Consider the following 51,267-nt stretch of genomic DNA (forward strand, 5'->3'; position numbering starts at 1 on the left):
ATTTATGTATAGTTACATGAAAACATGTATTCACGCACTTCCCTGTCGTATGTTATGGTGTACTCGTAGTTACAACATTCAAAATTTACCGGAGTGATTAATATATTTAAAAGTTACTAAAACATGTATTATTGTTTCAAATATGTGTGTGTCATATGGTGGAATACAGGTGACATGCTTGGTATTTTCAGCATTGATGTATGTTCATGGAAATTACATTATAACATTCGAAAAGGCCATCTAATTAGATCAAGGTCAAGATAAAATTGTTCGCCTTCGTTTATTTTTAATTTTACTGATCTTTAGCCAGTTATCGAATGAATGGCATTACGTGAATATATTTCTATATATATATATTTCAGAGAAATATTTCCAAAAAGCGTTACATAGTGTCACAAAAACGCATATCATACACTACATTAGCGAGATATTTACATACATACATGTTAGAAAAATCAATATTTATTAGGTTATCGGTTGCCCGATAATTATGCTATTGAAACAGGAATATAAATATGATCCGTGCCGCTTGTGTACAAGTAGACAGCTGATAAATTAATATAAAATTTAATATTTCAACTTGTAAGAAGTAAATTATGTTACATTAAAATCATTTATTCACGCACCTCCCTGTCGTATGTCATGGTGTACTTACAGTAAGTACATTCAAAATGAACCAAAGTGATCACTATATTTAAAACAAAGTAAATATATACTATTGTTTCAAGTATATGTGTGTCATATGGTAGAATTAAAGCGCCAAGGTATGTATGTCCATGTGCAATTGAATTATACAAGTCGAAAAGCTATTATAAAAGTTACACCAAGGCCAAAATAAAATTTTCCACCCTCAGTTGATTTTTAATTTTACTGATATTTGGTCAGTTGTCGAATGAATGGCAAAGACATAAACATATTACTATATATATTCCAGGCAAATGTTCAAAAAAGCGTTACATAGTGTCACAGAAACGCATATCATACACTACATGTGCTCATATTATCAAAATATACATATACTCAATTCAACTAATATTATGATAGAACCAAATGACACTTGATATAAAAATACACACCATTTGAAAGATATTTACATACATAGATTAGTCAATAATTGTTATTTGGTTATCGGTTGCCCACGTAGATACAGTCCAAAGTTATGCTATTGAAACAAGAAGTCCCGTTACATGTAAATATGATCCATACCGCTTGTATATAAGTAAACAGCTGATTAATCAATATAAATATTTCAACTCATAAAAAGTTTAGATGTATTCAATTTATTCGTTTACTAACGCAAATGCATTTTCTTGTCTAGATTTAATAGTTTAGATGGATGACCCTCATTAATGACAGTAAATATTCGGCACTGACGTGGTGAGCGATGAATGGACACGTGTGTTTAGAAAAGTGTATGGGTTCAAATCTTGCCGAAAGAAGAAAAGTGAAGAAAATTATCAAACAGTGAAGATATTATTATAAACACAAAACAAGTATAATATTCTAAACATATATAAAAAAAGTAAGTTACAATATCTTAAATTGTGATTCTACATGCTCATGACAAATGCTTTGATATTAAACTCACCTGCAGCCACATTTTCGTATCGTCTACCACCTAAAGCTGCGTCGTCTGCCGGGAAAAACACTTTTTGTAACAATGTATTGTTGTAAGCTATCATTTGAATATATGCAGATTATAAATGAAATAATATATGACATGGATTGAGAAAAACATAACAGGCCAACAACATAAGGATAACACTTGGCACAACGTTTAGTGCAGCGTTAGTATGTTTAGATCTACTACCATTAAAATTGCTGGCTTAGCTATTAAATACTGACATTTTACTGTTATTTTTTTAAGATGGAAACACATGTTTTGCATCATATTTTAGGCAAACATTATTATTCGAGAATTTATCACATGATTGGTTACTTTTTAGAAAGGGTAGTTTTATTTTATTATTTTCAACAACAATAAACATACGTTATCGTAATTTTACTTTAGTATAATTAAGAAACACACAAATAAATTAAATGTGTATTCACATGTTTCAATATATAGTTAAATAGTTGCCTTTGATTTTTATAAATTTACGAATATGCAAACAGTCAATTTTCGTAAATGTATATGTAGTTTTGTGATTCGTAAAAAACAGATCAAGAATTCCTCCGTGATTGTGAGTTGAAGAAATAGGGCTGTCATTTTCTGGGTTGATTGGTGAAGATCCATATTAAAATCACCACTTATGATTACAGTGTCACAGTCTTTCTGCTCTTGGATTGCTGTGCATTCGCCAAGTAACTGAGTAAATGTTTCTTTTACCACAAACCATGGTCAGCTAGGTGGAACATATATACACACTTTCAGTGTTGTTTTTTTTTCAATTTCGATGATTCCAGAAAACTTGTTCTGTGACAGGTCCGGCAGTATATATTGCACAACCATGATCAGACTTGACTGAAAAATACTAAAATATTTTGCAGATTATATTTGTTTTGTTTGTAAACCTTTGTTTCCGTCAGACAAATTACACCAAATTTGTCTGTAAAAGGATTACTGTTCAAATCTTCATGATGAGATTTTAATGATCTGATATTAAGATGACTGTTCAAATCTTCATGATGAGATTTTAAAGATCTGATATTAAGATGACTGTTCAAATCTTCATGATGAGATTTTAAAGATCTGATATTAAGATGACTGTTCAAATCTTCATGATGAGATTTTAAAGATCTGATATTAAGATGACCAACAGCCTGAGATTAGTTCGGAACATTGTTAATAGTAGGATACTTATAATTGAGTTGCATTGTTTTCAGTATTCTTTCCATTTCTTTTAATGCAGATTTGTTGACTTTAGTTTTCTTTTCATCAAATCAAATTATAAGTCCAGATTTTGTTTTTACTCTACTGAAGATAGTGTACATCTGACCAGGTTTGGGGGCCTAGTTATAACTGATGTCACCTATCATATATGTCGCCTATCATATGTACTTCCTTGTGATTTGTGAACAGTCATCCCGAATGCCCATGGGTATTGGGTTCTTTCAACTTTGACGGAATGTGTTTTTACAGAATAGAAAAAAAATGACAGTTACAGCTTTTATTGGTACAGACCCTGGGTATTTGTATTCTTTCTGAACTTCTCGTTCTGTGTCCTATTCAATGGATAGCGAGTGTCAATTTCTATACGAGTTATCAGTCCTGTAGCACCATTCACAAGACCATCTAAGATCAGTGTTTTTGGTATGCATATATCCTGCTCCGAATGCAATTTCTATTACAACCCTCAGTCCTGCTGTTTCATGTGGATTTTTGTCAGTTACAACAATTTTTGCTCTTTCTGTAAGCGAATATTTCTTGGTATCCTGTGCATGCATTTCTATAATACTGGCACTACCGGTAATTGCTTTCAGTTGTTTTGTAGTGTATGCATCAACTACTTTGTTAGTTAATTTTGTATTGTTTTCAGTACTTTTCAATAATTCAATATCAGTTTGAGTATGCTGTGCTAATCGTACTCTTGAAAGAATATTTGCAAACTCTGAATCATGTTGTTGTCTCACTATTTATTTTAATTCATGTAGTTTAAATAGGTTTAACCACTGTGATCCAGCCAAAACATTCAAGTTATGTTTATAGGGTTGTGAAACACTGGTCTGTCTCCTACTGGATTCAGTTGTAATAAATCTCCTACTGCTAAAATTGATATGCCACCAAAAGGTCTGTCATCTTCAAAAATGTCTTAAAGTGTTAAATCCAGATTTGATAATGTCTGGCCACCGATCATTGTTATTTCATCCACAATAATTATCTTAAGTGCAATGTACTATGATCTCAGGGTATTTAGGTCTGTGTAGCTGGTTTGCGATATTCATATGATTCACTTGTTCTCCGCACTGGAAGACTGAAAGCACTGTGAAATGTAGTTCCTCCAATGTTCTCTGTTGCTTTACCAGTAGAAACTGTCAAAGTAATTGTTGGTGTGTCAAGACTTTCTCCTTCTCTACGTGATGAGTGAATAGCACTTTGGAATATTGAAAGTACTACATGACTTTTACCTACTCCACCACCGCCAGTAAGAAATACATAAAAAGAATCAGGTGTTGCATTGCCAAAGAATTTAGTTATTCTATATTAAGTGCACCATACATACACAAAATCATGTACAAGTCTTTGTTGTGCATTTAGACTTCGTATTTATTTGTAATACTCATTATCCGACAATATTTTAGCATGTACTGAAACTGATTGCTTGGTATTGGATGGTATATTGGCAACAATAATGTTATCTGGTAAAGACTGATCTGTATCTAAATTAGATTGATCTAGTTATTCATGGTTGATGTCATTTGAACATTCATTATCGTCAGTTTGTTCTGCATGTACAGGTGCCACTGAATCCCACATTTCTTCATTGACGTCATCGGCTTTATGTGCATTCCGATATGCATCTTCCACTTCTTCAATACAGGGTTCAAATATTTTAATTATCTGTCGTAAAGAATCATGAACCTGAAAAAAACTTCGATTCATGGCTATCATTATGCTTAAGTTGGATTCCGATCGCCATGGTAAATATAAGATAATCAATCGATGGTAGTATTTCCCAGGATATTTTTTCTTTGACACATAATAGTAACGAATAACTTATAATAGGTTTTCATCGTTTGTGTAACTAACCAAGCCCATTTAATAGTTTAAAACTGTTATCTGATTCATAGTCTGTTGTGTTACTAACATCATCTGACAGTGTGTCAACAAGTTCTCCATCATCCATTTTTTAAGATTGTGTGTATGTTGAATACATCGATGTAAACTCTGCCAAGCAAATATGCTTGACTAAATGGTCTTGATGCAGAAGTATCTAAAATGCTTATCATGTACACACTTTCATAGTTATCTGCCATTTTTTTCAAGTTCTGATTTACTTTTTAACATCCTCGTTTGGTCTTTTTCATATCCAGTCGGGACATACAATACTGCCGTATTTGTATATTTCAATGGCAAACTAATCAGCCCAGCAATTGCCTCATGCTGAGAAATCTCACGAGACCGTAGGAATACATTGCCAATACATTTGAGTTTGTCAGGTACAGTATCTGCTTGTTGTACTGCATTCTTCATAAGTACTGACATTTCTCTTTCAGGTTTGCACATATATGATGTGATATATGCAATCCATGCGCACACATGTGTTATAAACTGAATATCCATGTTAGATCGAAGAGCTTTTAATATATATGGATTGATATTAGCCTCTACTGGTTTCTTTTTAAAAAAAAAAATACTGATATACGCTTTAAGGATACTGTCAAAGCTTTATAGTAGTCTGTCACAGATACATTAGCCTCTATAAACAAATCAGATGTATTTATTTGAGGCCCACTTTTTTCCAAAGTCTACATAACGCTATTCATAACATATTTTGCATGTGAAATAACATCTTTGGAAGCTTCCTTTCTTGCAATAATAGTTTCAATTAAATCGACATTCAAGGCCCTTCCTCTTCTTGCATGTTCGAGTGTGATGATGTGTTTGACGTCATACAACCAAATTGTAAAGTATAGAATCTTCTTGCTGATCAGGAATAGCACATGAAATTTACCACATCTTTATCAGTATTTTTGTCTAGGGGAGGTGTATTCAAGACATGAATATCAGAATGGAAATGGTCTCAGTTAGCTCAGTAACAGATGACCAGATTTCAGGATTTTCTCGTTTACTAATATCTGTCCAATCAGCATTAATTATGACATCCTTATAATGAGGATTGTCTTTCTGAAGAAACTCTAATGCATCATTAACACAATTAGGACGAATGAACTGCTCTGTTACAGAGTGTTTGTCAGACAAACGTCTCTTCAAACTGAGAGCTATTATCTGTGACTGAGAAGTTGATATTGGTAAAGTAACAGCAGTTGTTTTGTACAGTGGAGGGCACAAGTACAAATTGGCCATGCAACCCATGTTGTGCACCTGTTGGTAATGCTACAATCTTCATGAATGTTATAATTCTACTAATCAATTGTCTCTACAGATGACAAAGTGATGATAACTGTTTTGGTACTGGTTCCAATTCTAACGAATCTCCAATTGCAGTGACTTGTAAATTTGCATATACGTCATACCGTGGGTGGAACGGTCGAGTCACGGATCATAAACCGGTTTCCGGGGTTCAGTTGATATGCTAATTAGCCTGTCTTCTGATTGGTTGAAACATATTAGACATGTCAATCATTACAGGCCCGAATCTGGCCGGTGATGTGAGGGCCCTTACACTGATGGCAAGTCTGTCTGGATTTCGCGGTCACATGACTTTTGCGTTCACCCCTCGCAATTTTTTTTTTTTTTTTGAAGACTTTTTCATCGGAATCGCAACAGACTACAAGCAAGTCTATCACTATCAATGTAACCTTGGCCATCTCTGCTATGTGAATAAAACACATAGAACATAGTCTTATCAGTAAATATGCCTAATCCTTAGTCTTTGACAATAATAATGGCATGAGCAGTACTTTCAAAAAACATGTTTTAATGCAGTGTCCAATGTCTGAAATGCACTGTAAGGTCAAAGTCAACTTCAGCAAGGCACCCAAAAATTGATGTGCATGGAATACAGCTAAAATGATATGGTCCAAATGAAATGCTACTATTTAAATCAACAACATGTAAATACGTACTAGAATTTTTGGAATGCCTGTTAGGATAAAGTTTTAAATACAACAATTGCCCCATATCTAGTATGTTATCAATATTTACACTGTTCCAGTTAGCAACATCCATAATCATTGAATATATCAAGGCTACAAGACTGTTTGTCATGCATGTACTGACCCCAGATGTGGTACTCAAATATTTAGGTGACCCTTGATTAACATTACCTGCAATTTACCTTGACCTGTTATGTCACAGTTTTAAGTAGGACCAGGATTACCTTCTATATCACTACTTAGCAACAGAATCATGATTATATATACAAATAAAGTTGCATAATCCACACAGGAAAAAAATCTTTTTATTACAAACTTTAGTTTGTATAAAATGACAAATTCAGAAGACCAAATACATACTTCTATATATATGATTTCTCAGTCAGAAAGTCTTCTCTGTAATATAATATAATATAGGATGTGGTACTGTTGTACGATAATTTATATGGTACTAATAGTATGGTAAAGATATAGTATATAATGGTATTATATATACTTGTTCAATCATGAGTACTTTGGTAAGCAGTGTATGTTACAGTACGTTAAAAACTGACACCTTCAAGCTTCTCTAAAACAGTTGGTGAAAGGGGTGTTGTAGTAAATACAGAAAAAAATGAAAGACAAAAAAATCTTCTTTTAAACCCAGATCCTGTAAAAAAATACAAACATAACATGAAACCACGAAAACCTCACAACAATAATAATTCAGTTCTTTCAAAGTACATTTAAACAAATATGTTCAAAAAAGTCACAATGACGTAGATGGCGCTGTGACAGCAACAAGACGCACTTAAAATATTAAAGATGGCGCTCGTGTTGACGAAAAGTACTGACGGTTGTCACGATATCAATGTAGACTAGTTCAGATAATTAAAAAAATGCAGTTAGATAAAATCCGAGTTACACCGTCTAAATAATCAAATTTAAATTATTCATTTGTTTTGACCGTGTCATATATATTGACAGTCATTGAGACTTCGAATAGTGTAGCCAGTCATTGGGACGCGATGTCGATATATACATAGCGATAAATCTTCAAGATCTTTCCAATTTGTTACGAAATTTCATGGATTTATCACAGTGTTTTTGTTTTTTAAATACAACATTTCCCGATGCCAATTTCCACAAATCTGCCTGCTTTGCACATCCCTAAAATCACCCTGTCGACCGTTGCCGACTAACATCCAGAACATAGACTGTGACATACATACAACGACTCATTGTACCGCCCGGGTCCGGTCCACAAAAACGGTTAAATACACGCCTTGTAGCTAGAAACGTGCATAATTCATTGAACATGGCACACAGCAAAATAGAATGCATTTTATTACTCAAGGTTGAATTGACGATTTGAAGAAATTACACCTGTAGATCGACACAGACATTACTGTCTTAGCCATTAAAATAAAAATTGGTTTGAAGGAGCGTGAATAAAAAACAGGCAAATCGGTTATTGCCGCATGCATTAATTAAATACATAAAACCCTGTAGACAGGAGATATATTTTACACCATTGTACTTACCAAATAATTTATTGATCTTCAAACTATTCAGTAGTAACGCGAAGTCACAGAAAGCATCATAAAGAAAGTGCCGTACACGAAGTGAATTCACTCCCATGATGCAGTAGTAGGACACATTGCCTGAACCCGAAATCATGCGGAGGAGGAGGGGGGTGCCATGATCGAGGTACGTAGTCAAAATACTGATATATTTATTGCAATCATAATCAAATCAGGATATCAAACAAAATACTAATGAAGGTAACATTCTGACAAACAAACATATTACCACTACTTTATGGACATTAATTTAACAACATAAAAACAACTTTGTGTTAGATGTATGTAATTTAATCAGAATCTGCACATTTTTGGGTCTAAAATAGCTGCCAAAAGCTCCACTTCACGTGCGTATGTATTCCTTCATGACATGCATGTGTACCAAATTTTAATAGAATCCATCAACGCGTGTTTGAAATATGGCGATGCACGCACACACGCACGCACGCAAGCACGCACGCAAGCACGGAACTAAGAACACTACTTCTCGTTTCGGACTACCGTCCGAACGGGAACTAATAATACAAATATCCATGATTAGGAAACTTGTCTTCATTATAATTTGCGTATAAACAGGTTTATCTGCGTATAATTTGTTGAAAATGTTCAGCAAATCCAGAATGTTATTACTTAAAAACTGCACACATAAAGGGCATATACAATACTCATGTTTTTCGTAATGAAAAGTTTTCATTATATTAAACAGTACATAATATATAATAATAATTTTAAATTTTATGATTATAAGGCGTGCTGTATCTTTATACATTTTGTGAATATTTTCTGTAACACAAATTCTTACGCTCAGAATTTTTGTTTTCTTAGTGACGTCACTGTATTTTTGATGTATAGTGCAACTCAGTTTCTGTTTGAATTTAGTTTGAATACATTAGGTAAAACTTTTGAATCAGAAATCAGGAATTCATGAATCTGAATTTAACAGAATCAATTATTCTGAGCATGCTCAGTTGATCTGTCAGTGTAGTAGAGAGAGGTAATTTTGAATGAAAATCTTGTGAAAGACCCACTTAGGATTTTCAGATCTGTAAAAAAAAAACCATGCACATGTAACACAGACTTGTTCATCAACCTGCCAAGTTTCATTGACATCTGCTGCAGTGTCCCGGATAAATGTGAGAGATAACTTGCAGCAACTTGGAAATGACAAAAAAAGGTAAAACTAGTACTCCCCTTTCAGGCTTCGTCTGAACGGGGACTCAAAACGAACACAACTGCATTGCGTAGCAGCAAATGATCACGGTTGCGCAATCCTGTCATGCCGCGTTTCACAATTGTTGATTATTACTCAGTAGTGATTATAGTAACGTACACAAAATAAATTGTTGAATTGTTATGAAATGCAACTAAAATTCAAGTTAGTTTCATCGTAAGTAAATGATTCCAGTCGCATATAAACGCTTGATGCTGTCGGGTATCCGCCATGTTCCTTGTCTTGCATGTGTTGACCTAACAGCCTAATAGGTTGAATCGCTAATTAACCAATCAAAATGCTGGATGATACTTGCTCATTACATGTATAAGACACTGCATTCATAAATCTGAGTGAACCTTGATGTACATGACTTCTTTGTTCATTAAGGTCTTAGTATATTACCAGGACATGGGTCAAATCAAAGATCAAATAACGACATTGTTTTAATTTGTATAATTTTGGAAGGGTGTGGTCATTGTTGCCAAAAGCAAATCTACTCGTACCAAGGTGTAATCATGCCAAATATGAATGAAATCGACACGTTGATGGTAGAGATACCAGCAAATAACTACATTGATCTAATTTGCATATTTTGGGAGGGCATGGTCATTACTGTCAGAAGCACATCTAATCGTGTCAAGGTGTAATCCTGCCAAGTTTGAACAAAATTGGCTCAATGGTTGCTGGGATAAGAGTAAACAACTGCATTGATCTAATTTGCATGTTTTAGGGAGAGCGTGGTCATTATTGCCAAAAGCACATCTGCTCGTGCCAAGGTGTAATCATACCAAATATGAATAAAATCGACACGGTGGTGGTAGTGATAGCAGCAAATAACTTGCATTGATCTAATTTGCATATTTTTGGTGAGGGCGTGATCATTATTGCCAAAAGCATATCTACTTATGCCAAGGTGTAATTATACCAAATATGAATGATATGAACACGGTGGTGGTAGTGATAGCAGCAAATAACTGCATTGATCTAATTTGCATATTGTTGGGAGGGCGTTGTCATTACTGCCAAAAGCACATCTACTCGTTCCAAGGTGTAATCATACCAAATATGAATAAAATGAACACGGTGGTGGTAGAGATAGCAGCAAATAACTGCATTGATCTAATTTGCATATTTTGGGAGGGCGTGGTCATTACTGCCAGAAGCACATCTTCTCGTGTTAAGGTGCAATCCTAGCAAATATGAACGAAATCGGCTCAATCATTGCTGAGATCAAAGGAAACTGAATTTAACCAATTTGCATATTTGTTGGGTAGGGTGTGGTCATATTAATAATAACCTAAACGATTACTTCTGATAATAAAGAAGCCATTTTGACATTGGGTTCTGAGAAATTGGTTCTGAGGTTCTGCAAAGTTGGTTCTGAGTCTTTGAGGTTATGAAAAGTATACACTACCGATCGAATACAATTGGTGAAACTTGTGAATCAGAAATCAGGAATTCAAGAATCTGAATTTAACAGAATCAATTATTCTGAGCATGCTCAGTTGCTCTGTCAGTGTACTACAAAGAGGTAATTTTGGATGAAAATGTTGAACAAGAGTTGACAGAGCCATCTCGATGCTGAGAAATTAAGGGTAGTTAAAGGTGTGTTTTCGAGCAATTGGTTGGCGAACAGGCAGAAAAGCAAAGAAAACTGAGGAAGAACTCCTGTGTCTGTGCGAGAGGCTGAAATAAAAGATGAGTGAATTATGAAGATTGTTATCAGAAAATAATTATAGATTTTATATTAGATGTATTAAACCTGATGCAACTACAGGTAGAAAAAAAAGACTTTTTCAACTGAAGTTTTCTATTAAAAATTAAATTTTAACTGAAGGAATTAAACTAAATTAAATATTCATGTTTCTTTATTTTGAATATTAGAAATGAGTGTTCAACTTGGGACATTTAATTGTACTTAGCGTATGTTACTATGACAATCAACAAGAACAGTAGACAATGACTAAATGCATGGCCACAGCCAAATCGCCAATGCACTATTCCCATAAGCATGGGTAAGTGGAAGTTCATAGCCAAGCGTACTGCGGTCAAGAACAAAGGAATAAATTACGTGACGAAACAAAACCGATTTGTCGTCGATTTCCGGGTTCGAGTGGGTTTCATATAATATATATATATATATATATATACAAGAAGATAGATACGCACTACACCACCGAGTGTAGTAGACATACTCCAGATGGCAATAGTAAGTTCGAAGAAAGCTGATAAACTTGATTTATAACCGTCGAAGTAAATGGAAATCACTTTTCAGTTCTCGTTGAGGCACAAACGTATTTAAATGAGTTGGTAAACCAGTGACGATGCAGATTTCGACACTACTACAGTTCGACTAAAGTTTACAAACACCACGGTCAGTTACACAAAGTCACCCAAATTCAAATGAGATTTTTAAATGCGTTGGGGAACATAATATGAACAATTGTGCATACATATATAACGATTCCACGTTATGACGCAGGGTGAAAATGGCAATTTAAAACTCTGCATGCAGATTTCCCGGGGCATATTTACATGTACTACAGTTCGATAAGTTTACAAACACCACGGCCATGCACACGCAATCCATCAAAAGGAAACTGCTAGTCGTATAATGCCAAAACAGTACAATGATTTCAAAACTTTCGTAATACGTTTGCTAAGAAAAACGCGACCTTGATTTCAGCATTTGCAACTGAAAACAGCCCCTCCCCCCTCCGCGAAATTAACACAAATCGCTTGCGAACGGGAAATGCGGTGTACAGTGGACATGGACACTTGAAAGAATAGCTCATGGAACACAAAGCCGAAACTATCAGAAAGTCGTAAAACATAATTCGAGTGATGGTATAACAAAATGACTCATCATTCAAGTATAAAAAAAAACATTTTCATAAACAATTTTTATTGTATAAAATACACTTTGAAAAGAAACATGATTCATAAACATAAATCTATTTGAATACATTCTTACTACAAATTACACAATACTTATTTTACAATGGCGTTTCTTCACATCACAAACGCTTGGAATCAAGCACATGTGTTAGTACTTCGGTGACACATTTTATAGCTACGCGCAAATTAGTCCATTATTTATTGCGCAACTGTGACCAAACGACATCATTTTGTTAACATCACCACATTTTCATAAAATCATTTATAAGTAAAATGCACTACAATTTACTCCAGAAAAAAAAAAAACTATTTTCGTGATACATTCCTACATTCGTGCATATTAAATGAGGGGTTAAAACACATTCCAAGCTGAAAACTTTTCTTGGACTAATAACAAAGCTGGTCAATCAGATCTGAAAAAAATTACGTGCATATGTAACACATACTTGTTCTCAGCCTGCCAAGTTTCATTTACATCTGCTGCTCAGTCCCTGAGAAAATATGCGAGATAGTCGCCTCAACGGGGACTAAATAGTTGTTTTCAAAAGATAAACTGAGCATTGAAGAATATTTTAACATTGTTTACAATGATAACAGCTCGTTGTCGAAACGAAGCTTACCCATTCACGCTAGTCGCAATAAACATAATCTTGAATAAATTTTAGGCTTCAGGAAAGCTTGGAATGTCCAATAAATGACGCCAAAATATTAGAAAAAAACAATTTCAAAAAACTGATTTTCTTGGTCCCAATCTATTTTTTTAAAAGCCCAAACTGCCATTTAACGGCCCAGGGCGAATTTACGGCATAATCCGGTATATTGTTTCATTGCATATACATACTAGAACATGAACTGCCACAGAATATACTTTCTTAGTAAATAAAATAGAAAACAAATATCATATAAATCGATGTAATTTGTAAAAAAAGTAATTAGATTGCTCTGTATTTACCTTTGTTGTGTTTATCACCTCATAAGCATAATTAATGTCTTCAATGTTCTACAATAAAATATAATGTACAACTACAATATCTAATTACCATCATGATTCATTCAGGCTAATTGTCAATTCAAAAAAAAATGTAAAAAACTAATTTGCATTCAATTTATCAATAATGTTTTCACTTTGTGACTGCATGCGATTGTTAAGTGTTAATATGGTCTCTTACCTCGGCTGCCTCTATTTTAGGTTTTTCATATTCATGCACTGCATCTTTAGTCATTGTAGAAAGTGCTGCATAATAATCACGCAAGTCCGACTTTAAAACAAAATACAGAATACCTACATATAACACTTAAACAATACAACTACTTTAAATAAATACACGATACATGTTTCTACCGTTTATACGTAAATGATGTTGCCGATAACACTTTCAAAACAAGTTTATTTTACAGGATTTTGTTACTATTTACTAATACTGTGATCTAATTGTAATGTGGATGAGTTAATGTATTCAAATAAATTGCCAATATCCACGCTATGCACCACACAGAAAAACATAGAAAACATGGTAATTTCCTCGTCATTATTTAACATAGAGCATACCTGTTTTGAAAAACTTCGCTTAAGACGCTTATGTAAAACAAATGCGACGATATTCCCAGTCACTGAGCAACACAGAAGAACTGTAAGTAATGCCGCCACACCGACACATATGATACACGAATTTTGGTCAGTTTCTGGAATAATATGCAATAAAATAATTCAAATACATTGTATCATTGAGGTAAACACTATTTTCACACTAAAATTATGTGAAATACAATTTCAGTTCTAACTTGACATGTATCATCACTCAGACTCAAGTAGTTATTTTGATTGGTGAACCACTTAGTAAATCCATAAAACATTGAAGGCCATGTTAAAAAATCTTGAATTACATGTATCTACATTTGTATTGTGTATATAAATGGAATATGCATAGTGCTACATAAATAAACAACTTATATGGGACTGTCAATGACTTTATTTTACATTTACTGTCCTATTAAAGGCCCACGAGTCTATTTTGAAAATTTTGCATTACTAATATCAGACGCATGCTCTTGTGTGTACAAGGTCAAGAAGGGTCCGTCCCACATTTTAATGACAATTTGAACGTTCAGGACCCCTGGCTTTTACCATGATAAATACGGTGTAATGTGTTGCTGGTTTTTAGAATAATATTGATTTATCACCATTCTCAGGATTTACTGCTACACAATTATAAAATCAAAGATAGCTTAGAAGGGTTAAGAATTAAATGTTGGAAATAAACTGGTCTGTCATTTATCCAGAATACGTTACAGAATACAAATATGGGCAACATTTAGTAACATGTTCATGAAATTACACTATAAGAGCCACATTATACAAATTAACTAATCTGCAAATTATTCTCAATACTAACATGGCATACACATTACATCAATGCACACGACTACTAAATTTGATCCTAAACTGTAGAGTTGTTCATGAGATAATCCCGAATTAGTAATCAAAGAAAGCTTAGAAAGAACTCCCGTGTGCTGAGAGTATTTGAGACATATTAAGCATTATTTCAAAATTTAGGATTTCCTTTTTGAACGAGAAGCTTGGGAACTAATTTTTGTCTGTTATTTGTGCTGCCTAACATAAAAAAATGACTCACATTATCAAAATTTATAATACATACAAAAAAATATTTGATTTCTCATCCATGGTTTTTAATCTAATTAGTTTCAGAGCACCTCTGCAATGAATTCAATTTAAATCTGATTTTTTAGATATCAGAAATGGGCTAATAATAGATAATCAACAATAAACTAATAATGTCTGAGCATTACCTCAATGAACCAAATGAATTATTATACAAATTAAGCAATTATTATGCATAGATTTAGGTCTACATATTGTTTCGGGTGCACATGTATAAAGTTTCTTTATAATGTGATAATTAATCGTTATTAAATTAGTGGAAAGCTGAAAAGTAAATTATTAAGTTAGGTAATTATTAATGACGAATAAAAACCAATAACTAATTCGATCATCACATTGTGTTAGAGTAAATATGTACCAAAATTATTGTCCCAAACCATTTACGTACGAAGTTTCATTGAAATGTGATTGGAACCGAAAATATGATTTATTATACAAAATAATTAATTAATATGATCTGATTTTAATTCGAAACTGAGCAGGTCTGTGCATTGTTCTAGACCATCAATGTATCAATTGAAATGGAATAATTAGTACAAGTGATAAAAGCTGAAATGGCTAATTATGCAAATTAGGTAATTAATATGCACTGATTTTAATCCAAAACTAATCAGGTCTTTGTATTAGAAGATCTTAGAAGATCCATGTACCAAGATTCACTGATGATTATTACTTGCGATATCAGTGTAAAAGCTAAAAATAATTATGAAAATTAGTTGAATAATATGCACACATTTTTACTTAAAATTAATCAGGTCTTTGGATTGTTGTAGAACATCTATGTACCATGTTTCATTGAAAAAACAATGAAGTAATAGTACTTGAAACATCAATACCTAAAATTGCCGAATTATGCAAATTAGATAATTAATATTTCACTTATCTGTGCATCATACTATGTAGCTATGCAAGTTTCATTGAAATGTGATGATTAGTACCAGAGATATCAGTGGAAAAGCTGAAAATTGACTAATCAATATGCAAATTAGGTTAATTATATGCATGGAATGTCAAAACTAAACATATCTGTGCATTAGTCCAGAGCATCTATGCACCACGTTTCATCAAAATCTTATGAATGGCTCTTTAAATATCAGTGGAAGAGTCACGGAACAGCTAAAAATTAGCTAATTGTCATGATAATCAGGTAATTAATATGCATGGATTTCAACTAAAACCTAATCATATCTGTACATTAGCCTAGAGCACATATGCATTAAATTTCATTAAAAACCAACACACGGCTCTTGAGATATCGGTAGAACGGACAGACACACACACACACACATACAGACAGGGTAACTGCAAAGACTCCCACTGTGTGCTTTGCACAGGGGAGTCAAAAACGATATGCTAATTTACATATGCAAATTATCCACAATAGTAACATGACATAGAGATTACATTAATGTACATCCTTATCACATTTGGTCAAAATCTGTTGCGTTGTTCATGAGGTAATTTACGTATTTAACTTCAACAGATTTAGCCCAAAATGTAATCGGGTCTGTAGTATGCCCCAAAGCATGTGTGTACCAAATTACATCGAAATATCAACAGTTGTGTAGATTTCTGTGGAATAGACCCACACACCCACCTTAAACTTAAAAGCTCACATTGTGCTTTAATGCTAGAAAAAAAGAGCCAGAAAGACAAATGGTTTATTAGCAAACAAATTTATTTGTACATTATATCACGATAAACTAATAAAAATAAAAGGTATATTTGGATTGAAAATGCAAGAACTTGCACATTAAATGTGGGCTACAAAATGTCCACTCAACTTGACAGACGCTATAAAATTTGATGTAAATGACTATAGACCTCATAAGTGTGCCATGCATTGACAACTACCACCCTTACATTCATATTCAATTCGTCAAGAATACTTCAAACAACATGTTTTATCACACATGCACAACACAAACATGAGGCTGTACAATCTTTTGAATATAGACGTAACTCCAATTTAGATGTCAGGGAAGAGTGATAAGCGTCACATTACAGTCATTCAAAAAAACTGTTCACGTGATAAAAACAAAACATGCAATATGCATTTATTTTTTTTCTTCGTAACGGAAAGTATATTCTGACAGAAGTTTCAAATAAAAATAAACACGAATGCATTGCTTATTGATACGGTTACTAGAAAAGTATGGTACAGTGGGTACGGTAACGCAATCCATCCATGCTTCGGCTCACAAGTGAATTAACTTGATTTTGAAGTGTTGAAATTATTGATTATTACTTAATAGTGATCACAATAACGCACGAAAAATAAATTCGTTCTATTGTTATCAAATGCAAGTAAAATCCTACTTAGTTTCACCGTAAGCGAATGATTTCGGTCACATGTAAACGATTGATGCGATACGATATCCGCCATGTTGTACGAATGCACACGAGACGTTTCTTGATCGGATAGGTCAAGTCGCTAATTAACCAATCAAAATGCTGCATGCTGCCCACTTTTTTAAATTACCTTAGTTCATTTAAATATGCAAATGAGAGTTCACCGACTTGATGGTGAACGCAAAACGGAAGGGTTTTACCGATAATTCAGTGTGATATTTTATCTTTGATTTCCGTCAAGAAATTAGTTGTTTTCAAAAGATAAACTGAGCATTGAAAAAGAATTTAACAGTTCAACAGCTCATTGTCGAAAACTTGCAGCACCCGGGCGTGTTCATACGGAGTATTGACAAAGATTGCCACAAGAACAAAAGCAGTTTGTCTAAACAAATGAAAAAGATTAGGAAAAAAAAAATTACGTATCACATTAGAATCATTTGCATTTGACATGACAATAATATTGATCTGGTTCCAGTAGTTCTATTTGATATTTTTAGTGAATGAAAAAAATTACAAAAAGTATGTCGCAGGGTTTTGGTGCCAGCACAATCTCAAAAATATTAAAAATTATATTATTTAATGATTAGCATATTTGGGAGGGAGACAATAAACCCCAGTCAGTTCTCAATGTCTCCCTTGTCTAGAATTGTAATTATCTATTATTAACACATTGTATACTTACATAGTTTGTAGACTATTTGGGTATATGGTGTACAAGATCCCACAGTATTTGTAGCTGTGCATATTGTCTCTAATGTCACTATATTGTGAACACATAGTAGAAAGCAGTTGAATAAATATTGTTTGACTTATTGTACTAGCAAGCCATAGTTAATAAGTCCGACAACAGATGCCGCTAAGAGAAACGTTCCCCTTTTATACCCTTCCTCATTTATGATTCGAGCAAGGCAATAAAAGGAGTTACTGAATTGCTACACCATCCCCAATACATCCCTTGTCTTAAATTATGAACCATATTTGTGAAAGGAGTAATCCAAGATTAGTACTGAATATTACTTACTGCCAGTTTTCAAAACACTTGACTTCACTTCTTGTTCACCCTTGGTGTTAGTTGCTACCACCCATACTGTATACTCAGTATCTGCTTTCAAACACTCTATTGTATATGTATATGATTCTGAACCATCATCTTTCATCGCGGTTGATTTAGCTTCATCCAGAGTTTCCAAGTTCTGGTATTTCACCGTGAATGTTTGAGGGCGCCCTCCATTAAATCCGGCAGTCCAGGTGATTGTTATGGTTGTGTCAGTGACGCTTGTCTCAGTTATTGTGGGTTTCTCAGGTATGGCTGCAAAGTGAGAATTTAGATTGTAAAACATTTTGGCATAACATAGTGGTTATAGCATAAGGCTCATGATCAGTAGAACCAAGTTCAAATCTTGTCATATACTCAACACCAACAACCCACAACCATAGGCGAGTGTGCCGCAGACAGTTTCGCTGGCCGAAATTCACTAAGTATTGCGACTTTGGGGGAAACCATGATTAATGTCTACAGGTCCTTGTGTTCGATCAAGCCTGGTTGATGCCAGGATAATACATTAAATTGCCATTTGATATAGAGATGTCCACACAGCCCTGTCATGTAGTCCTAAACATGAATAGACTTCAGTAGCAAAACTTCTCTATGTGTCAACACGAGTATTGGCAATTTACACATACAAAAACAAGCAGCCTCCGCTGTTAGCAATGCACATTTCAATTAAAGAACTGAAGATATCATTAGAAAATGAACAAATATGAGCGAAGTCTACCCAGGGTGCCTATATACATGTATGGTATCAATGCAATCAGACTGCTGTTTTGAACAATAATTCGAAATGTCACTTTTTACCAATAATATTCTCCGAAATTGAATAATCGAAAAAATCATCGTGAAATGAATGAATCTGAGAGTTGCCTAACGGTAGTACCTACATGTATAATATATAAAAGCAATTCGACTTGCGGTTTTTAACAAGAAGTTGACACGGACGATGGACAATCACTCATATGATAAGCTCTGCTTTACAAAGTCAACATTGAAGCCAACAAATCAGAGGAGTGACATTCAATGTATTACATTTTGAGCCACTTCAGAATGAATTTTTTTACTTAGGCTTTGTTTTCTGGAAAAATGTAGAGCACGATTTGACACATTCTTATAAATGTACTATTATTTTGTTATTTTTGGACAAAAAGATAATTTTCTATCCTGTTGACCATGTGCACTGCTGGATGCTGAAATTGTGGTGCAACATTCTACAAATTTAACTACAATTTCTTTATTAAATCAGACTAAATAGATACCATGAAACAACAGGCCCCCAAAGTAATATACCCCACTACTTACTGATTGGAACAAGTTCAATCTGCAGCGACTTTGTGCCAATTTCGTTATAGGCCATACAATCATATCTGCCGTAGTCTTTTGCAGAATTCACTTTCTCAATTGTTAAGGTACTAATAAAAAGGTTATCTTCGTATTTCTCAGCTATCTGTAATCCTTCAACGTCATTGGTTAGCTCACCACCAGCTGAGTTCAACCATTTGAACTGGGGATCAGGGAAAGCATCGGATTTGCATACGAGAACTGCCATTTCATCTTTATCAACTGCAACTTTGTCAACAGCATCAACTATATCAGGAGAATCTAAAAATAAAAATGTACCGTTGGTGAGAGGTAGCAAAAAATAATTAACTTTACTTTTATTAGTCAAACACAAACTTTACAATAGATACAACAAGCATTGATAATGCATAGTTAAGTATTAGCTGTAGTCGATGTAAATGTTCAGTACAAGTGACATGTAGGAATGAAAGATCAACACTAACACAGATAATATATTGTGTTACTGTCAATATAGTACCTACGTCGAAACTTTGAGCTGAATCTGACTATATCTTACAGAGGAAATAGCATGAAAGATAAATGTATCAAGTCGGGTATTGTTGTTTACGTATCTCCAAAAGAAATATGGCTTGCACCCTAACCTAATATGCAATATGAAAATGCCTTATTCTAATTTTAACTGAATCAGGCCATATCGCCCTGTTTAGCTCTAAGAAACAGTTCGGACATGTTACAGAATGATATTTTATGTGTTTTTTTTTTGACAAATTTGATAAAATCTCAAGGCAAAACATGTGTTTTGTTACCTTGCGATATACGACATACGTACAAACTTTCAAGTGAATCAGGCCATATCTTTTAGAGGAATCGACACAAAAAAGGAAAAGAAAAAAAAACATGGCCGCCAGTCAGCCATTTTAGCCCAAATTTTGAAAAAAATATGACGTGCACGTGTAACCCAATATACATGATCATCATACATAGTTTGATTGGAATCACCCTATTCAGCCCTAAGAAATAGTTCCAGACACGTTACAGACTGATTTTAAGATATTAAACAAAATGGCCGCCATTTCGAAAAAAATGATCAAATCTCAAAACAAAACACGGTGTTGTGTTGAAGTATAGTACCTATGTACAAACTTTGAACTGAATAAGGCCATATCTTATGGAGGAATCAGCATGAAAACGGAAAAAATGGCCGCCAGTTGGCCATCTGGACCGAATCTCGGAAAAACAGGTTATGTACAAAGTGTGATTGAAATCGCCATGTTCAGCTCAACCGTTCCAGAGACGTTTAAATATCAGAATTTAGCAAAAGTGAGGGGAAAATGGCTGCCAGTCAGCCATATTTAATCAAATCGTAACGAAAATCAGCGCGCATATGGAGATCATCATATCTTGTCTGTATACCAAGTTTGAACGAGATCGGTCAAGGGGTGCCTGATAAATTGCTCCAGACGTTCACACGGACGTACAGATTGAACACAGGAACGGACGGAACCCAAATTAATAGTCCCAGTTTTCGGACTTCGTCTATGTAAAGCTTATTTACAACAAAGTGCGGAACGTAGGAAGATGGGAAGTGATCAAGGTTAGAAGAAAATTCAGTAAATTGATTGTTGACTGCTTATGTTATTAGATATACATTTATGCCATTGTAACAGTGAAATGTGAGATTTGATGACAGATGCGACTATTTTGGTTTGCAGCAATTTAAACTAATGAAATCTGTATATTGGTTTGCACACTCCCTGAACAAGTTCAAGATTAAGATGAGCACACATATTATGCAAAAAGTGAAAATGAGCGAGTCAAAAGTAGACAGTGTTCTATTTTAGAGTGTACACATTTTCACGAGTCTGAAAATTACAATTTTGTAGCAGTGAAAAAATTGTTACAAAAGCAATCAAATTATCGAAGATTCGGAACCACGACTGTTCTTATTTGATAACTCAGTGATTATGTAATGCATTCTTACTTACAGTGGATAACAAGTTTTGCCGAGGCTGAAGCTTCTTCATCCATGTTATCGTAGAACTTTGTTGTTGCTTTACAAGTGTAGTTACCGCCTTTAGATCTATCGACCGATGCAAAGCTTAGATATTCCATATTCTCGCCAAGTTCATTGACAGTTCCATCTTTCATGATCTGTGTCCACTCGTATTTAAAAGGTGGTGGCTGGCTATCAACAGTACAGTTAATAGTCACCTTGGTTCCCTCAGTTACTGACAATAATGGACTTTCCAGACTCACCTCAGGACCATCTGAGAAAACAATTGCATCAAAATTTCGACCAATATAGAATACACTAGGAATCTTGAATAATGGATTTTCGCTGACTGCGAATCTCTGCAATGTAAAAAAACATTTCGCTGAAATCAAAATATTACATTTTTAACTTGAATTCTTTTTTTTTTCTTTTCATAGTTCAATGTCAAAATGCACATTCATCGTGCAATTGTAACTCGTCAATGAATCAAAGTATATTCAAAGAGATCCATTTCTTGCATATTCAAGGCAATAACTGTTCAAGTTAGACACGTGATACAAAATGTTCATGCCATAAATCTTAACCACACAGGTGATCCGAGAGCCAACTGATTTCCAAGACTTTTCCAGACCTTTTCCTAAACTTTCTTGCATCCCTTGACATTTTGACCCTTAATTCAGTTAACATCATCACCAAAGCTCATCAAAATTCAAAATAGCAGTTCATACGTGTACAAAAATAATTTATTTACAAGTTCATAGCCATGAAGACTTACTTTCAGGGTTCAACCTGTGACCAACAGCCCTTTCTGAAATGAATTAATAACTATGAAGAAATTTAAAGACTTTTCAAAGATTTGTTCCTGCAATTTGAAGACAACTCAAAGACTTTCCAGACCTCAAAAAAATCCAAAGACTTTCAAATTATTTTCCCAATGCTATGGGCCCTGCGATCTTATATTAAAGGCAACAAGGGCTTCCAAACGCTAGTGAAATGAGCAATACTTACATTCAATTTGTACTATCGTTGTGGCGCTACCAGTGCCTTGTACACCGTCATAGAAAGTATTCTGTGAATTACATGTGTAGATTCCGCCTTCACCTTTACCAATGTCGACTAATTCCACAGTAGATGTCTGACTGAGTGGCTGATCCGCACCTGGTGCAACCCACTGAACTGACTCTGGTGCAGGCAGAGAATCAACCTCACACTCAATTGTCAGTGTCTCTCCTACTCTACGAGCTACCACTGATGGCACAGTCACAACAGGGGCATCTGGAAAAATGAAATTGTAAATTATTCGATACCATGCATTTCTCAGCTGAAATTTTAAATTGGTACAAACTTCTGATCATTTTTTATCATTCTAAACCAATGTTGGTCTATGTTGTTGTCTTATCAGGTTTCAAAAAAAATATAGAAAAAAATATTGATTTATTACAACTATTTTATGAAAATGAATAATTTATTATTTTTTTAAGCTGCTTGGCCCATACTATACGAGGATATTTTTGATAATACGTCACATTTTGCATAATGGTTAACATTTTAGTTAAAAAAACAAGACATGAATATCACAGTCTCCGTTCTTTGATTATAAAGTAGTACAAACAATATCTGCAAACATGTGAATGAATATGTAATCTATGTGGGCACAGTCACCATAAAGTGATTTCCCATAATCTAATCTGTACTGACCACCAAAAACTTCCACTGACCCATGTTCAGAATCTCAGAGTACACAAGTAAAACAAAACTACTTGTCATACATTCATAAATCTGAATGAACCTTGATGTACATGAATTCTTTGTTAATTAAGGTCTTAGTATATAACTAGGACCTGGGTCGAATCAAAGATCAAATAACTGCATTGTTTTAATTTGCATATTCTTGGGAGGGTGTGGTCATTATTGCCAAAAGCACATCTACTCTTGCCAAGGTGTAATCATACCAAATGCAAATAAAATCGACACGGTGCTGGTAGAGATAGCATCAAATAACTGCATTGATCTAATTTGCATATTTTTGGAAAAGCTTGGTCATTGCTGTCAGAAGCACATCTACTCGTATCAAGGTGTAATCCTACCAAATATGAACGAAATTGGCTCAATGGTTGCTTAAATCAAGTTAGCTAATTTGCATATTTTTGGGTAGGGTGTGGTCATATTAATAATAACCTAAAATATGACTTACAATGATAAGTAAGCTATTTTGAAATTGGGTTCTAGAAGTTGGTTCCGAGATTCTGCAAAGTTGCATAGTTCTGAGGTTTTGAGGTTCTGAGTTCTGAAAAGTATACATTACCGATCGAATACATTTGGTAAAGCTTGTGAATCTGAAATCAATAATTCATAAATCTGAATCTAACCGAATCAATGTATTCTGAGCATGCTCAGTTGTTCTGTCAGTGCAGTAGGAAGAAGTAATTGTTGATGAAAATCTTGACCCACATAGGATTTTCTGATCTGGAAATAAAAATTACGTGCATATTCAACAGAGACTTGCTCATCAACCTGCCAAATTTCATAAAATCTGCTGCAGAATTTCTGAGAAAATGTTGGAGACATAAAGGGGGTGGACGGAAGGAACCAGAAATAGGAATTAGTAGTCGCCTTTCAGGCTACGCCTGAACGGAGACTAATGAGAAATTTCAAATAGAGTTAAAAGTTGTCTTAGCCGTAAAAAGATACAGGATCAGCCTGAAAATCTGGGAAAGATAGAGTTGTCACAAATGCAATATTTGTTTTATTTGGCCTCAATGAAAATTAAAAATGGAATGGAATCTAACTCAGCAACAGTGCTTATAATATATATACAAGGCCAATCAAAGCCATTGCATGGAATTCACGAAATTAGTGACGTACTCTTGCATAGAAGATGAAGATATGACAAATAATATAAAAATTTGAAACGAGGAATCTGTAAAATGCAATATGAAAGAAAACATACTATTGAAAACATACTATTCACATCTGTTCAGTTTCATGGCAATCAGCATGTTACATTTGCGCTATACTACAATTAACATTTTTGACCAATGACCTCAATCCACAATTAGTGTTACACTTACATTGGACAACAAGCTCAGTAGTACTCTCTCCCTTCCCTAGACTGCCATCATAGAAATAATTGAAGGCCCAGCAACTGTACAACCCAGCATCGCTTCGTGCTACGCTATCTAAGGTTAATTCTTCGGTGGTCTGCTCCACAGCACTATTACGGATCCACTGGAACTCACTGGCAGCGGGATTGGCTTCCGTGATGAATGTACTGCAGATCATACTCACTGCGTCTCCCTCTTTCACAGTCTTGCTCTCATCCAACACAACAACTGGAATGTCTAGTGATTATAACAAAGATTATTTTAATAATGAATTGCATGGGACATGTTTATATCTGCACATACAGATATAAACAAGACATTGTATGAATTTGCAATTCATTTCAATAAAGAAATCTTAAAGCACTGCAGTAAAACGTTTGGAGATCATTTACAAAAACACTGACTCTACATTAAAGTTGTTATAGCTGAATAGGGAAATGAGTTCTGTGCTAACAAGACTTAAATTATTAAGATTAAGTGAATAGAATAAAGGTAATACTGGAGAATACTTTATTTTTGATGGAATTAATTTTAGCTGAAAAGGCTTTTTGTATGAAATTTATTTTCACTGATTTTTGATTAATGTGAAATATAGGAAAAAAAATATGTTCACTGGATTTTTCAGCGAAAATAAATTACAAGCAAAAATAAAGTATTCTACAGTATGCTCGGCATACCCAGAGTTTGTAAAAGGAATATCAATGATAGCGCTCTCTAGTGCCATTCTCACATACAATAATAGCGCTCTCTACTTACATTGCACATCTATTATAATGATCTCTTCAGTATTTCCTGTACTTCCATCATAGTATATATTCTCTGCTGAACACATGTATTCTCCAGCCTTGTCACGTGTAATGCTTAAGATTTCCAGTGGGTTATTAGGATCCACTTGAAAATTGTCCAATAATGAAGTCCATGCCACGTTGTCAGTTCGTGGATTTGACGATATTACATTACAAGAAGCAAAGAAGTCCTCGCCTTCTTTAATCTTTCCATCTTTGTATCTGGGTTCCACATCTATTTTGAGATCAGGAGGGTCTACAAAAAAAAATTTATTCCATCAGAGGTCTCAGATTTTATGCTTATCACCACAAAGTGTCCTGATAATTGGCGATCCGCTTCGCTAGGATTGCCCTTATAATCACTTTTGTCGTTTTGTGTGTGTGTGTGTGTGTGTGTGTGTGTGTGTGTGTGTGTGTACATTTCCAGTGTTTTCACGTATGATTTCTTCTGTGATTTTTTTGGCTTGGCCGATTTCTTTCAAACTTGGCAGGTAGGTCACACCTCCACCCTAGTTATAAGGAAAAATCTGGAAAAAAATTTTGGCCCACTGTTGCCATAGCAAAAGCCAAAAAACTGATTTTTGGATAGCTTCGCGCCAAATGTATCTCCTCCTACAAATTTTGGATAAAACACTTCAGACATAGCTCATTCTACTCAGCTTGAGTGTGGGCACAAAGTTACCATTTGAATTTTTGATATCTGTTTATTTGACCCCAAAGTTGGGGTAACTTTTCACCAGCAACGGCTCGACTCGTTTTGTTCATACTTCACAGGTAGGTCGTGCCGTCACTAATTGGAAAAAAATCCTGGCCCACCACTGCCATTGCAACATCCAAAAACTGATTTTTGAATATTTTCGCCCAAATGTATTACCTCCTACCAGTTTTGTACACAGTCAGCTGGCATCGGTGTCGCTGGGTGTATATGATAAAGGGAAGTTGTGCAACCAAATTTGCCGAGTTTGCAGTTTTTCGCCATTAAAAAAATAACTAAGGCAACAACTCACGGTTTTTCAGCATTTTTGTAATAAAGACATTATTCTCTATCAATAGTCCGCCCAAAACAGGAACATTTCTATTAATTCTTGTGGTTTTTCCACGTTTTTCGAAAAACCTGCGATTAGGCTGCGAAAGTAGAACATTCCGGAGGGGCGAAACGGAAGAGCCAAATTTAACGTGTAAAAATAGAACGCGTATTTTGACCTCTATGCGGTCGTTGCCAAAGAGCCCTGCGTCCATCGCAGTACTGTCAGTCACGAAAATTGATGAATAAATTAATACACATAAAATATGAATCACGGGCTAATTCAATGGTCACCGAACACTCCACTACTAAAAATCTGTGGCAAGATAGTAGCGTACTGTATATTTGACCCAGATTTGACAAGTGTGGTACAGTTTTTTGCGCGTGTCCGTAATAACGCGCACAAAGGATTGTGGGGCAGAGTCCTTTATTTGCTGGCATTCTTGACTTTTGACTGCAGTTCTTTTTTATATTTTAGAGTAAATGCTTTTGATATGCTCTTAGGTTTCTTAATATCCGTCTGAAATTCTGGACTGTGGTCATATTTTTCGATTAGGAGTCGTATATTTAAATAACTCACCGTGACTAATGTTTTGCATTATGAAGTATATTATAATGAAGGTCAACACACTGTACTTTAGGTAAATATTTACCATCTCGTTATTTCATTATTTCGCTTTCCAGAATTTACAGGAAACGCTTCATTCTAGAAAATGCTATCGCAAAACGGTTGGAAATAATAAATGTAACAGCAGAATACCTCCTAGCACAGTCACTCGACTAGGAGAGTGATTGTGGTCCTAGTAATAAACTAAGTGACTTCTAAAGACTGAATGGTGTTTGCGAACTTCGTATTAGTTATAAACCGACGTTAGCTTCACGTTTATGTCACACCATGGAAACAGCCAAAAACATGGTGCTTGTTTTTGAGCGGAGCGGGTCGCCAACCAGTCTACCGGCTTGTCTATTAATCTGTCATTCAGCTTGTCATTTGAATACATTGTACAGCTAATCGGCCAAAATGAATATCCATACCAGACGCTACTATAGAGTAAGTCATATTTAATCTTAATTTTTTAAAGCTTTAGAATAGATTTTTAACAAATACAGGAATTAAACTTTTGGGTTCAGAGGGTTCCCATTTTCAAAAATACCAATATACTGAAAATCTGAGAACACCACGACAAACTTGTTAGGCAGGGGGAAAATTAATAAAATTTAATGTTTCTGTTCATGTTCAAGCCCAGCAAAGAAATTACAAGATTTATCTGTTATGTATGTATATATACTTTTTTTTACTATACATGTACTTACACTGAACATCAAAGGTGATAACATCTTCACAAGCGACAGCGTCTGCTAATGTACCATGGCTTATTTTACAATTGAATGGTACCTCGGCGTCATCTCTGCTAAACACTGGGGAATATATAACAGGAGAGGTTCCTTTGCTTGGTGTATCAACTCCATCTTTCATCCACACAAGAGTTGCTGGTGGTGTAGCATCAGCGATGCAAGACATAGTTGCATCACTACGACCTTCAACCACTTCATTTTCTGGACCAGCACCGGTCACTTCACAGGTAGGTGGACCTTCTGTATGAGTAAAACAATTTCACATTTGTTGATTAAAGTGTAAAGAAAGTAACTAGTTTTGCACCTACAAACTGGGAGACGCATGAACAAAATACAAAGACTGATGGATCGCATCTTTGAGATACATGTAGTTTTGATGATCAAAAATTAAATTTGTTGATTTACAGTATAAAGTTCTCTTCAAATTTTATAAAATGATTTTCCAAAATTTTTCAATTTTTTTATCAAGACCTGAAGCAAAGGCACACCACTGATCAAAATATTTTGAAAATCTTTCAAAAATCCACTGTCACTTTTGTTTTTCTGTCATTTTTTTATTGTCTTGTATTTTCTAATGTTTCCATTTGTTCCAGCTTCTTTGTTTTTCCTTTATGTATTTTTTATATTCACAAATGAAACTATCATAAATGCAACTGCTGATTTGCATGCAATTCTATCGGATCATATATAACAGTTGAGGGCAGCATCACTATATTCAAGGTGCACGACAATTCTTTGTTCCCATTAAGCAACGTACTGCCAAACGCTTTAAATTCGAAATAGATAAATATTTGTAAATATCTGAAGTCGGTGAAAATCGATTAATTGTGCAGCATAAATACTTTTAAAAAAAATCACAAATTTCTCGAATAGTGACGCAGTATACAGTATTAATGGTAAACAAATACAAGATTATGAAAAGAATCCTTTATTTGAAACGAGATAAAACAAACCATATGTTGACCTATCATTAACAGCGAAATACATGTAATATGGGCATATTAATGGATGGTCATTAATCACATCAACTACATTAGCATTCATGGTCATAACCATTAAGAGAATTTGACCTATTTTAAGGTCACATAAATTTACTTGTTTTTCTTTATATTCTAGCACGATTTCAATCCTTGTTATCCAGGACACCTTGTCAGAATCATTTATCAATGCATTTTATTAGCCCATCGAAGGACACTTCTTTTGTAGATTTCATTGAGAATAAAATACCAATTGTAAAAATGAAATTTAAGTTTCAATATTTTCTTATTATTTTATGGTTTTTTTCTATGATTGTTAGTCTAGAAAATAAATATATACATGAAGTTAAGAACGAAGACTAACTTTGCTACAAAGAATCACTTTTGATTAAATTCTAAAATTTTGAAAAGGTAGTAAAAGAATTTAATGGAAAAAATAAAAATTTCCTCAAAATAGACTCCAAGCAACACATTTGAAAACACGATTTTATCCAAAATTGCATTGTTGAAATCAGACAGCACTAGACGTTTTATTGTTCGCCTCATTAGCATATGACCTGAATTCAAGAAACGTTAAAGCTCGTAAACATCACGCAATAAATGTCTGCAATTCCACGTCAATCGTAAAAACTCTAATTGGTTTTTTCTCTCATCTCGACTCAGTTATTGCAATCGAATTATCATGTTCACCCGGTGGTTCTTTGTAGGTGTAAGATAAAAATAAAAAGAAAAAGGAAATAAACATGAAAGTGAAGAATGAACCACACTGGTAGGTATTCAACAATTAATAAAACTCAAAATTTTGACATGTAAATCAATTGATTAATAAGGTAAATTTAAATTTCCTGCTACGTAATTTACTCATTTAGAAACTTGTCCAGATAGAGATGCGTCATAAAAATATGATTAATTTTGACCATAGACTCCTGTTATTTACATTATAACATGTATGCCTAATAGAAGAAAATACAAGTCAAATTTGGCATTTATGGTAAATGCGTAAAAAATAAGTAAATATACAGGTGAATGGTTACAACAAATTACAAAATTTGAATTATAAAAAATATTTGTGCATTTAATCAACTTAGATTTCTCAAAAACCATGGGTAGATTGATTATCTGAAATACCAGGTTCTATTTTATTTTGATCTAAAACTTCAGTCAATGCAAAACCATTCACAACATTGTACCTGATTGGCTAACAGTGGCATTAACCAACATTGTAAAGTGATCAATAAAATGTCTTTATTAAGTCACCAGGCTCTTGTTATCTTGCATGTCAAAGTATCACATTGAAATGAGTGAATCAGAAAACATTTATTTGAATGTCATTTATTTTGTATGTCAACACATTTTAGTGTAAAACTCACCAATGGAAGCACTACAATAAAGCACAGTCAGTGATGCATTAATACCAGAGTTAATAAAATACCAACTTTTAACATATGGAATAGGGCGAATCGGCATTAATATACAACATTTGAATTATGGGAAAACTAGGCTACTTGCTGATCTGTGATACTAGAAAACTGACAACTTCAACCCCTCAATCTTCACAAGAAATTAACAAGTTGCCGAATATGGCATAATTCCTCCATCCGATGGTTCTGAGAAATTAAAACTCGACAAGGCCTTTACTCATTGCCACCTGTGTGAATTATTCAATGGCCTATAATGCCAAGGTCAATAAATACATTAATTAAGTATTGGACTCGCTTAATCTTGTGTATTGCATTATTAAGGTTTCAATTTGCCCAACAAATCCATTCTAGTCGTTATTTCTTTGAATCTAAAAATATAATTTCGTTCTAGGAACCTTATTCACATTGTTCATATTCCCAGTGGTCATTGTGATTTGATTATATGAAAAAATAAGGCCAGGTTTGAGAAATTTTATAGAGAACTGCAAGTCGAACTTGATATGAATAAATAAAAATGCCACAAAAAGGGGGCAAGTTGCTACTTAGTTAAAGCGGTCAGTATAGTATTCTTTAGAAAATTCTTTTTCAGAGAAGAAAACATTTATTGTGTCATGTGAAGGCCATCTACATTAATATCAGTTTTGTAAATATTCAATCATGATTCTATGAAAAGCACAACTGTTCAACCTTGAGCACCATGCTTATATAAATGTCTCATCCCAACAGCAGCTCTACCACACCTGATCGAAATGGTTGGTCCCAAAAGTTCAGTTCAACAAACTATCAAACTCGTTTTAAAAAACATCAGAAATTACATGAAGACATTAGTGTGCGTCAAGGTTAGCCGTCTTGCAACCAATAATTGCAACGTGGACAGCCGTACGTAATAAATGAACGTGACGATTACTTCCTGCAAGTTGTATTTGCCGTATACTTGATTCGTTGTTATCAGAGGATATTTCTCGCATGCTTCATCCTGAAACTGTATAAATTCACACCTTGCAACAATGTTACACAAACTAATTAAGATTGGCTAAAATTGAAACAATTGTCTTGGCAATCAATTAGATGTGCATTAAGGGCAATGAAGTCGACTAACCTACCTCCCCTCAGGGGGTTAATGGAATATGCCAGGTGTTTCAAGGAAGACTTAAAACAGAAGTTGAACAAACTATGATAAGTCGGGATGTAGGGCAAGGCATCACAAGGAAGCCATTAACATAATGCCTTGCGTGTAAAATATCAGACGTGTATTAAAAATATCTTATTTATATTTCATACACAGTGCACAAACGCTTATAATATGATCATTGCTAGGTGTCAATCAAACTTAATATCTGACTATAAAATAGCCTATTGATATAAAATAGCCTATTGTTATTCTACAACAGCCTATTGTTATTCTACAACAGCCTATTGTTATTCTACAACAGCCTATTGTTATTCTACAACAGCCTATTGTTATTCTACAACAGCCTATTGTTATTCTACAACAGCCTATTGTTATTCTACAACAGCCTATTGTTATTCTACAACAGCCTATTGTTATTCTACAACAGCCTATTGTTATTCTACAACAGCCTATTGTTATCCCAAAATGCAACTAATTGTTAAGGGACTGCTCTGCATTTGTCTGGAATAAAACACAAGGGAGTGCAAGACAAATAAGATTGTTAACACGTCACTATTTTTCAATGCTATGGGGAGAACTTGCAACCCTAAAGATACATCAAGATCTATTGAAATTCATGTCTACTTTGTGGATAGGATTGTAGAATAGGTGATTTTTCTAGCCTCTGCAAGATCTTGCATATTGCCTGAAACATGGTTCATTTGCTTCATCAAAATTCACCATCAAAGGTGTGTAGTATATCCTGGGGGGCGGAGCTACGTCACAGACGTTCTACGTTGCTAAGACGCGCACCACTGTACCACGTATTTCTAAGGGCTTTGTGCGCGCTACTGTGGAACGCCGGTGGAGCCGGTGAAAACTCGAGAAAACACAAACTCAACTTTGAAGTAATCCTGAACAACCAAATTCATACATGTTACACACGCAGGGCTAATCTTGTTACACTGTTCAGGGGAGTCTCAACAACCATCGCAAACTACCGTTTTCTACCGTTTTCACCGCGAGGGTTGCCAGGCGGTAGAAATTGCCCGGATGTCCGCCCCTGAGGATTGTTACACATTTATATCCACTTCTTTCGTGTTCGTCAAATTCTATGTTATGTTTTGATGACACTATAATGCTATGACCTTTGGGTCAAATACTACCCACAATGCATTGCAGGCATGTCATTTTGGATGACTTGTAATGTGTCTATTGAACAATACTTCTTAGTTATCAGTTAGTGATTAGACACGAATGACTGAAATTTTTACTTTTCTATTAGTCGGCAATCAAACATTACTGAGAAACCATAAGGATTTGGAGATGTCTCTGAGGCAGGAAACATTTTCAACTTCTCTTCAATATGTCCATTTATTTTCAAAGCGATACCATGGCAACCGAGTACGTTAAAGTGGACCTGCCAGCTGCCCGACCATTTTGAGGTCTTAATTCCCTTATTCAACACACTAAAAAAGGATTTCAGTGTAGAATAGAAACACGAACACACTAACGTAACATGCACATAATGAAAACCCCACATCAGTATTTTATCGGCATGCCTGGCAATCAATACATTGAGATGCTAACAACACTGACAACGTTACTACATCTGAATCACAATTGCTGCACTCAATATGTAAACAGGGACACGATTTAAAAAAATGTGGGGGACGAAATGTAAGCAAGGAAGCTGACTACATTGCACGTCCCAAACCCACTCACATGTCCCCCCACCCCCACCCCACCGCCACGCCAACGTAATTTTTATAATCAAGAAAGATAATGAATTACAAGCTACAAGTGACAACTACAATTAAGCTGCATCTGACAGCAAATGTCCGTTTTACGGACAAAACTGGCATTACATGATATGCATGTTAATTCAATTTTCACACCCTGCTATTACATTTTATCTTTTACGTAAACTGAAACCGACATTATAAGAGCCAACAGCTTAAAATGGGTAAAAGAAACTGGGTCAAAGGTAACACAATGATATTGTATAGGCATTTTGTATTCAATCCTCCCACACACGCACTCAACACACAGTTGCATTATAAAGAGTTTTTGTCAGACGCTGACCCTGAATGGCCTTCAACACCTTTGCAGAACACTATTCAATTTTCAAGACAAGCGAAAAAATAGATTAGGTGTAGTTTGACTGCAGTCGCAATAATACAACTGCAGAAGAAACAATTTTCCCTCAGTCTTTTGATGCACAATCACGTTGACGTTTTCGTAAGTAACAACCATTATATATTTTCTAAAATTGAGAAGGGAAATTATTCATCCAAAATTATTAAAAATCACTAGTTCTAGTTCTTGTGCATATTTTTCACCAGTATTTTTAAAATTACAATCGCAATCACTTTTGTATGATTTGGAAAGTTGGGGTGGGGTGGGGTAGGGGAAATGCGAGGGTTATTCACAATTTTATCTCAGTGAAAATTTCACAGTTCTACAAGCAGACCATGAGCATCTTTCCAAAAAAATATTTTTTTAAGTCACATTTTTAAATCAAAACATTCCAACAGAAATAAAGCAAGTTGCATTACACTGTAGCACCAACAAAAATCATTTATGATTTGTCTGGCAGCACATACCGATCAAGATATTTCGCATGATAAAAAGTTTTTACATAACTCGTTTTATTCATGGTCTTTTACCTGTTAAGATACAAGATAAGAAATATCACACGGATTGTCATGTGATCATCGCTAAGTATCAGTCGTCTATTATACTTTCATAAGAAGTACAGATATTATAATAGCACTTACCCAAAACTGTTATGTCAGCTTCTTCTTCCAGAATGATTGTTCCAGAGTAGGAACATTTCCACATCGCCATATCATCAAAGTTAGCATTCCTTATTTTTAACGTAAAGTCACCGTTTTGCGTATTACCGACAATCTCGCAACATTCATCAAAATCATGATCAGCGAAAAGCTGGCCTGCTTTGTTACCCAGGTACAGCGATAATTGCCCTCTGTTCCATCCGAGACTGGCGGAGCCTTCAAAATCATTGAAACTACAATTCAACAATACCTCGTTTCCTTCCAAAACCACAGTATCTATGGGAACACCACGAAATGACTGCGACAATACTGTAAAAAACACAGAATACATTCAGTTAAAAAATGTAATGTTCATACAATGTACAAGAAATCATATTATGAATGCATGAAATAACCTAATTCATAGCTATGTATGAGACGAATGCACTAGTCTCCATTTCTACGAAAGTTTGTCAGTTATCAGAAGAAACGAAGTACAACCACTACATACTATGACAGACCCCACACCCTTCCCATGGCTTTCGTTGCATATGGCAGTTATTTTCACGAGTGATTTGGTGTATCCTGCGGCCGTACTTTCACGGGTGAATTTTAATAAAACTGTTACTAGATGGTCAACAAACATTAAGTTCTCCCAATCGTAGTATTCCATGTGATGTACGCCTAAATATCCCAAAAATGTTGCTGAATGATTTGAACAGGATAAAAATATAGTTGAAAATATATTCACAAAATAAAAATAGTTCGGTTGTCAATGAATCCACCATTGTCATTTGCATATTGACCATGAAAATTATATCGGTGATATGCAAATTAGTTGAAGTCGAAATAAGTGACTGCCTAAAAGTACAATTACTGTTCAAATTTCATTTCACTCGGCAAGTATATTCATGTACTCCAAGAGAAAAATATCGTACTTCCAAATATTGTTTATTTCTGCTATGTTTCAAAAAACAGTACTCCTAAAGGGACTACGGTACTTTGTTTTCTCTCAGACCTCATTTGCATATGGGGTATGGAAATACCGATTTTGATTTCAGGAACGGATCAAAATATACTGCAGTACAATGTAATAATTCAAGACATTGCATTGTAGAATGCGGTATCACACAGACAAGTACCGCATGTTTTTAGACAACCATTATCTTCAGGTCTTCTACATGCATGTACATTGTATGTCAAAACAGAAAGCACCACACAGGTACACTAACAATAAGTCCATTATGTATTGTCTACTTGACATGCCAATGTAGACGCAATAACCTTGTGTGCGTTTCAGATTTACTTAGTATCATGCCATCAATTTGTTTGGCGGTTGGAAAATACATCATCTATGAATATATATATAATATTGCATCAAACTGTCATTTCCTCCTAGATTTTTCACTTAAGGTATGTCCAAATTAATCAGCAAATACAAGAAGTGCCACCAAAGGGTTGGTGAAATATATTGTACATTAGCATGCATTTTCTATATAAACAAAATTTAACCTCATCTACGGTCTTATACATCACCCCTAATTAAAAGATATCCCTGAGGAGACCTCATCATTGACAATCTAAGGTAGCTGCAATGCAAAGCAACAGACTTTAATTTTGGTATCAGAGTATTGTATTAAAGCATACCCATACCCCCAAAAATGCCAGTATGTCATACTCCTATATAATAAGATGTGTAACGATGTACTCACCCATTACTGGTAATAGACAGCAGAATACGTAGCAAGAGATTCCCATCATTACAGGTAGTCTGGCTCTGAAATGAAGACAAACATGAATGTAAACATAACGCAACTTGCAAAAGGCATGGGCTTCTTACTTTGCATAACAATACCTAGGGTCATGGGAAATATAAATCTGACGAATGAATGAGAACTGCAATAAAAAGCATTTTTTTTATCGTGCAAATGTAATTTGCGTAGGAAACACAATAACTGTCAGTAAATTAATGTTCTTAAATAAGAACCTACAAATGTATAGACTAGATCCAAAACAATTCCTTATTCAATTGATTTTGTCAATTCTCTGAAGCACAGCCAAGAGGTGAGGAAGACGTCTGGTCAACAGCTATAAATAAGCATCGATAGCCAAAGTGTCTTTTTGTAGGCGTAGTCCGAAGCATGCGCAGTCGATGCTTACAATTCAAACTCTGATTTTATTAGGATGTAGAGTTGTAGCTGCCATTTCGACATCAACAAGAAATGCATTTTATCGTAAATAAGGTAGAGAGTGGTTTTTATATATAATAGGAATTTTCAATAAAAAAAAATGGGTAGGGTATCTGTATAAATCTTTCTGTAACCCAAATTTTGCGTTTATTATAGATTTTCAGATGAACATAACTCAATAAAGAGCAACAGTACATCTCATTTCTAGCCAGTGCTTTGATTTTATAACTAAACCAATTTAAATTCATGAAACATTTTTAATAAGTATTAGCCAAGTTTAATATGCAGGGACATTTAGTCATGAAGCCTAAAGATCAAGTAGCAGAAAGTTCCTCAAATTGTTCTTTTGAAAAAAACTGCTGTCCATCCATCTGAGTAATATGATTGTCAAACAGACAATGCACGTTTTCTCAGTTGAATTGTAGTGTAAATGTCAATATAGTCGGGTCAAAATTGTACGAAAAGAGAAACCTGATTTGATTACATCACACAACATATCAAGATGTTTCAGGACATTTTTTCTATGCACGATTGAGATTTAACTAGTTGCTTCTTCATGTGCATCAATGACACTTTATATTTGCTTCAACTTCACACATCAACTGCGCCTATATAATTACCATAGTCTGTTGAGGCAGGCAGGCAGGAAAGCAAATTGCTATTGAGTTGTCTGAATGGCAATATTACTTGTCCTGCCTGGTCAATGAGACTACTTCGTGTTAAGCCCAGCCTCAATTGTAAAGAAAATATTTGAATATTTTTAGGCGTCAATGAATTCAGGTGACGCGACTACTGCCTTCAAAGAATTCCAAGCCTTGAAAGATTGGCTCACATTCTCTAATTAAGACATTTCATTCTTGGGTCAATAGTTTAAACAGCATTATCACTAACTGTAAGTCTATAGCTTTTGTCTGTCTTGGTATTTATGTTTTTTCTGATACAGATACTAGAATTTCTTAGTCTTGCATAATATTTTCAACATTATAACCTAAAAATCTGTTAACTAATTAGAATAGAAAGAGGCAGTAAACTGACTTGGAAAATGCAAATTCAGGATTGGTGAACATGTTCTATTTTTATAAACTTTTGAAACACCGGACATTTGTATATATACATATTGTATAAAAACAATTCACTTTTATGGCATGTTCAAATTTATCAATGATTTGATTATCTTCCTCAACAGCACAATTCTCACAAAAATGTTGGTGCAATAACGAGATATCTGGGATGTGATTTTTATAGTTTAGTTCATGGTGCCTTTTGTACAATAGCACACCTGAACCTAGTTTTCAGATGTTTACTGGACATCAGTTATGTAAGAGTCAATGGAAATCTGACACTCCCACTGAGTACTGCAAATGCATTAAATTCACTGGGTTTTAATTTCGCCATTTTCACTGATGAGGAAAATCCAATAAATTAAATCTATGTGAACATGTACAATAAAACTGTGGGGCTAATTTCTGGATAGCGGTGTTCAGAGATACCTGAAATTGTCTGGCATTTTCTCATGATTTTTTTTCTCACTCAGGGGGTGGGGATTAAGAACCTGTGAACAATAATATAGGGGATAGGGTAAGGTGGGAAAAGGTTAAGTAACCCATGGGTTATTCTAGGATTTTTTTAAACAAGGAAACAGTGGGGCAGCGCCCTTATGCTATGGGCATGCGCCCACTTAACCTGCAAAGCAGGGAGAAAACATAAAATTCTGATTGACCAGGGATCACATGTGACCACAGTCTTCAACTGTGATCCGTCTGATAGTATTTTTGGCCCCAAGGAAGTCATAGAATGTTCCATTTTAACTTAGAATTATCAAAAAATCCACACCCTGGTAGGGAGAACCTTATCTACCCCACTTGGTGACGCCGCTGAATTGCAGTGCTCCTTCTTGTTTTTTTTCAGAAAAAAAGTGTGGTAATCATTATAGAGCATATTCAAGCAAACGGGAGTACTCATAAAACCGCAAACAGTTGCACTGTCACAACTTTTTTTGTAAACACTGGCAGCTTTTTTACCGATTGGAGTAGCGAAACTAGACCACTGCACTCTCCTGAAAGCCTCTTTGTATTGACAACCTAATTTGCATACCATAATTGGCCATTTGCCATGTATACTATGTCTGACATATTTACAAAGTGCAAAATAAACATGTAACATTCTGTTATTACAAACCACTACCAACTCCAACACATCCCGCCCAAACAGGTTAATACATAATTAGTCTAAAAAAAAAACTATTAAAAAGATAAGACACCAGGCAATATTTTTACAGGACACTGTACGTGAAACTACTACATAACGATTCAGATGACCAAGCTAATTTACACTCGACTACGTGCACATCCTGACATTTCAATCATTCGACAAATCCTCAAAGAAAAGAATAATTTTGCTGTTCTCAGAGATAAAGATAATGACAGTCAATGTAATGATATTAAAAATACAATCAAGGTTGAATAATTAAAGCAATACTACCTGCGTATGTATCCGTAAACAAAAATAGGGTTGCAATGTATTGGGGTAGTGAGGGCTTTCACCTTAAATTAACTATTGACCCAGTGTTCTCCGCAATTGGGTTTTTGTCGGGCGTGTCAAGTACTGCAATTTGAACAATAACAAAATTTGATTTGGTTTCATTTTCAGAGAATAAGGTCTCAGTCACAAAATTAGACTTACGAATTTAAAATTTGCCATAAAGTTTGTAAATCATTTTCAAAATATTATATGTTGTGTTATAATACTGCTGTATAACAATACATTCTAGAATGACATGTTAATAAAGTTAATCAATTATTATGTAGTAGAATGACGGGTTAATAAAGTTAATCAATTATGAAGTAGAACGACAGGTTAATAAAGTTAATAAATTGTTATGAACTAGAATGACAGGTTAATAAATTTAATAAATAATTATGAAGTATAGGATTTTAAAAAGAAGAAGTCGCAATAAAATGAACCAACATTATTCAGGGGTCAAAATTAAGCCATGTCCACCTATCAGACAGGTAGATTTTAGCTGGACCAGGTTAATGTACAAATTGTCCCTTACCAAATTGAGTAGAGCCCAAAGTAGCAAACCCAAATAATTGCTTAGAGTGTTAAGACTTATGAAATGATAAACCAAGAATGGAACTTCTTTATTTATCCTGCTGGAGACTGGTACCTTTATTTGCAACCCTGTCCAATTAATTAACCTGTTTTAATTTCAACTTCTATCAACAAAATTTGTCTTCGAAATCTCGTTCATCATTTAGTCCAGTAAATATTGATCAGAAAAAAGGGTCTGAAAACAGACAATATACAGTAAATATATTGCACTAACTTTATTAATCAGCAATCAGAAACCTTCTCAATAAGCTAATTTGAAAAAACCCAGGTTACACTCGTTTGTAATGTTTCAAAATTATGTTTATTGAACCACACCCAAAATTATATGCCACTTTCATGACCCCTGAAAGTCATAAATCCTGGTAGGTTTTTGGTATGACAGCAACATGCGTCTTTGTTCTTAACAATTTACTCAAGTTGCTTAAACAGATAGACAAGGCTTGGGGGAAAATGTTATGAAATATAAAAATATAAACTTATTTCTAGTCTTATTTCATGTCTTTATTACAGACTTTGCTAATTTTCATATCTTTTGCTACAAAAATGACACAGGCTGAATTCCTACCGGTATATGTATGAATAGAAAATTACCTTGAAATACTGAATTTAATTTAAAGAACACAAGAAGGATGTTTCTCAGACTATCCGATTTCACCAAGCATATTTAGCAAACATATTCTAGGGGAACATTGATATTCAACATTTGTCTTGAATAGAGCATACAACTCCATTATTAGCAAATTAATCACTATCTAAATATTTTGTAATGCTAATCAAATTATTAATCAATATTTGATATTAGTAGTATTACATTGGGTGATTTAAATAGTTCAAGTTACAAATGTTTTTGCAGATCAGAATACAGCAATTTCTTAAGAGCGAGCCTATCACGAAGTGTCTGGATATATATTTATTCATTATAACATGTTATGTGTTAATTAATGTTTATATCCAAGGCTGGAGTTAGGATTTATAGCCCAAATTTAGACAAATTTAACACTACACATATATATGTCGGATAGTAAATTGTGCTACGTGTCCCAGACGTCGCCACTAATGGCCATCCCGGCCATTGAAAGAGAATCTGAGTGAGGAATGAACAGGTGTTGTAAACCAAATAGCGATCGACAGAATAGATTGTATGACGTCGTCGTTGACGCTCGAGATTCAATAGCATGTTTCAACGAAGTACCCATCCAAGACAGTTAGTTGATCAACGTGCTGCTAAAAGCATTTAACATTTCATACATTGCATTGTTTTGGAAAACCTCATTGTCTGTTTGCGGCCGCCCCGCAATGTGTACCACGACCAAGCGAGCTGCATAAACTGCAGCAGGTAGTAGGAATATATACATACATTCATACGATGCAAAGCCAAGTACAATGAAAAACAAGAAGATAATTAAACTGTTTTTAAACACACTTAACTGTTGACGTAACTGTTGACAACTGTGATGCAACGCGATTTATAATCATGCACAGCGTGATTCATAATTATGCTGGATATGCAAATGTCACCTTGGCTTTTACTTCCGGTACAAAATGTCAGCACTGCGTACGGACTCTGACCTTATTTCTGTCAGTCGACATATAGAATGCCTAGTTTCAACGTATTGAAATAGTACTCAGAAATATACCTTATATTTTGAGTGTTGTGCCATCGTTAATATACATATTTAGTATCGAACGGACGTGTTTTGTACACCTGGGCGCTTCAAGAATCTAGGATATTGTGCTCCGTAAACAGTCAACAACTTGCATAGTCATGAAATACGATGGGGTCACATAGTAAGCACAACGCATAGTATTTCTATAGACTACTTACAGTGTACACAACAGTAAGCAAATAAACAAATATGGACTCATATAAACACATATTCTCGTAAAATATTAGTTTTGGCTATGAAACATATCTTGTACAACCATTACACAGCGACGCGCTCAGTGGCGGTGGCACAGGGGGCACATAGAGGGCGGTCGCCCCTCCAAAATCAAGCTGAAACCCTTTGTGTCCAAGCCCCTCAAAATACTGGAAATACCGTTTCAGAGGGTATAGATTTAAACATTTCAAGGTCGAACCTTCGGCGCGAGGTTAGTGAGCAGATCTCGCCCCCTCATGCAAAATTTCGTGCCGCCGTCTCTGGTGCTGGAGTAAAACAATAAAAACAGAAACAATTATTACTTCTATTATACTTTGCTGTAAATACATGAGATTCTAAACTTTTAGAATACATTTTTATATGTTTGTTAATTGAACCGGAATGTTGTTCGTCGAAAAAATTGGTTATGTTTGCGGATGTCGATGACTAGAACGTAATACCTAATTCAGGTTGTCTAAGAAAGCATTGTCGTTTTTAATAAAAAAAAACACTAAAACTGAAGTCAGTTGCCAGCCCAACTTTCTAGACCAGAGTTTTAGAATATTTCAACGTCAAAAACCTACAAGTAGCGTATGACACGGTGGGAGTGTGTACAAATCCCTTGCTATCTGAGTAGTCGCCGGGTTGGTAGCGTCGCTTATGTTTGGGCTTCGAATAATAACACAACATTCAGCACCATCAATGAGGTCTGAACGTTACCTCACATAAAACAAAAATTGCAATTGACCTCACTGTGTAAATACATGCGTTGTGGAATACGGAAACAATCCCAATATCCTAATAACGAAGTTATGATGTAGACATATGTTGGACACAAGGATAGAAACATTAAATTATCATGAACAAAAATTATGTTGATAATTTCAAAATAAAACCAAAAATCTGGTGATTATAATATAAATTAGTAAATAATAATGCAGTAATAATACACAAATAGCCTGAATATATCTACATTACGCATCTAATTATTAAAGTGTCAATGAAAATACATACACAAATGAAAAGGTGAAATGATATCTATTTTATGATAAGCAATAGTTTTTCTGAGACCTATACAAATAAGAAAATTATTAGCCTTAATTCCAGTCATAATAAAATTAATACTTATTATAACCATGATTTAATAATTTTATTTCATTTAAATTTTGTACAAAATATTACAAGAACATTTATCTCATCAAAATAATCTTTAAAACATACGATGTGGATAATACAAATTATTCTGAATTTAGATGTGTCTTAGTAAAATATGACATGGTAGCCATGATTGTTACAAACGCAGACATGAAACACAGTCTCTCCACACCGGACTGTGCATGAAACCACTTGACTGCGTTCATACAAATACAACGAAATACGAAATATCATGTCACTGTTTGCTTTCTTATACGGGCAGGGCGAGGTTCAGGTATTGTACCTGCTTATCTGAGGTCATCACTGAGGTCAACTTTCCCATTCAATGTATTCATATTTAAATTATGTAGACATATCATATTAAATACCTTGGTAAATAGCATTCTATGTACAGTTAGACACGCTCCAAACAGGTCGTTAATTGTACTCTGTCATCCACACACCCACGCTCTAGTACTATTGATACACACATGAATTGTGTATTTGTTGTTTGATATCTGACACTCATTACCATAGCCACAATGTGTTCAGTATGGATGATTTATAAGGCTGAACCAGTTTATTTATAGCGTCACCTGAAAATAAGCAAATGGGAAAGATGTGTGTGAGGGCGCACTCACTTACGTTCTCCAACAAATTAGCTTTTAGTTTGCTATAGATAGTTACGTGTGCTTAAAATCAAAATTGGTGCACAGGAAATAAAGATACATTTATGTCAAGTGCGGTACAAGATGTGGACGTGGAAGGCTTCAAACCATACCATAATCGTCATCAACGAAACATGCAACGTAATTATTCGAATCTGATACCAACATAAACGTACACATGTTTTAAATAAACAATATGTCAATGAACATAATTTATACAATACGAAAATAAAAAATGAAAAAGAAAATGAAATTGTCGAATTTTTATATTGACATTTTCCAACCACGTCCCCTCCTGAAATACATTTAATTACTCAATTTAACTGTTTAAAACCTGGGATACCATTAGCTGAAATCTATTGTTTTGTTTTCACTATCCCAATGGTAAACGTGTTCTATCTCTTTGCACACATTTAGTCGGTATATGCTCCTGGCGTCGATTTAGTGCCGCGTCGTGTCACGGGTGACTATCTGACTAAACCGGTTCAGTGTCAATGCAGGCTATTCGTATTCTGACCGAGGCTGAACCTACTTGCGGTAATGTGTGTTCGTACTTTTGTAACTTTACTGTGCGTTTTATTTCCATTTTTGCACTAATTGGTGAATCGAAACCCTTTGCGGCGATAACCACTGCGACTAGTTTACTTGTGGGGTCCAAAAGTATAAATTTATCGTTTCTGTGATATAATTTTACGTTATTTGTCCAAATAAAATATGTCCTTATGCTTAATGTCTCCCAGGTAAGTACCGGGGGGGGGGGTGTATCTCTTAGATAAATATGCATTCATCTGTTCACCTACGTATCAGTAAATGTAGCAGTGACGAATCAAAATACAATTACACATTACATGATTCTCATATAATTCATCTTTCATTTGAGTATGTGATACGTCATCCTTAGAGTAATATTAAATGTATGAATGATAGTCAAAGTATTTAAAATATATCCATACAGTACAATGTTGATTTTTGCTCGTGATTCTAGGCGTAATGTCTGATATTTGTGTTGCAAATCTTTAGATTATACTGTTTATTTTAATTACAGTAAATTTACTTATTTATTTTTTGAATCGGTCACTTTGAATGCCATCGTAAAGACAATAACAACAATACGAACATCAAGGTCCCATTGTGTTCAAAGTTTGAACAAAATCCATTCATACATGATTGCGGTATAGTCCCGGAAGAAGCAGAAATAAATAATTTTTTTTTACGTTTTTTTAGCTCTAATATCGCCGCCAGAGATATTTTTGGTGTTCAATGAACAGTGTTACTATGGCAGGAAAGTACGCTATCGTTAGGAACATTTAATGGTATTACACTGTGTAAAATATAATGCAATACATAAAAATATGACACATATTTCAACAAATTCAGGTAAAGACTGTGCCGACGCCCCGGAGTCCTGGAATCAGGATTACTGTTTGTAACGGGAATAATAAACCTGAATATTGTTAGTATATAAAAGTTTTCATGACCCATTTTATAGATATCCTTTAATTCTCCATACCTTCAAGTGACAGTTATGTCACTATAAAGTGTTGTTTCCATTGAGGTGTCCATAAAAGATTATAGTGATAGATATTTACGAGCTGCTGTTTAAAGGAAATATCATCAACACACAACAGTATCAATAAGCGGACTTCCTCTCAAAACATCTACAAGCAATAAGAGAGCATACCTTTTAGCACTTCAATGACGTAATCTTGGATTTACACGAAGAATTGAAATTGTTTTCATCTGTGACTGTACATAAATAAAGATTATATATTTAAGAGATTTTACAATATTTCAGATGACGACACAACCACAAAATTCCGATCGAAATTGCTTTAACTCGCACTATGCCGCTTTCATCATACGGAAGCACTCTGTCACTAGAGGGCGCGTTTTCTAGGAATAGTTTACTATATTTCAGGACATTTGAACCTAAGTTTCTGAACCAGCTCGTTACAGACTGATCCCTGAACCAAGACATGGAAACCCCAAAGTTTTTCCTTTCCGATGCTCCACGAATCACTTCAGTCGTGCCTACACTATGTCAAAAACGAACGTTAATATAATGTATAATTTATACATTATGAATTATTTGTTGTTTTATTTACAATTTGTGAACACTTCTTAGACGAATTAACTGCAAATATATTGAAGAGTAATTCATCGGTTCAAATCATATGGTTCACAGGTAACACGCATACCCCAGCGTATTTGATAATGACCTATGTCGTGTCGTCGGTAATACTCTATAATGTTATTGTTATCACCCGAGTTATAATGTTACTTAATTTGTGAAGATTGGTGAATTATTGTCACGACTACAATGAATATCTCAACAATTATTCTAAATATACGATGAAAAAATGTTTTGTAGACTTTATAACGCCTTTCACAACCCTATATTTTAGGATAACAGTGAATGCACTTCTTAACATCATTAACCCCTTAAACACAACTTGCATACATTAGCAACAATATAGTTGTTACAGTCATAATGTGGACAAGATTTGAATATGAATGAATGTTTACTGTACCTGTAATTATTGCTTCAAAACTATTACTATCATATAGTTATAACTTGTCCATTGTTTGACTTTGTGAAGCTACCCAATGCATACAATCATCGAACCAAAATTCAATCAATCATTAACAATTAAAAACAATTAACAATTCCAAGTTGTAAATTGAACAATACATATGAATGATGAGTGTAATTTCTAAACATTTAATTAGCGAGAAGTAGCAATTATCGCACACACATTTAACGATCGCTTGGTAAGCTGTTGTGTATTTTGTGAAACAATGTGTAGTTGAATACAGGTTACTGTCAAAAACAAAACACGTGTTGTAAGATAACATCATAGTTTGTTAAGTTTGTCAGATTTCCAGTTAAATCAATTTTGTAATATATGCATACATACATTGTGAAGAATACAAATACCCGCACGGTGTTGGACACAATTTCCGATACAACTCAACATACATTCACTTCCCTTCGACTGATAGCACTGCAGTGTAGTATGTACACGTCAATTCACCAATTCATTACTGTCAACTGATAGGACCCTGGTAGACCTACGCTCAATATAGCAAGTCATATTGATAGAATCTGAATCGGGGCACCTCTTGTATATGGGAAGTATGTATAGTTAATGGTAAGACATTAAAATCACATTGCATAAATGTATTTCGCTTGATACCTCACATGTTTATCTTAATCACCTATTGTGAATCTTTGCATATTAAAGAGGACATTATGGAAGATGTACTTAATAGCAATGCATTCTGGGTACGTGTCGTCATTCCTCAGCTCCTGAGAGCGAGGTTATTTGTAGATATGCTGGCAATCGCCTCTGTGTTTCAAGGAAGTACTATGGGGGATTGCATGATGGGAGTGGAAAGTCTTTTGATCGTAAAATAATTTTAGAAAAGTAAAAACTAGAGTGACTGATGACTGAGTGAAATGAAGGTTGGTTTTAAATATTAAATATCGTGGAATCTTGATGAAATAGTGAAAGGAAACTGAAGTGGTATGAAAGGGCAGTAAATGTAGCCAGAATGTAAGGTCAGAATCCGGGGGCAAAATACGTCACAATACATCCATCAAGGCGGTTGCAAAGTGTCGGGTTCGGGTTTCGGGTTTCGTACTTAGACACACACCGTGTCTGAGATCGCCATCTACGACGACATTTACCAGTTACTCAGACTTCAAAATACTTTATATGCGGTGCTGATACGGACTAATTGCCTACAACAGGTTTACATACACTGTATTCCAACGCCCGTCGTTACTCATATATACATATCCCACAATGCAACGCGGTAATGACATCATTGTAAAGTGCCCATATAACCAATAATTAGGTCACGCTCAGATTGACACCATACAATTAAAGGTTGACAATCGAAAGAAAGGAAGGTGGAAATTGAATAGCATATATATAAACACAACTTTGTAAAACAAATCTAAAGAAGAAGTTAAGGAAAAAATATAATAATAAAAAACATATCCCTTGAAACATACTTGAAAATGTCAAAGCCAAAAAATATATATAATGTGGCCCATAACTAGGTGCAGGATAAAATAATTTGCACAAGTCTACCCTCCAGAGTTTTTAATGGTCAAGCCCTCAGTCATTTTATTAGCTCCGCTGTCAACAAAGTCGACGACGTGGAGCTCTTCATTCCTCAGCTCCTGAAAGCAAGGTTAGTTGTAGATATGTTGGCGATCGCCTCTGTGTTTCCGGAAGTACTATGGGGGATTGCATGATACGAGTGGAAAGTCTTTTGATCAGTAAAATAATTTTAGAAAAAAAGTGAAAACTAAAGTGACTGTGAAATAAAGGTGAGTTTTAAATATTAAATATCATGACATTTGGATGTAATAATGAAAGGGAATTGAACTAGTATGAAAGGGCAGTACATGTAGCCAGAACGCAAGGTCAGACTCCGGGGTCAAAACACGTCACAATACATCCATCAAGGCGGTTTCAAAGTGTCAACAACTATGGATGAGGTAAAAGACTTGGAAATACATTAACTATGGTCAATAATCATACACAAAAAATACAGTAACACGAAATACAGATATAAAAAAATAAAACAGATAACACTAACAACTATAAGGTAAAATTATGTTGATAAACTTTCCTAGACTGTTGGCAATGAATCTTTTATTCCCATAATATGCTCAAACATATCTTTTTTTTGGTAATTTTAAAATATTATCATTGTACAATGATAGAGTATTCCAAAAGTTGCTACGTGCCTTTACAATTTCATCCAGTTTGCAGTCAAAAAGAGCATGCATTTCATCACAACAGACTGATCAGAACACAGTGTGCAAAATCTTTGCTCTGAGGGTATTTTTTGGTATCTTAATTTTACAATTGGTAATATATATATTTAGTTGATATACTGATCGCGTCAATCATAAATTGTCTTATATTGTTTACGTCATTTGTTATTGTTCTGAGTAATCAGATGAGTAATATAAGACGAGAGCGTGTAAAGAGAGCGTGTACATTTCTGAAATGAACATATAACCGATAATAAAAAACAAGCGCTACTTGGCGCGTGACTCTGATTTCTCAGCTCCTGAGAGCGAGGTTATTTGTAGATATGTTGGGAGATTGCATGATGGGAGTGAAAAGTCTTTTTATCATTAAATTAATTTTGGAAGTGAAAACTAAAGTGACTGTGAAATAAAGGTTGGTTTTAAATATAAACATCATGACATTTGGATGTAATAATGAAAGAAAATTAAACTGGTATGAAAGGGCGGCACATATAGCCGGAACGCAAGGTCAGAATCCGGGGTAAAAATACGTCACAATACATCCATCAAGGCGGTTGCAAAGTGTCAACAACTATGGATGAGGTAAAAGACTTCGTTTGCAGTTTGCGTGAATGGCCGGGGAGAAAAATTCATGCAAATTCTGTGCTTCAGTAACAGTATTTGCTTCTTTTTTTTTGTGCAATGGAAATTAATACAATAAATGCTGCCAATAAACATGTCCTTCTAGTACATAAAACAACCCTCGGACATTTATCTTGAGAAATTGGGAAGACAAAAATCCCTTGGGACATTCGTTGTGAAACAATAGACATGCTTCGCCAGGGTATCAAGTTTATTTTGATTATTTGAAGATGGAAACTGCTGCTTTATGGAAGAGCAAAGTTCAATGTCATTGGCACAGTAATGACGTTTTAGAGGGGGTGACTCGCTAGAGAGTATTTGGGTTCTGTCACCAAACTGTACGTTTTGACGGCTCGTATGCACTTCTGGGACTTGTAATAATTTTCTGGAAACTGAATAGCAAATCACATATTTTCCTTATTAATTGTTCATAGTTTTTATTTTCAGTTTTATTGTTCATAATTATTTACAGTAATAACATATTTTTCCGATTGTGTGCATGACAGCTTTGCCCACACACAATAAGACAGGATGATATGTATGGATATGTGTGAGTATGTTTCATGGATTAATAGGTCACTCCTTTGCTTCAATTCCAACTACATCTCTGGAATATCACTTGCTGTTTATCATCCATATTTTGATATCTCACAATGTGTCGATTGCGTATCTGGAAATTCTAACTACTATTTTGCAGAATTTGACCAGCCTTGCTTTTACCAGTCATTTAAGTCAACTCCCATATTTTCCTTCACGGCGAAGGTTAATGCAGATATATTGTAAATTACACAGAGGTAACACTGCAATACATTTTCCTTCACATTCCCCTGTATTACATAACAATCTTTGAGCTGAGGCAGTTATGGTTCTACATCCATCACCAGTTCTCTTGTCTAAAATTGTATTTCTTCTGAATCATTACTTGTCGGTAATTTATCATGAGTGTAATGTTGGGAATGAAACGTTTTGAAATTGTGCCTGCATTACTGATATCAAAACCTTAAACTCTACAATATTACACTGGAAGCCATCACAACTTAATCAAAGCGTGTTTTGTTGTGTTCACACATTATCGCCCTTAGAATTAGGCCTCAGCACTGAAATAGTTAGCACTTGGTAATCGACGAATGAACATGTGTTGAAACACGTATTCACGGTAGTAGTGAACCAGTAGATCAGTTCAATTAAAAATTCAATGTAAAATTATGCGCAATGGCAAGAGTTGATGTTGTTGTAAAATTACGATGGTACAATATATATTGTTGCTTTTCTTCATTTATACACTGAATTATGTGTTAGAAACATAATGAAAACAAGTGTGGGGTTGCAGATGTAACGCGATGTTTGGTGAGAGTTGGTTACATGACTCTAAACAACAACTGTTAATTCATATGTGTAAATCAACGCTTTCAGATGCGTGTTTTGGACTTATACCACAACAAATTGATAAAATTGAGAGTTTCTGGAACCGATTAAATTGTCAGTGTACAGCGCTGAATGTATTGAGACACTGTGTTAGCACAATACTGCCACCACAGAGTGATTGAGTATCTTCAGCTGCTGGTATTTATGACAGTTTCAAATTTTCGACTTGTTTTGCTATTTTCGTATCCCTGGAAGTATATGAATCCAACATAACATCATCTCATGTTTACCTTCGTGTAGCTCTCACTTGTAATTATAAAACACTGCTCCATTTAAACCAATGTAATTGTCGGAAAATTAAAAACTGAAATTAAGACATGCAACATTGATTTGATTTATATTTTTACTGGTTTACAATTAGCATGAAAACAAAGAAACATTTGTGGATTTACAAAAATAAACCAACGGCTAGAACTATGGGTCACATGACAAAAATGTAAAAATTGTATTTATGGCTAAACCTTTTCATTTAAGCACTATTCTATCGTTGAGTGTGGTAAATAACGACAATTTACACATAATTGCGAAAAATATAAATGAGTGTAAAAATGTATTTTATTTGTTACCATTACATAATAAAGAAAGTCTGTGTCTGTGTGTCATTCATTTCAATGAAAACGCACGTGTAAGCCTTACACCAACCGCTCAGCAGCATTAAATACCGTGGAATGCGGTACACAATACAGGTCAACACAGGGGTCAATTGTGTTTGAAGTAAAGACTGGCTACTTAGGTTCATGTCCTTCAAACCTTTGATATGCAAATTAGACTGACAATTCAGACACTGTATGAGCAAAATCGTCAATACTGCCGCCACAGTGTGCTTACTAAGTCCTAATCATGTGTTCAGTAGTTTATATCTATGACTATTTTAATTTTTTTTTCGCAATTCGTACAACTAAAATTCTATGGATTCAACATGGCACCATCTTATAACTCTAAAATACTTTATTTTTGCTTGGAATTTATTTTCGCTATTTTCGCTGAAGGGATAATTTAGTGAAAATAAAATCAAGCGTATATACATTTTTTTTCCTATATTTTACATTTCAATTTTCAAGAATTAGTGAAAATAAATTCCATGCAAAATATCCAAAAAGTTTTTTCAGCGAAAATTATTCCCAGCTAAAATACAG

General features: G+C 34.6%; 1 protein-coding gene across 2 annotated transcripts; it reads right to left on the reverse strand.

The window, feature by feature from the left end:
- Positions 1-12,371: 12,371 nt before the first annotated feature.
- On the reverse strand, positions 12,372-41,110 carry LOC146746009 (nephrin-like). 2 transcript variants are annotated; one of them, XM_085499297.1, is made up of 14 exons: positions 41,058-41,110; positions 36,039-36,103; positions 34,330-34,656; positions 27,999-28,280; positions 25,632-25,916; positions 24,843-25,112; positions 22,780-23,046; positions 21,764-22,045; positions 19,779-20,078; positions 18,447-18,734; positions 13,943-14,076; positions 13,563-13,652; positions 13,346-13,393; positions 12,372-12,806 (listed from the first exon to the last, which is right to left on the reverse strand). In XM_085499297.1, exons 2-14 carry the CDS (start codon positions 36,085-36,087, stop codon positions 12,801-12,803), a joined length of 2,628 nt encoding a protein of 875 aa, XP_085355423.1. In that variant the 5' UTR covers positions 36,088-36,103; positions 41,058-41,110; the 3' UTR covers positions 12,372-12,800. The 2 variants fall into 2 exon arrangements, with proteins under 2 accessions (XP_085355423.1, XP_085355424.1); XM_085499298.1 differs by lacking the exon at positions 41,058-41,110 and adding an exon at positions 36,318-36,436.
- Positions 41,111-51,267: the final 10,157 nt, after the last annotated feature.

The sequence above is a fragment of the Saccoglossus kowalevskii genome, chromosome 5 (genome assembly GCF_978046115.1).
Source record: "Saccoglossus kowalevskii chromosome 5, keSacKowa6.1, whole genome shotgun sequence".
Classification (NCBI taxonomy): Eukaryota; Metazoa; Hemichordata; class Enteropneusta; family Harrimaniidae; genus Saccoglossus; species Saccoglossus kowalevskii.

Coding starts and splice junctions, on each gene's coding strand:
- LOC146746009 (XM_085499297.1), bottom strand. CDS start 36,087: ATGATGGGAATCTCTTGCTACGTATTCTGCTGTCTATTACCAGTAATG. Junction 23,047..24,842: donor TACTGAGCTTGTTGTCCAAT/GTAAGTGTAACA, acceptor TCATTTTTCCAG/ATGCCCCTGTTGTGACTGTG. Junction 20,079..21,763: donor GGCAAAACTTGTTATCCACT/GTAAGTAAGAAT, acceptor TTTTATTTTTAG/ATTCTCCTGATATAGTTGAT.